The sequence below is a fragment of the Dendrobates tinctorius genome, unplaced genomic scaffold (assembly GCF_039654945.1).
Source record: "Dendrobates tinctorius isolate UK_male_01 unplaced genomic scaffold, ASM3965494v1 ptg000322l, whole genome shotgun sequence".
NCBI lineage: Eukaryota > Metazoa > Chordata > Amphibia > Anura > Dendrobatidae > Dendrobates > Dendrobates tinctorius.
The window spans coordinates 3,786,468-3,858,556 of NW_027361989.1; the positions used below are offsets into that span (position 1 = coordinate 3,786,468).

General features: G+C 48.0%; 2 protein-coding genes and 1 long non-coding RNA gene across 3 annotated transcripts; all 3 read left to right on the forward strand.

Annotated features, from left to right (window-relative positions):
• The first annotated feature begins 11,576 nt into the window (after nt 1–11,576).
• LOC141074037 (uncharacterized) lies at nt 11,577–16,062 on the forward strand. Its single transcript, XM_073561552.1, has 2 exons — nt 11,577–14,795; nt 15,646–16,062. The coding sequence occupies exon 1, from the start codon at nt 11,748–11,750 to the stop codon at nt 14,661–14,663; it is 2,916 nt and encodes a 971-aa protein (XP_073417653.1). The 5' UTR covers nt 11,577–11,747; the 3' UTR covers nt 14,664–14,795; nt 15,646–16,062.
• A 1,844-nt stretch (nt 16,063–17,906) lies between these two features.
• Nucleotides 17,907–18,441, forward strand: LOC141073999 (uncharacterized). The gene is made up of 3 exons (XR_012227112.1): nt 17,907–18,082; nt 18,165–18,288; nt 18,372–18,441. It is a non-coding gene; the product is annotated as an uncharacterized lncRNA (long non-coding RNA).
• A 222-nt stretch (nt 18,442–18,663) lies between these two features.
• LOC141074038 (uncharacterized) lies at nt 18,664–29,151 on the forward strand. Its single transcript, XM_073561553.1, has 2 exons — nt 18,664–18,723; nt 28,326–29,151. The coding sequence occupies exons 1-2, from the start codon at nt 18,717–18,719 to the stop codon at nt 29,075–29,077; spliced, it is 759 nt and encodes a 252-aa protein (XP_073417654.1). The 5' UTR covers nt 18,664–18,716; the 3' UTR covers nt 29,078–29,151.
• The last annotated feature ends 42,938 nt before the right edge of the window (nt 29,152–72,089 follow it).

The window sequence follows — 72,089 nt, forward strand, 5'->3', positions numbered from 1 at the left end:
TACATTATTTTGATCAAAATTATGTTAACTAAATACCCTTATTATTACTATTATTACTACCTTCATGCAATTTTTGCAATATATTTTTTTACTTTTTTATTCCAGGATATTTGTTTTGTGTTTTGCTTTTGGTTTTCTCTGTGTAAAGGTCATGTGTTCATATGCAATTACAATTTGCATGCACATTAATTTACTTTTTCTGCTCAGACCCAGTTTCTCATTTGTTTCATTGCGCATTCTGTGCATATAAGGGTGTGACCGCCCTGCTTCTGAGATGGAAAATCCATCCTGTCTGGCCTACACTATTACTGGTGGTTCAGTCCCTCTGTCCTTGTTCACATTTACGTCACTTGACAAGTGGAAAGGTTTTAAATACAAGAGTTAGGACTGTCCCACAAGGGTTGCCGTGACGTGGCGGGATGGCTTCTACATTATTTTGATCAAAATTATGTTAACTAAATACCCTTATTATTACTATTATTACTACCTTCATGCAATTTTTGCAATATATTTTTTTACTTTTTTATTCCAGGATATTTGTTTTGTGTTTTGTTTTTGGTTTTCTCTATAATGGAATAGGTGTAAAACCGCTGCGGAATCCGCACAAAGAATTGACATGCTGTGGAAAATAAACCGCTGTGTTTCCGCGCTGAATTTTCAGCATCATGTGCACAGCGGTTTTTGTTGCTCACTATGGGCCTGATTCACCGTCTCTCCTGCCTTGATTGACATGGCTGACGTCTCCTGTGTCATCCACTGTCTGTCCAGCTCTCGCACCTGCACAGGAGGGAACAGGAGCTGCGCAGCGCAACAGACTGGATGACATAGGAGGCGTCAGCCACGTCAGTAAAGGCAGGAGGATGGCAATTGTGGGGTCAGAGGAGGTGCTAAGCAGGGACCATAGACACTCATCCGACTGGACGCTGCCGATTAGCTTACGAGAAGGAGAATGATTATTTTCTTAAGTTTGCAAGCGGCTGGAATCTTACAGGATGGCTTTTTAAATGTGGCTAAAAGATGGTGGCTACAGGTCTTACAGATTAACCCCTTCACCACCAAGGGTGGTTTGCACGTTCATGACTGGGCCAATTTTTACAATTCTGACCACTGTCCCTTTATGAGGTCATAACTCTGGAACGCTTCCATGGATCCCGGTGATTCTGACATTGTTTTCTCGTGACATATTGTACTTCATGTTAGTGGTAAAATTTCATTCAAATAACTTGCGTTTATTTGTGAGAAAAATGGAAATTTGGCAAAAATTTTGAAAACTTCGCAATTTTCCAACTTTGAGTTTTTATGCCCTTAAATCACAGAGATACGGCACACAAAAAACTTGATAACTAATATTTCCCACATGTTTACTTTACATCAGCACAATTTTGGAACCAAAATTTTTTTTTTGTTAGGAAGTTATAAGGGTTAAAAGTTGACCAGTGATTTCTCATTTTTACAACACCATTTTATTTTTAGGACCACATCACATTTGAAGCCACTTTGAGGGGTCTATATGATAGAAAATACCCAAAAGTGACACCATTCTAAAAACTGCACCCCTTAAGGTGCTCAAAACCACATTCAAGAAGTTTATTAACCCTTTAAGTGCGTCACAGGAATTTTTTTGAATATTTAAAAAAAAAACCCATCTAACTTTTTTTCACAAAAAAAAACTTCAGGTTCAATTTTTTTTATTTTACCAAGGGTAACAGGAGAAATTGGACTGTAAAAGTTATTGTGCAATTTGTCCTGAGTGCGCTGAAACCTTATATGTGGGGGGGAACGACTGTTTCGGCGCATGGCAGAGCTCAGAATGGAAGGAGTGCCGTTTGACTTTTTCAATGCAAAATTGGCTGGAATTCAGATCGGACGCCATGTCACGTTTGGAGAGTCCCTGATGTACCTAAACAGTGGAAACCTCCTACAAGTGACCCCATTTTGGAAACTAGACCCCCAAGGAACTTATCTTGATATGCGGTGAGAACTTTGAACCCACAAGGGCTTTACAGAAGTTTATAACGTACAGCGGTGCAATTAAAAAATCATATTTTTTCCACAAAAATGATCTTTTCACCCCAATTTTTATTTTCCCAAGGGTAACAGGACCCTAAAATTTATTGTGCAATTTGTCCTGAGTACGCTGATACCCCACATGTGGGGGTAAACCACTATTTGGGCGCATGGCAGAGCTCGGAAGGGAAGCAGCGCCATTTGACGTTTTTGGCTGGAATTGAGATCGGACATCATGTCGCGATTGGAAAACCCCTGATGTACCAAAACAGTGGAAACCCCCCACAAATGAAACCATTTTGGAAACTAGACCCCCTAAGGAACTTATCTAGATGTGTGGTGAGAACTTTGAACCCCCAAGGGCTTCACAGAAGTTTATAACATACAGCCGTACAATTAAAAAATCATATTTTTTCCACAAAAATGATCTTTTCACCCTCAATTCTTATTTTTCCAAGGGTAACAGGACCCTAAAAGTTATTGTGCAATTTGTCCTGAGTACGCTGATACCCCACATGTGGGGGTAAACCACTATTTGGGCGCATGGCCGAGCTCGGAAGGGAAGCAGCGCCATTTGACGTTTTTGGCTGGAATTGAGATCGGACACCATGTCGCGATTGGAAAGCCCCTGATGTACCTAAACAGTGGAAATCCCCCACAAATGACACCATTTTGGAAACTAGACCCCCTAAGGAACTTATCTAGATGTGTGGTGAGAACTTTGAACCCCCAAGGGCTTCACAGAAGTTTATAACATAAAGCCGTACAATTAAAAAATCATATTTTTTCCACAAAAATGATCTTTTCACCTTCAATTCTTATTTTTCCAAGGGTAACAGGACCCTAAAAGTTATTGTGCAATTTGTCCTGAGTACGCTGATACCCCACATGTGGGGGGAAACCACTATTTGGGCGCATGGCAGAGCTCGAAAGGGAAGCAGCGCCATTTGATGTTTTTGGCTGGAATTGAGATCGGACACCATGTCGCGATTGGAAAACCCCTGATGTACCTAAACAGTGGAAACCCCCCACAAATGACACCATTTTGTAAACTAGACCCCCCAAGGAACTTATCTAGATGTGTGGTGAGCACTTTGAACTCCCCAGTGCTTCACAGAAGTTTATAACGCCCGGGCGTGAAAATAAAAAATTCGTATTTTTTCCACAAACATGATCTTTTAGTCACCATTTTTTTATTTTCCCAACGGTACCAGGAGAAATTGGACCCCAAAAGTTGTTGTCCTATTTGTCCTGAGTATGCTGATACCCCATATGTGGGAGAAAACTACTGTATGGACACACGTCGGGGCTCGGAAGGGAAGTAGTGACGTTTTGGAATGCAGACTTTGATGGAATGGTCTGCGGGTGTCATGTTGCCTTTGGAGAGCCCCTAATGTACCTAAACAGTGGAAACCCCCCACAAATGACCCCATTTTGAAAACTAGACCCCCTAAGGAACTTATCTAGATGTGAGGTGAGCACTTTGAACCCCCAAAGGCTTCACAGAAGTTTATAATGCCAGGGCATGAAAATAAAAAAATCGTATTTTTTCCACAAACATGATCAATTAGTCCCCAATTTTTTTATTTTCCCAAGGGTAACAGGAGAAATTGAACCCCAAAAGATGTTGTCCAATTTGTCCTGAGTACGCTGACACCCCATATGTGGGAGAAAACTACTGTATGGACACACGTCGGGGCTCGGAAGGGAAGTAGTGACGTTTTGGAATGCAGACTTTGATGGAATGGTCTGCGGGTGTCATGTTGCCTTTGGAGAGCCCCTAATGTACCTAAACAGTGGAAACCCCCACAAATGACCCCATTTTGGAAACGAGACCCCCTAAGGAACTTATCTAGATGTGAGGTGAGCACTTTGAACCCCCAAAGGCTTCACAGAAGTTTATAATGCCCGGGCATGAAAATAAAAAAAATCGTATTTTTTCCACAAGCATGATCAATTAGTCCCCAATTTTTTTTATTTTCCCAAGGGTAACAGGAGAAATTGGACCCCAAAAGTTGTTGTCCAATTTGTCATGAGTACGCTGACACCCCATATGTGGGAGAAAACTACTGTATGGACACACGTCGGGGCTCGGAAGGGAAGCAGTGACATTTTGGAATGCAGACTTTGATGGAATGGTCTGCGGGTGTCATGTGCGTTTGGAGAGCCCCTGATGTACCTAAACTATTGAAACTCCCCACAAGTGTCCCCATTTTGGACACTAGGCCCCCCACGGAACTTATCTAGATGTGTGGTGAGCACTTTGAACCCCCAAGTGCTTCACAGAAGTTTATAACGCTCGGACGTGAAAATAAAAAAATCATTTTTTTCCACAAAAATGATATTTTTGCCCCCAATTTTTTATTTTCCTAAGGGTAACAGGAGAAATTGGACCCCAAAAATTGATTTGCAATTTGACCTGAGTAGGCTGATACATGTGGGGGTAAAACACTGGGCGCATGGCAGAGCTTGGAAGGGAAGGAGCACCATTTGACTTTTTTAACTCAGAATTGGCTGGAATTGAGATCAGACGCCATGTTGCATTTGGAGAGCCCCTGATGTGCCCAAACAGTGGAAACCCCCAATTATAACTCCAACCCTAACCCCAACACACCCCTAACCCTAATCTGAGCCCTAACCCTAGCACTAACCCTAGCCCTAACCCTAACGGGAAAATGGAAATAAATACATTTTTTAATTTTATTTTTCCCTAACTAAGGGGGTGATAACGGGGGGTTTGATTTACTATTTATGGCGGTTTTTATGTTTGGCAGCTGTCACACGCTAAAAGACGCTTTTTATTGTAAAAATAGTTTTTGCATCACCACATATTGAGAGCTATAATTTTTCCGTATTTTGACCCACCGAGTCATGTGAGGTCTTATTTTTTGCGGGACGAGTTGACGTTTTTATTGGTACCATTTTCAGGCACGTGACATTTTTTGATCACTTTTTATTCCGATTTTTGGGACGCAGAATGAACAAAAACCAGCGTTTCATGAATTTCTTTTGGGGGGGTGCGTTTACACCGTTCCGCGTGCGATAAAATTGATAAAGCGTTTTTATTCTTCGTGTCAGTACGGTTACAGCGATACCTTATTTAGGTCGTTTTTTTTATGTTTTGTTGGTTTTATGCAATGAAAACTATTTTATATAAAAAATAATTATTTTTGCATCGCTTTATTCTGCGAGCTATAACTTTTTTATTTTTTTGCTGATGATGCTGTTTGGCAGCTCGTTTTTTGCGGGACAAGATGTCGTTTTCAGCGGTACCATGGATATTTATATGCGTCTTTTTGATTGCGCGTTATTACACTTTTTGTTTGGCGGTATGATAACAAATCATTATTTTTTGCTTCGTTTTTTATTTTTATTTTTTAAGGGGTTCGCTAAAGGGGTTAACTAATGGGATAGTTTTATAGGGCGGGTCGTAACGGACGCGGCGATACCTAATATGTGTACTTTTATTTTTTTTTTTTTATTTCTAAAAAATGGATTTATTTGGGGGAATATTTTTTTTTTTTCTAATTTATTTGGCGATTTTTTTTAATTTATTTTAACATTTTTTTTTATTTTTTTTTTTACTTTATTAAATAGTCCCAGGTGGGACATCACTGTCCTGTGACAGATCGCTGATCTGTCACATCACAGATCACTGTGACAGATCAGCAATCTGTCACAGGCACTGCAGAAGGCTTCCTCATGCCTGCGCTTTGCAGGCACTGAGGAAGCCAGCTTCCTGCAGGCCCCCGAAGGCCCCCGTCGCCATCTTTGATTCGGGGGCCTGCAGGAAAGGAGCCCCCCGCAGCAGCGCTGCACATTGCGCTGCCGTGGGGGGCTCAGGGAAGCACGGAGGGAGCCCCCTCCCTGCCGATGCTTCCCTTTAACCCCCGGTACACCGTGATCATGTTTGATCGCGGTGTGCAAGGGGTTAACATGTTGGGGGCGGTCCGTGACCGCCCCTGACACATTGTGCCGGGTGTCAGCTGCGATAATCAGCTGACACCCGGCCGCGATCAGCGCCGCTCACCACGTGGGCGCCGCTGATCTCGGTAGACGTACTATCCCGTCCATGGGCATAGGGGCCCGGGTCCCATGGATGGGATAGTACGTCTCATGTCAGAAAGGGGTTAAAGTTCGGCTCACGATCGCCGAAATTGCAATATTCAACAATTTAATCATCGATTAAATCACCAAATATAGCCGAACATACCCAGCACAAAAGCCGGTGTTTCCCAACCTGTGTGACATTGTGGTAAACACGGACTAAAACTACATTATCCTATAACACAGCAAGTGAAGAGCTAAGCGGCCTATACACCAAGCACTTAACCGACCCAATTTAGAAAATAGGCATAAATGGATTAAAGCTAAAGCAGAATTTGACCTTTAGCTGGACAGACTAGAAAGAATAAGGGGGAACCAAAAAACATCTGAATTTTTTAGATACGGTAATAAGGCTGGTTCATTATTGGCTCGCTTGGCAAAAAGCCGAACACCTATGAGATTTATAGGTAGATTGAATGATCACAAAGGTTCACCACAAACAGACCCAAAAATCATAAATGACATCTGGCATAAATACTATAACACATTGTATGAACAAGAACCAGTAGATGGAGAAGAGGGGAAGACATTCCTAGATAGACTATCCCTCCCAACAGTCTCAGAAGGTGAGAAAGATTCAACTCTACAATAAGAAAGGAAGAGATAGTGGACACTATTAACTCCCTGAAAAATAGCGAGGCACCCGGACCAGATGGGCTGCCAGGGGAGTTCTGCAAAATATTAGTAGAAGAGGTTTCTTCTCCACTGGTGGCCGTTTTTATCAAATCCTAAAAGAAAAGGTATACCTGCCAACAGGAAATAGGGCCAATATTAAAGTACACTACCGTGTGACTATTCTAGCTGCAAATGTCTGGTTTGTAATGCAATATCTTCATAGGTGTAAGGAGGCCCATTTCCAACAACCATCGCTACAGTGTTCTTATGGTACTTTGATAACTGTGTAAGAAGCTAATGGATGGTTAGATTACCATTGTGCAAGTATGTTAGCACAGCTGAAAACAGTTTGGCTGATTAGAGAAGCTATAAATCTGACCTTCCTTTGAGCTAGTTGAGAATCTGGAGCATTATATTTGTTGGTTCCATTAAACTCTCAAAATGGCCAGAAAAAAGGACTTTCGTGTGAAACTTGACAGTCTATTCTTGTTCTTAGAAATGAATTATTTGTGAGACATTGCCAGAAAACTGAAGAATTCCTACCACGGTGTGTACTACTCCCTTCAGAGGAGACGACAAACAGGCTCTAACCAGAGTAGAAAGTGAAGTAGGAGGCCCCACTGCACAACTGAGTAACAAGTACATTAGAGTCTGTAGTTTGAGAAATCGACGCCTCACAGGTCCTCAACTGGCAGCTTCATTAAATACACACAAAACACCAGTATCAACACCTACAGTGAAGAGGCGACTCCGGGATGCTGGCCTACAGGGCAAAGTGGAAAAGAAAAAGCCATATCTGAGACTGGCTAATAAAAGGAAAAGATTAATATGGGCAAAAGAACACAGACATTGGACAGAGGAAGATTGGAAAAAAGTGTTAAGGACAGACGAATCCAAGTTTGAGGTGTTTGGATCACACAGAAGAACATTTGTGAGACGCAGATTAACTGAAAAGATGATGAAAGAGTGCCTGACGCCATCTGTCAAGCATGGTGGAGGTAACGTGATGGTCAGGGGTTGCTTTGGTGATGGTAAAGTGTGAGATTTGTACAAGGTAAAAGGGATTTTGAATAAGGAAGGCTATCACTCCATTTTGCAACGCCATGCCATACTGTTATGGATGAGTCACCGAAGGAGGAAAAAACAAAAATAATAGCTAAGTCCAGAAAACCAGAGAAGTTGGAAGCTATCGGATTGCAGACCCCCTGAACCTATCCACAACAACTAGCAGTAGCCGTGGGGGGTTCCTACGGTGCCCTAGACCCCTCGATCACAGCCAGAGAACTAAATTAGCCTAAAGACAGAAAGGGGAAATCTAAACTGCCCCAGAGCAGCCCCCAAAGCAATAGGCAGCCCCCAACATATAATGACTGTGAAGCAAGATGAAAAACACTAACACAGATAGAAAGATAGGCTGAGCAAATGATGGGGCCCAAGCTAACTAAATAAGACAGGACAGAAAAGCTGCTGTCTGCAATCCGCAAAAACCCTATCCAAAAATGTACCAACAGACTGATAGGAGAAACAGGCCCTGAAGTCGCTAGGCTTCAAAAAGACTATATCAGCACTCAGGTAAATTCTTAAGACAGAGCCAAAGATCAACAGATCAGAGACAAAAATGGAATTCAGCTCACCCCTGGCCGGGGATGGCAGAACTCCCAAAAAACAAGGCAAACAAAACCAGAACTAAAGTGTACAAAAAGCAGAGCAAAACTTAGCTTTGAGAAGCAGAAATCAGACTGGTCTCCAAGAATGCAGCAGGAAGATCACCAGCAAGGCAGCAGGGCGTCGGCTGCCTTATATCCAGTCATCAGTTCCTGTGACCCAGTCATCATCTACCTGCTCAGCTGTTTGGTAATCAGCCTCACTACCTTCCTTCGCCAGAAGAGGGAGTTCATCAGACATCACTGGTGAAGGGAAAAATGAACTCACAACACCATACCCTGTGGACAGCGCTTGAATGGAGCCAATTTCATCCTACAACAGGACAATGACCCAAATTATGAAAGAACTATTTAGGGAAGAAGCTGGCAGCTGGTATTCTATCTGTAATGGAATGGCCAGGGCAGTCACCAGATCTCAACACCATTGAGCTGTTGTGGGAGCAGCTTGACCGTATGGCACGCAAAAAGTGCCCATCAAGACAAACCAACTTGTGGGAGAGGCTTCTGGAAGCATGGGGTGAAATTTCTCCAGATTACCTCAGCAAATTAACTGCTAGAATGCCAAAGGTTTGCAATGCTGGAATTGCAGCAAAGGGAGCATTCTCTGACAAAAGCAAAATTTGAAGGAGAAAATTATTATTTCAAATAAAAATCTTTTTTTCGAACCTTGTCAATGTCTGGACGAGATTTTAACCCCTTACAGACCGCTGACGGGATAGTACATCAGCGGTCAGTATCCTCTGCTTTGATGTGGGCTCCGGCGGTGAGCCCACTTCAAAACCTCGACATGTCAGCTGTTATAAACAGGTGACATGTGCCGGCAATAGGCGCGGGCGGAATCAAGATCTGCCCGCGCCTATTAACTAGTTAAATCCCACTGTCAAACACTGACAGCGGGCATTAAACTAGTATTTCCGGCGTCCAACCGGAAATGAGCGTATCACCAACCCCCGTCACGTGATCGGGGGGTCAGCGACGCGTTGCCATGACAATCAGAGGTCTCATAGAGACCTCTATGGTTGTTGCCGTCAGATTGCTATGAGTGCCACTCTGTTGTTGGCGCTCATAGCAATGCTGTATTACTGCTACATATGAGCGATCTGCTCATCTCCCATATGTAGCAGAGCCGATCAAGTATGGCATGCTTCTACTCTCCCGTGGAGACTATTGAAGCGTGCCAAAAATAAAAAAAAAGTGTTTAAAAATTAAAGAAAATAAAAATCATAAAAATTCAAATCACCCCCCTTTCGCCCCAATCAAAATAAACAATAAAAAAAAATCAAACCTACAGATATTTGGTATCGCCGCATTCAGAATCGCCCGATCTATCAATAAAAAAAGGATTAACCCGACTGCTAAATGGCGTAGCGAGAAAAAAAATCAAAACGCCAGAATTACGGTTTTTTGGTCGCCGTGACATTGCATTAAAATGCAATAACGGGTGATCAAAAGAATGTATCTGCACAAATATGGTATCATTAAAAACATCAGCTCGGCACGCAAAAAATAAGCCCTCACCAAGCACAAGATCACGAAAAATGGAGACGCTACGGGGCTCGAAAAATTGTGCTTATTTTTTAGCAAATTTTGGAATTTTTTTCCACCACTTGGATAAAAGAGAACCTAGACATGTTTGGAGTCTATGAACTCGTAATGAGCTGGAGAATCATGATGGCAGGGCAGTTTTAGCATTTAGTGAACTTAGCAAAAAAGCCAAACAAAAAAGTGAGGGTTTGCACTTTTTTTGCAATTTTACCGCATTTAGAATTTTTTTCCCGGTTTTGAGTACAAGACATGATAAAACGAATGGTGTCGTTCAAAAGCACAACTCATCCTGCATACAGCCATACTGACGGAGAAATAAAAAAGTTATGGCTCTGGAAATAAGGGGAGCGAAAAATGAAAAAAGCTCCGTTCATTAAAGGGAGTCTGTCACCCCATTTTAGCCCTATCAGCTGCGGCCACCGCCATCAGGGGCTTATCTACAGCATTCTGTAATGCATTCTGTAATGCTGCAGATAAGCCCCTGATGTAACCTGAAAGATAAGAAAAACACGTGAGATTATACTCACCAGGGGGCGTTGCAGTCTGGTCCAGGGCCTCCCATCTTCATACGATGACGTCCTCCTCCTAACTTCTCCCTCGGCTCCCGCGCAGGCGTGCTTTATCGGTCCTGTAGAAGGCAGAGCAGAGTACTGCAGTGCGCAGGACCTCTGTGCCCTTCCCGGCCCCTCGCACTGCAGTACTTTACTCTGCCCTCTACAGGTCAGATCAGTACGCCTGCACAGGAGCCGAGGGAGAAGTTAGGAGGAGGACGTCATCGTATGAAGATGGGAGGCACCGTACGCCGGGGTGAGTATAATCTAACGTGTTTTCCTTATCTTTCGGGTTACATCGGGGCTTATCTACAGCATTACAGAATGCATTACAGAATGCTGCAGATAAGCCCCTGATGGCGGCGGCCCCAGCTTATAGTGCTAAAATGGGGTGACAGACTCCCTTTAAGTGGTTAAATTAATTTGGCAACTCAATAGATGAATAAAAGTCGGAGTTTTCATGGAAAACACAAAATTGTCTGGGTGACCCCAAACTTTGGAGCGGTCGTGTGTTACACAAGCGATTCCCCTGAGGGTTAATAATCCTCCCTGTCCCCTAGAGGTGAAGGGGGTAACATGGGGCCACTTGTGGGGTCTCTGCTGTTCTGGTGTCAGCGCTCTTCACACGTTACACGGCGTCTGCCGTCTATCCCAGTCACAATGGCGCCCCTTCCCTCCTGAGCCTGTGGGGTATCGGCACTCAGGAGACACGGCGCACTGTGCGGCCTCAGCGCTCCTGTCACCTTTGGGACAATGATACATTGGGGGGAAAGTCACATTTCTGTGAGGAAAACAGGAAAATTGTCATTTTTTCCTTCCACATTGCTGAAATTCCCGTCACACTGTCCGAATTCAGAGATTGTCCTGTCAGAAAGGAGAAGACAGGGAGCGAAAGGGTTAATAGGACTCACAGGAGGAACCGGCCCAGAAAGCAGAAGGTCCAGGAGTGTCCACCACATATATGGCTGCTCTGTGCACACAGGACCTGTAGTGACGTCATGCCCATGTGACCAGAAGGGGCGGTGCCTCCTCCTCCATAGAGCAGACGGGAGGAAGCTGTGGCCCCGCCCACACTGTCCAGCATTCACCATAGGAGAGCAGTGTGGAGAGCGCGCAGCAGAGGAGCGGAACTTTCAGCGGGGAAGAGCGCGGAGGAGGGAGCAGCCGACACCCCGCAGAGGACAGAAAGAAGACGGTCTGTGGAGAGAGAGTGTGGGGGGGCAGAGGCTGGGCATGGGGTAACAGGCAGAGGCTGCCAATGTGGGGTGGGGAGAGGCGGAGCTGGCGCGTGGTGGACGGGAGCGGAGCCGGAGCTGGCACGTGGTGGACGGGAGCGGAGCCGGAGCTGGCGTGTGGTGGACGGGAGCAGAGCTGGCGCGTGGTGGACGGGAGCAGAGCCGGAGCTGGAGTGTGGTGGACGGGGCGGAGCTGGCGCATGGTGGACGGGGGCGGAGCTGGCGCGTGGTGGACGGGGCGGAGCCGGAGCTGGCGCGTGGTGGACGGGAGCAGAGCCGGAGCTGGAGTGTGGTGGACGGGGGCGGAGCTGGCGCGTGGTGGACGGGAGCAGAGCCGGAGCTGGCGCGTGGTGGACGGGAGCAGAGCCGGAGCTGGCGCGTGGTGGACGGGAGCAGAGCCGGAGCCGGCGTGTGGTGGACGGGAGCAGAGCCGGAGCTGGCGTGTGGTGGACGGAAGCGGAGGCGGAGCTGGCGCGTGGTGGACGGAAGCAGAGCCGGAGCTGGCGTGTGGTGGACGGGAGCAGAGCCGGAGCTGGCGCGTGGTGGACGGGGGCAGAGCTGGCGTGTGGTGGACGGGAGCAGAGCCGGAGCTGGCGCGTGGTGGACGGGGGCGGAGCTGGTGCGTGGTGGACGGGGGCGGAGCTGGCGCGTGGTGGACGGGAGCAGAGCCGGAGCAGGCGCGTGGTGGATGGGAGCAGAGCCGGAGCTGGTGCGTGGTGGACGGGAGCAGAGCCGGAGCTGGCGGAGCTGGCGTGTGGTGGACTGGAGCGGAGCCGGAGCTGGCACGTGGTGGACGGGAGCGGAGCCGGAGCTGGCGTGTGGTGGACGGGAGCAGAGCTGGCGCGTGGTGGACGGGAGCAGAGCCGGAGCTGGAGTGTGGTGGACGGGGCGGAGCTGGCGCATGGTGGACGGGGCGGAGCTGGCGCGTGGTGGATGGGAGCAGAGCCGGAGCTGGCGCGTGGTGGACGGGAGCAGAGTCGGAGCTGGCGCGTGGTGGACGGGAGCAGAGCCGGAGCTGGCGCGTGGTGGATGGGAGCAGAGCCGGAGCCGGCGTGTGGTGGACGGGAGCGGAGCCGGAGCTGGCGTGTGGTGGATTGAAGCGGAGGCGGAGCTGGCGCGTGGTGGACGGGAGCGGAGGCGGAGCTGGTGTGTGGTGGACGGGAGCAGAGCCGGAGCTGGAGTGTGGTGGACGGGGCGGAGCTGGCGCATGGTGGACGGGGGCGGAGCTGGCGCGTGGTGGACGGGGCGGAGCCGGAGCTGTCGCGTGGTGGATGGGAGCAGAGCCGGAGCTGGAGTGTGATGGACGGGGCGGAGCTGGCGCGTGGTGGACGGGAGCAGAGCCGGAGCTGGCGCGTGGTGGACGGGAGCAGAGTCGGAGCTGGCGCGTGGTGGACGGGAGCAGAGCCGGAGCTGGCGCGTGGTGGACGGGAGCAGAGCCGGAGCTGGCGCGTGGTGGACGGGAGCAGAGCCGGAGCCGGCGCGTGGTGGACGGGAGCAGAGCCGGAGCTGGCGTGTGGTGGATGGAAGCGGAGGCGGAGCTGGCGCGTGGTGGACGGGAGCGGAGGCGGAGCTGGCGCGTGGTGGACGGGAGCGGAGCCGGAGCTGGTGCGTGGTGGACGGGAGCAGAGCTGGCGCGTGGTGGACGGGAGCAGAGCTGGAGTGTGGTGGACGGGGCGGAGCTGGCGCGTGGTGGACGGGGGCGGAGCTGGCGTGTGGTGGACGGGGCGGAGCCAAAGCTGGCGCGTGGTGGACGGGAGCAGAGCCGGAGCTGGAGTGTGGTGGACGGGGGCGGAGCTGGCGCGTGGTGGACGGGAGCAGAGCCGGAGCTGGCGTGTGGTGGATGGAAGCGGAGGCGGAGCTGGCGCGTGGTGGACGGGAGCGGAGGCGGAGCTGGCGTGTGGTGGACGGGAGCAGAGCCGGAGCTGGCGTGTGGTGGACGGGAGCAGAGCCGGAGCTGGCGCGTGGTGGACGGGAGCGGAGCTGGCGCGTGGTGGACGGGAGCGGAGCCGGAGCTGGCGCGTGGTGGATGGGAGCAGAGCTGGCGCGTGGTGGACGGGATCAGAGCTGGAGTGTGGTGGACGGGGCGGAGCTGGCGCGTGGTGGACGGGGGCGGAGCTGGCGTGTGGTGGACGGGGGCGGAGCCAAAGCTGGCGCGTGGTGGACGGGAGCAGAGCCGGAGCTGGAGTGTGGTGGACGGGGGCGGAGCTGGCGCGTGGTGGACGGGAGCAGAGCCGGAGCTGGAGTGTGGTGGACGGGGGCGGAGCTGGCACGTGGTGGACGGGAGCAGAGCCGGAGCTGGCGCGTGGTGGACGGGAGCAGAGCCGGAGCTGGCGCGTGGTGGACGGGAGCAGAGCCGGAGCTGGCGCGTGGTGGACGGGGACAGAGCTGGCGCGTGGTGGACCGGAGCAGAGCCGGAGCCGGCGCGTGGTGGACGGGAGCGGAGCCGGAGCGTGGTGGACGGGAGCGGAGCCGGAGCGTGGTGGACGGGAGCGGAGGCAGAGCCGGCGTGTGGTGGACGGGAGCGGAGGCGGAGCTGGCGTGTGGTGGACGGGAGCGGAGGCGGAGCTGGCGTGTGGTGGACGGGAGCGGAGGCGGAGCTGGCGCGTGGTGGACGGGAGCAGAGCTGGAGCGTGGTGGACGGGAGCAGAGCCGGAGCTGGCGTGTGGTGTACGGGGGCGGAGCTGGCGCGTGGTGGACGGGAGCAGAGCTGGCGCGTGGTGGACGGGAGCAGAGCCGGAGCTGGCGCGTGGTGTACGGGGGCGGAGCTGGCGCATGGTGGACGGGAGCGGAGGCGGAGCTGGCGTGTGGTGGACGGGAGCAGAGCCGGAGCTGGCGCGTGGTGGACGGGGGTGGAGCTGGCGCATGGTGGACGGGAGCAGAGCCGGAGCCGGCGCATGGTGGACGGGAGCAGAGCCGGAGCGTGGTGGACGGGAGCATAGCTGTAGCCGGCGCGTGGTGGACGGGAGCAGAGCCGGCGCGTGGTGGATGGGAGCGGAGCTGGAGCCGGCGTGTGGTGGACGGGAGCGGAGGCGGAGCTGGCGTGTGGTGGACGGGAGCGGAGATGGCGCGTGGTAGGCGGAGCTGGCGCGTGGTGGACGGGGGTGGAGCTGGCGCATGGTGGACGGGAGCAGAGCCGGAGCCGGCGCGTGGTGGACGGGAGCATAGCTGGAGCCGGCGCGTGGTGGACGGGAGCAGAGCCGGAGCCGGCGCGTGGTGGATGGGAGCAGAGCCGGAGCCGGCGTGTGGTGGATGGGAGCGGAGGCGGAGCTGGCGTGTGGTGGACGGGAGCGGAGCTGGCGCGTGGTAGGCGGAGCTGGCGCATGGTGGCCGGGAGCGGAGGCGGAGCTGGTGCGTGGTGGACGGGAGCGGAGGCGGAGCTGGCGCGTGGTGGACGGAAGCGGAGGCGGAGCTGGCGCGTGGTGGATTGGAGCAGAGCTGGCGCGTGGTGGACGGGGGCGGAGCTGGCGTGTGGTGGACGGGAGCAGAGCCGGAGCTGGCGCGTGGTGGACGGGAGCAGAGCCGGAGCTGGCGCGTGGTGGACGGGAGCAGAGCCGGAGCTGGCGCGTGGTGGACGGGAGCGGAGGCGGAGCCGGCGTGTGGTGGACGGGAGCGGAGGCGGAGCCGGCGTGTGGTGGACGGGAGCGGAGGCGGAGCCGGCGTGTGGTGGACGGGAACGGAGGCGGAGCTGGCGTGTGGTGGACGGGAGCGGAGGCGGAGCTGGCATGTGGTGGACGGGAGCGGAGGCGGAGCCGGCGTGTGGTGGACGGGGGCGGAGCTGGAGCTGGCGTGTGGTGGATGGGAGCGGAGGCGGAGTCGGCGTGTGGTGGACGGGGGCGGAGCTGGAGCTGGCGTGTGGTGGACGGGAGATAAAACATAACCTTTAGTTAGATAGTAGAATAAATACAATTTTGTGTCCCCCAGAGTGAATGAATATAAATGTTTGGGTGAAGTCACAAATAAAGGGGCGTGAGGAGCACAGCCCGATCAGGAGGAATGATTCCCACTTGAAATGGCTGAACTGCAATCAGCAAGTCCCAGAATCTCACCTTGTGGATCTGGGAGAATCCCACAGAACCCCGCAAATAACGACTGACAGATTCTGGCTGCATATAACAGGAATGACTGGAATCTGGATGACAGTTATAGAGTTACCACCCGAAATATGCCAGAGCAATAAGGAAGGAAAGGCACAAAGCTCAGCAATTCATGAAGCCGGTGCGGGAGGAAAAGGAGATCCTGGGTCCAGGATGATCCATACAGGAAAAGGGGAAGAAAATGCCCTACAAGACCCCAAAGGGCTAACAGTAGTCTATCCCCAAGACTCGCCCCCCCCCCCGACCGTCCACAGCTCCCCCTGTGCTAAACAAGCCCTGCATTCCCCCATGGAAGGGCCCAACGCGTTTCTTCCAAGCTGAGTCATCAGGGGACTTCTGCTTGTGATAGGAGGTGAGGTGCCATAGTGCTGAGCTAGAGAGGAATGGATCCCTCCACTCCTTGTCTGAAGCTGTGAGGAACGGCAGGACAAAAAGGGTTAACTTTACATAGATGAGGAGAAATTAATTACCACTTCCCATTAGGAATTCCCACAGGTGTTAACACTGAACATATGGTGTGCATGCCATTATGTCTCCAATCACTAGGACGTCTTACAGACGCGTGTTACCCCAGAGAAAGGCAGGGGGAGAACATACCATGGTACTTCTGGTGGTTGAAACGCACGCCAGTGTGCTATAAAGGCGCGTGAGCCGCAAGGAAAAAATCCACCACACTCAAATGAAGGCGGGCTACTAATTGTGTCCAATGAGGTAGAGGCGTGCGCTCCACAACCTAGTGTTTCCGGTACGTGGAACACACGCCAAAATAACTTCCGGTTTCTTGAACCGCATAGAAGTAGAATATGAAACCAAGTTGGCTTGATGGCGCACGGTCCACAGCCTTGTATCTCCGGCAAGTGGAACGCACGCCAATGCCACATCCGGCAAGTGGAACGCGCGCCAATGCCACATCCGGCAAGTGGAACGCACGCCAACGCCACATCCGGCAAGTGGAACGCGCGCCAACGCCACATCCGGCTTTGATGGCACCTTCCCTTTAAACTGCCAGGGTTTTGTTGCAGACGCTCCTGTGCCGTTCCTGCGGTGTACATCTATGTTATGGGGCCCAAAAAGTTTCACTTGTTAAAATATAATGTGTCTTCTGCTTTTTTTATGTTTTTATTTTTACAAGAATTGTTGGAGCCAATTTTCTGTAGAAACATTTTAATATCGGCTTTTTCTGGAGTTTTTCTTGTAATATAGGAAAGCCTAAGGCCAGAAATAAACCCCATAAATCACTGTACATGGAGACTTTGGGATCAGATCATTTCTGTCCGTTGTGATTGTGGAACCTAAAAATCTTTTCTAAAAGCCTCAAACTTCTGTGTGTGACTCAGAGCTGAGATCTAACGTGAGAGAAGATTCCAGTATGGGGAAGACGGGAAACCTTCATATAGACGGCCGGTGGGGATGGAGTCAGTGACCGACTCTGGCCAAATCTGTTTCTAGAGCCGCAGTAGAAGATGAAGATGTTGTCCTCATCATGAAGGAGTTATTTCTCATGTCGCGTGTAATGAATATCTCCTGCAGTATTGCTAATGCCGATTCCAGTGTCGGTAATGAGACGAGAATTAGCGTTATGGAAGATGAGTCTATGAGGAACGTGTTCAACTGCCGACTCCGAGGAGGAAACTGCTTGTTGTCTGTGGCCTAAATATATAGGTTTTATTAGTAGATGTCAGGGAAGAAAACTAAACCCTGTAAGATAATAAATCTCCTCATATGTTTCCCTTATTATCTCCAGTAATTGTATTATTACACAGGATTCTTATGGTGTTACATCGGATCATCTTCTTCTCATTCAGGTCTCTACAATATCGGATCCTCTCAGTGAAGATCTTCTACAAAAGAGAATTTTCCTGATTTACCCACCAAGGATGGATATGGACAGAGACAAGATGGCGGAGAGGATACTACACCTCACCCTAGAGATCCTCTTCCGTCTCACTGGAGAGGTGAGAGATTCTGATGACGTCACATTACATCATTCTTATCTATGGGAATAACAGATGGACAGAACTGGAGAGGTGAGGACTCTGGAAATGTCTGGAGTGAGATTTATTAATGTGTCTCTCCATAACCAGGATTACACAGTGGTGAAGAAGACCTCTAGTGATCGCTGTCAGGACCCTGTGTCTGAGGGATGTGAAAGACCCCTGAGCCCAATCACGGGGCCTCCACCTCTCCCCCTGATCCATGTGGACATCAATGACCAGAAGATCCTAGAACTCACCTACAAGATGATGGAGCTGCTGACTGGAGAGGTGACACTGCTGGGAATGCAGGGACATTATACAGTAACACGATGAAGGGATCGGGGGATGACGGTATCATTGTATGTGTCAGGTTCCTATAAGGTGTCAGGATGTCGCTGTCTATTTCTCCATGGAGGAGTGGGAGTATTTAGCAGGACACAGAGATCTGTACAAGGACGTCATAATGGAGGTTCCCCAGCCCCTCACATCTCCAGGTAATAGACAGGACTAAATACACACGGCCTATAATTATCTGTATGTAGAGAATGAATTCAGTCCCTGTATGTGCTTCCTCCAGATCTATCTAGTAAGAGGACAACACCAGAGAGATGTCCCCATCCTCTTCTTCCACAGGACTGTAACCAAGAAGATCCCAGTGCTCCTCAGGATCATCAGGTAGATGGAGAGAAGGTGTCAGGAGATCTCCCCTATGATGTGTAGACGGCTGTGAAGGTCTTATGCTCAGTCTTGTTTTATCCACCAGTATTATATGTTTTATACTTGTGTGATGAGAACGGTGGAGATGGCAGGATTAGAGCTGATCATAGATGGGACTTCTCCATCTGTCGGTGACTTTTACAATATTTGTTTCAGGGTGAAGATCTGACCCATATTAATACTACAGAGACATATGTGAGGGGTGATGAATGGTGAGTAGTAACCACTGAATCCAGAGAAGTCACAGATTCCTCTCAGTCACTGGCTTTGGCTGCTTCATCGGTGGTGTAGTCCGGCCGTATTACCATGATCACCATTTTGCCTCTAGACCACAACATTCTCCTCCACCCAAAACTACTGTTCAAATGACTTTGGGCATTGAAAGCCCTTTTCTATAGAACTTACAACCAATTACATTGTTTTTGATCCTAAGGAATTCAGATTACTGCACAATCTCTCCTGAAATGGGGAGCAAAACTATCTCTAATCTTCTGCTCAGGATTCATAGTAGCTCCAATGAGCCACCATAAATGAATGCAACTCTGGTTTACTGTTGTGTAATCTGTATTTGTAGTTTTCAGTTAATGAGATTCTCATGCTCTGGGCGGGGCTTTATGTGGTGCTCTGATTACATTTTTTTTTATTATTTATATAGCACCATTGATTCCATGGTGCTGTACATGAGAGGGGGTTACATACAAATTGTAGATGTCACAGTAAACAAGCTAACAATCACAGATTGATAGAGGGGAGAGAGCACCCTGCCCTTTAGTGCTTACATGCTACAGGATGGTGGGTAAGGAGACAGTAGGTTGGTGGGTCGTAGCAGTTCCGGTGTTGGTTGAGGTGATATCCCCGGTAGTGGTGAGAGAGAAGGAGGTAGCGGGGTCATTGCAGGCTGTAGGCTTTCTTGAAGAGGTGGGTTTTCAGGTTCCGTCTGAAGGATCCAAATGTGGTTGATATTTGGACTTGTTGGGGCAAAGAATTCTAGAGAATTGGGGCAGTTCAGGAGAAGTCTTGGAGGCAGTTGGGTGAGGAGCGAATAATTGTGGAGGTGAGGAGGTCTTGGGAGGACCAGAGATTACGTGAGGGAAGGTATCGGGAGATTAGTTCAGAGGCATATGGGGGAGACAGGTTATAGATGGCCTTGTAGGTCAGTATTAGTAATTTGAACTGGATACGCTGAGGGAGTGGGAGCCAGTGAAGAGATTTGCAGAGGGGAGAAGTGGAGGAGTAGCGAGGAGAGAGATTAATTAGTCGGGCAGCAGAGTTAAGGATGGACTGGAGAGGTGCGAGGGTGTTAGCAGGGAGACCACAGAAAAGAATTCTGCCGTAGTCGAGGCGGGAGATGAGGTCATGCACAAGTATTTTAGTAGGTTGAGGAAAGGACGGGTTCTTGAAATATTTTTGAGCTGGAGGCAAGAGGAGGTAGAAAGAGCTTGGATGTGAGGTTTGAAGCACAGGGCAGAGTCAAAGGTTACTCCGAGGCAGCAGACTTCTGTTACTGGGGAAAGCGTGATGTCATTAATCGTGATAGGTCAGGTAAGGAAGATCTGTGAGATGGAGGAAAGAAGACTTCAGATTTGTCCACATTGAGCTTGAGGAAGCGAGAGGAGATGGAGGAGGATATGGCTGATAGACACTCCGGGATTCTGTACAGCAGAGAGGTGACATCTGGGCCAAAATGTTGTACCCAAAATGTACCCACTCAGAGAGGTAGATCTGAGTGTCATCGGCATAAAGGTGGTACTGGAATCTGTGGGACTTTGAGTTGCCCCAGGCCAAGTGTATAGATTAAGAAGAGTAGGGGTCCTAGAACAGAGGCTTGGGGGACTCCAACAGAGAGAGAGGGTGGGATGAGGAAGGTAGTGTGGGAGTGGGAGACGCTGAATGTGCGGTTGGAAAGGTATGAGGAGATCCAGGATAGGGCGATGTCTTTGATGCCAAAGGAGGAGAGGATATGTAGTAGGAGGCAGTGGTCAACTGTGTCGAATGCAGAAGACAGGTCTAGAAGCAGGAGTAGAGAGTATTGTCCATTTAATTTTGCTGTAATTAGGTTAGTAATTTTGGTCAGGGCTGTCTCAGTGGAGTGATGGGGGCATAAATAAAGATTGTAGATTGTCAAAGAGCAAGTTAGATGATAGATGGGAAGAAAGTTCAGCGTGGACGTGCTGCTCCTGGAGTTTGGAAGCAAATGGGAGCAGTGATATTGGACGATAGCTGGACATTGCGGTTGGGTCGAGGGTTGGCTTTTAAAGGATAGGCGTGATTGTGGCATGTTTGAAAGCAGAAGGGAAGGTACCAGACGTTAGTGATAGGTTGAAGAGGTGGGTTAGGGATGAGATAAGTGTGGTGTTGAAGTTGGGGAGGGGATGGGATGTGGTCGAGTGCACAGGTTGTGAGGTGCGATTTGGAGAAGAGACAATTAAGCTCCCCTTCAGCGATGTTGGAGAGGGAGGTTATGGGGTTTGGGCAGTGGTCTGGTATACAAAGGGGTTGTGTTGGTTGAATGATGAAGACTTGGCTTGTTTGGTAGATCTTATTTTTGAAGTGTGTGCCAAATTCCTCGGCAGAGATAAGGGAGGTTGGAGGGGACAGTGGTGTGACCTTTGACCGCACACGGCTATCACATGTGCAGGGGGGCTTATCTTAGTTATCCCACTGCTGTCAACAATGTGATGAAAGCAGCAAGCTTGTCTTGCCCCAACAATTTACCGCAGGGGTTTATTGTAGATATCCCACTGCTGCCACAATATGTCACGAACTGCCGAGATTTATGTATATCCCACTTTCCAGTTCCACTTTGGAGCTCGCAGGCGCCCCCCCTTACCTTCAGGTCAGTCAGAAAACTGCACCTAGGAAGTTGCCGGACGGGCTACTTGTTGTGCAATGGCTATTAGGTCCACTTGCAGTGAGGGAATTATAAATGCTTTGGCCGCAGCTACACAATCTGCCTATAAAACCCGCTCAGTCACTACCAGCTCTACCCACCTAGCCAAAACACACCGCTGCCACCAACTTCTGATTCTCTATATTAATATTTAAAATTAATACAGGGGTTCCGAAGCCAACCCAAATAGTAGCGTAATTAGCTTATAGGCACGTGAATTCGTCACAGAACAAGGAGACGGAACTAATAAATTTTATATTTACTCCAAAAAGTAGGCACTGTTTACAGAGATATAAAAAGATCTTACAATGGGAGACAATTAAAATATGTACATGCCTATAATATTGTGGCTATTGTTGGGCTTATAAAAAAAATTACATCCAGCAAAATGTCACCGGCGATGGCGGCGCCTGCACAGTAGCATCTATATCAACTATATATATATATATATATATATATCAGCACAATTTTGGAAACAAATTTTTTTTCCTTAGGAAGTTATAAGGGTTAAAAGCTAAACAGCGATTTCTCATTTTTACAACAAAATTTACAAAACCATTTTTTTTAGGGACCACCTCACCTTTGAAGTGAGTTTGGGGGGGGTCAGTATGACAGGAAATACCCAAAAGTGACACCATTGTAAAAACTGCACCCCTAAAGGTACTCAAAATCACATTCAAGAAGTTTCTTAACCCTTCAGGTGCTTCACAGGAATGATTGGAATGTGTAAGGAAAAAATAAACATTTACTTTTCTTTCACAAAAATTTTCATGTAGACCTAATTTTTTTTTTACTTTTGCAAGGGTAACAGGAGAAAATGGATGATACGTTTTGTTTTGAAATTTCTCCTGAGCATGCTGATACCCCATATTTGGGGGAAATCTACTGTGTGTGCGCACGGCAGAGCTCAGAAGGGAAAGCGCACCATTTGACTTTTTGAATGTAAAATTTGCTGGAATAATTAGCGGTTGCCATGTCGCGTTTGGAGAGTCTGAATTCAGCTTACTGCGAGGGATCAGCAAAGGTGCATGAGTGGTCACAGACGTTCGGTGGTCAAGGCTGGTGCGGCGGCAGCGCTCTGTGCTGGTGCGGCGGCAATGCTCTGTGCTGGGGCGGCAGTGCTCTGTGCTGCGAGGGGCCTCCGCCACCATTTTGTCAAAGCCGGAGTCCCCACAGCTCCATTGCTGCGATGCGCCGCAGCATTTGTAAGTATATTCCGACTCTAAAAAATTTTTGGGAAAAAGTGCGTCTTATAGTCCGAAAAATATGGTACATTTTTACCGCTAAAATGTTGTTTTAAGCCCAGATTTTACATTGGAAAATAGGTAGATAAGTATATGGTCAACATAGGTAAAACTATGGGTGTACATAGATGTGTTGTGAACTCTCTTAATCTTACTTTTGAGGCAGGGCTCCCTCTGGTGGATACTGCTGGTAGTGGAGCTGGTCAATTTGATGTTAATCCAACAGCTGCAGAGGATGATTGGAGAAGTGGGGGTAGAGACTGGGAGTACATAAGCGAGCAGACTTCTCTCAGTGGCTGCCGGGGATACTCCTGTCTGTGCATAGTGAGGATATCTGTCTCCTGCCTGATCCTGCATTTTCCAGCTAAGTGTCATTTGCTAAATCCTTTGCATCTGATTTTGCCTTGCTGTCAGGAGTCAGCTGGCTCCCCCTGGGGCTTCTGGCTCCTGCCATGTATTTTTGTATCTTGTGTTTGTTTGCTCAGTCACCTGCTGTATTAGCCTGTTGCTAGCCTCCATTTCACACCTGAGTGCTGATTTAGTGGGGGCGAGGTTGTGCTAACCTCAGTATTTTTGTGCTTCAGTCATGTTGGAATTTGTAGGGTTTTTGCGTGATTGCAGACAGTGCCTTTTCTGTCCTATCCTATCTAGTCAGTGTGGGCCCCATCATTTGATCAGTCTATTTTCTGACTGTGTCTCATCTTGTCTCCCCGACAATATATGTTTGGGGGCTGTCTATTCCTTTGGGGATCTGCTCTGGGGCAGTTTAGATTTCACCTTTCTGTCTTTAGGCTTAGTTAGTCCTCCGGCTGTGACGAGGCGTCTAGGGCATCGTAGGAACGCTCCACGGCTACTGCTAGTTGTGTTGTTAAGATCAGGGGTCTGCAATCCGCTGAGTGACCAACCTTTCTGGTGTTCTGGTGGCATAGCCTTTTGCGCTTTCCTCCTCGGTGACCCATTCATAACATAGATAAATTCGAGGAAGGGTGTCATTTCCAATTCCCAGAGGGGTGTCATTTCCAAAATGGGGTCACTTCAGGGGGGATTCTGCTGTTGTTGCCCTTTGGAGAGCCTCTAAGTGCCAGAACACCAGAATTTCCCCTGAAGTGATCCTTTTTGGAAATGACACCCCTCTGGGAATTCATCTATATAGTGACCATTTTCACTACATGGATGATTTCCAGAAACTCTTAGAAGAAGTTTCAGAGCAAAAATTGCAAAAATGTCATTGTAGTGCCCAATATATTGTGCCCAATTTGTGTCTCTGGAGACCTACCCCCGGAAAATGTTAAAAGGAACCTGTCACCCCTCTCAGGCATTTTTAAGTAAAAGAGCCACCTCCTGTATTTTGTCAAGCAGTGCATGGAAGTCCATAAATTAGTTCCATAAGAATTGATATATCAGCGGTCACTTGTTTGACCTTTTAGATGTGCAGCAGCTGACTACTAATCATACATGCCTGATCTCTCCTGCAATAGGTGAGTGGATTTCTTTTATATTTATTATTAACCCAGATAAGACCCTATTTGTGCTTTTTTGTTCCTATAGTGTACTATATTGAAAGCTGTCATGGAGGCATAAGGCTGGCAATGATGGGCATTGTGGGTAATAGCAAGTATCATGCCTCATTCGTCTCTTGGAACATACACAACATCTTCTCTGGGTGTTCTTTCTTGTTTCAGTTACTGAGATGAGTGCAATAAAATGTCGCTCAGTGAGTCTTCTGACATCAGATTCTAAAGGATTGGCAGGGACAACATTTTCAAAAACAAGGTTTTCAGTGATCTTTTCCTGGTAATCAAAACCATTTTTCCAGATGTCCCCAGATAAGTAGGGCATCCTGGTGGGTTTAGTTGGCTGTCTTTCCCCTCATAAATGTGAAATGCTGATGTGTATCCGGTTGAACTCTCGCACATTTTATAGAGCTTTATTCCGAACCTTGCCCTCTTAGAAGGAATAAATTGCTTGAGGTGCAGTCTTCCTTTGAATTTTACAAGGGACTCATCAATGGAAATGTTTTCTGTTGGGGTGTAGAGCTATAAGAACTTTTCTGTCAAGTATTCGATGATGGGTCTGATTTTGAATAGTCTGTCATGTTCTGGGACATCTCTGGGCAGGCATTGACTATTGACGTTAAAATGCCAAAATCTCATGAGCATTTCATAACGGGTCCTAGGAAGAATGGCAGAAAACATAGGGGTGGCTTGAACAGGGCGGTTGGACAAATAGGACTGAATGATCGTTTTTTAACAAGCCCCATAGCGAATGTAAGTCCTAAAAATGTTTTAATTTCTAGGATATTAGTTGGTACCATAAATTTGACCTAGCATAATAGGATCGTGGATTCTGGCTGATGAATTTGGACGCATATAAATTTGTAGGACAATATGCTCTTGCAAGCTATCTGTCATAAACAAATTAAAAAAATTAATTGGTCCAAAATTTTCCACCTCCACATTTATACCAGGAGTGGCATTAAAATTAGGGATGAATGGAGTAGCCGAATCCGAAGCCTCCCTTCTGAGAAATGCTACATCAAGAGGCAAAGCCCCTTGGACATTGGTGTGCGCCAATTCGCGAGCACTAGGGACAACGCTAGTACTGGGCATTGTTCCCTGAGTTGGTGACATTTCTCCAGAAGCGCTATTTGTCCTTCTTGTTGTACTGGTCCTTGTGTGTGAGGATGGACCAGAATCACTGCTCATTTCTGAGCTATCACTGTGGCTGCTAATAAAGCCCTCGCCATCCTCATCGCCATCTGACACTGCACTTTCTTCACTGTCAGAACATAAAAGTGCATAAGCCTCCTCTGCACTATAAAACTGACGGGCCATTTTATTCGTTTTTATTTTTTTTCCCGTAAGTAGAAAACTACGACGTGACTGATGTGACCTAATTATTGGGGAGACAATTGAGAAAAGCCTAATTCTTTAGCCTACCTGTTATGAACAGGTCACCGAGGAGGATGGCAGGAATAGGCTAGGCCACCAGAAAACCAGAAAGGTTGGTCACTTAGCGGATTGCAGATCCCTAGTCCTAACAACACAACTAACAGCAGCCGTGGAGCGTACCTATGATACCCTTGATGCCTTGGCACAGCCGGAGAGCTAGCAAAGCCTAAAGCAAGAAAGGTGAAATCTAAACTGCCCTGGAGTAGACCCCAAAGGAATAGATAGCCCCCAAACATATATCGTCGGTGAGACAAGATAAAACACAAACGCAGGCAGAAAATAGACTGAGCAAATAATGGGGCCCAAGCTGGCTAGATAGGATACGAAAGGAAAGACACTGTCTGCAATCACGCAAAAAACCCTGAAAAATCCAACATGTCTGATGTACAAAAAAACACTGAGGTCTCACGACCTCGCCCCCACTATATCAGCTTTCTGATATGAACTGGAAGCAAAGCAAAAGAGACTAATATAACAGGGGATTGAACAAACTGACACAAGCTGTAACATATGGAGCGGTGGTCTCTTACAGCCCCCAGCAGGGAGCAAGCTGAACCCTCACAACAAGCAGAAAGAGACAAAACCAGATCAGATGCAAAGGATTAGCACATGAACAACTTAGCTGAACATTGCAGGATCAGGGCAGGAGACATCAGACCTCAGAATGCACAGGAAAGCAATCATCACCCGGGATTGAAGGAAGTCTGCTGACTTAAATACTCTAATCAGTAACCCCAGATCTCCAATCGTCATCATCATCAGGTGGCAGACCTCTGTCAATCCGGCCAGCTCCACTACCTCCAGTAACCACCAGAGGGAGCCCTGACCCAGAAGTAAGAGAATTCACAATACCTACCCCTAACTTTAGAATAAACCCTAACTTTAGCCCAACAGTAACCCTAACTTTAACCCTAACTATCCTATAAAGAGAGCACGGCACTCAGGAATAGTTTGGTTGTTGGTGCTCAAGTCGGATATCCAACCCATCAATCAAAAATGACAAAAATCTTGGCACTCAATATGTGAAATATTCAGACACTTTTATTTTGTGCATCCAGACAGAAAGGTTTAAACGTTTTCAGTCTTACACACAGGGCAGCCAGACCACGGACCAGGGCTTCACCAGTGCAATTCAATTCTAGAGGTTGTATAACCACTGCTATCAGTGCTGTCTTCACTCCTTATTTTAGTGACCCTAGAGGTCCTTTTTCTGAAGCCCTACGCTGTACAGCTGCCTGTTCTAATTTTGGACGGCTCAGTCCACATACGCTTTCCAGACGCCAGCCATTTAACATTTCCACTGGCCATCCAGGCGCTCTACTTTGTCCTTCTTTTGGCTACCATTGGAAGGATTTATTTATTTCAGTAAACGAGATTTTTCTGATGAAGGTCCTATGCTGGACTGAAAACGTTTAAACCTTTCTGTCTGGATGCACAAAATAAAAGTGTCTGAATATTTCACATATTGAGTGCCAAGATTTTTGTCATTTTTAACCCTAACTATAGCACTAACCCTAACCTGCCTTAGTTGTTTTTTTACTTTATAGCACAATCGCTGACTGACACAGCTGGTGCCAGCAGCACTTGTAACACTGTTTCTCCTCTAATCTCTCACTGACAGGAGATCTGAGGAGAAACAGTGTTTTTATGATGCAGATTGCCCGGGAAAGTTCGCTGCTACAACAAACTTTCCTAGTGATTTGTCTCGTTGCCTGGTGTGATGCTGACATCATAAGGACCTGAACCAACCAGGTCTCAATGAGGTCGAGGGTCACATGATACGTTGTGCGCTGGAATCCCCTCGTTATAAGGTACATGGGGGCCTGATGAGCACAAAACCGCCGACCGTAGATAAAAGTCAGTGCTGCACAAAGCCCTGCTAGCGCCGACATTTATGTACTATTGGTGGTCACAAAGCGGTTAAGTTAAAGGCACCATAATTTCTGTCCAGGCCTAATTCATGAGTTTTATTTTTTTTAAAGTACTGTGGAAGCATGGTTGAAAAGCAATATCTGACTTTCATTTGCTTCAAGTTATTTCTGTGACCATTGTGGGTTTATCTGTCAGTAAACGAGGGGTTCCAACAATTTTGACCACGTGTGTAGGAGGAGTGAATATTTTGACTCCACAGCCTCTTTCTGGAAATTAACACGCAGTGGATGTTGGAGAGTGAAAATTACACATTTGCCATTTTCTTACCCAGCACATAGTGCCCAGATTGTGCTCCAGGAGACACACACCAAAAATTAAGTGGGTTCTTCTCACTATAATATTGCTGAATACAGGGATCCTAAATGTTGTTGGCGCACACTGCAAGACTCCGAAGTGAGAGCGGATTTTGCTGGATTGGTTTATAGAAACCTTGTTGCTTTTCAACAGCCTTTGGGCCACTAATAGTGTGGGAACCTCTGTTTTTCCACTGACAGATGATGGACCTGAGTGGGGACTTGTTTTTGTGAGATGAGAATTGGTATTATTTTCGCCTACATAACATTGATTGGTTTCTTTTTATTTGATATTTGGGAGGCAGAATGAACAAACAGTTGAACACCGCACACTACTGGTTCATCCAACAAGGTTTTCTATTAGACTGTGAACTGTCATTGTCTTGGTAAATAATTAAAGTTTTTACATAGCTTGCCATTTTTATGGACAGTTTAAGTAGAAATGTTCAAAAATATAAAACTCAAGGATATTTTATTAATAAGTAATAATTGTTTTTATCTTAGCAGATGACTGTACCAGGAGATCAGAGGGACAGCTGACATATTCAACTTTTAAATCGGATGATCTTGAGATCCTACAAGCTACAACTGAAGTGATTGCTATTACTCCAGATATATCATCATCCATTCACAGCAAAGATCTGTCATCTGATCCTATGAAACAGGTCCCATCTTCTGATTCATTACTGACTACTAAGGAAAATCAAAGTAAAAAAAGAGGCAATAAAAAACAAACTGCTCCTAAAGCAAAGAAGTCATTTTCCTGTTCAGAATGTGCGAAATGTTTTGCACATAAATCACTGCTTGTTACTCACCATAGAACTCACACAGGAGAGAAGCCTTTTTCCTGTTCAGAATGTGGGAAATGTTTTAACCAGAAAGGGAATCTTGATGATCACCAAAGAACCCACACAGGAGAGAAGCCTTTTTCATGTACAGAATGTGGGAAACGTTTTAACCGGAAATCAGATTTGGTTAATCACCATAGAACTCACACAGGGGAGAAGCCTTTTTCCTGCTCAGAATGTGGGAAATGTTTTAACCATAAAGGGAATCTTGTTAAACACCAAAGAATTCACACAGGCGAAAAGCCTTTTTCATGTTCAGAATGTGGGAAATGTTTTGCACGTAAATCACATTTTGTTAGCCACCAGAGAGCTCACACAGGAGAGAAGCCATATTCATGTTCAGAATGTGGGAAATGTTCTAAACGGAAAGCTCTTCTTGTTAGACATCGGAGCAGTCACACAGAGTAGAAGCCTTTTTCATTTTCTTAATGTGGGAAATATTTTACTTGGAAATCAACTGTTAATAAATATCAGAGACGTCACATAGGGGAGAAGCCTTTTTTATGTTCATAGCAGGGTGTTATGAATGAGTCACCGTAGGAGGCAAAAACAGAAATACTAGCTAAGTCCAGAAAACCAGAGAAGTTGGCAGCTATCGGATTGCAGACCCCTGAACCTATCAACAACAACTAGCAGTAGCTGTGGGGGGTTCCTACGGTGCCCTAGACCCCTCGATCACAGCCGGAGAACTAAATAACCTAAAGACAGAAAGGGAAATCTAAACTGCCCCAGAGCAGACCCCAAAGCAATAGGCAGCCCCCAACATATAATGACGGTGAAGCAAGATGAAAAAACACTCACACAGATAGAAAGATAGGCTGAGCAAATGATGGGGCCCAAGCTAACTAAATAGGACAGGATAGAAAAGCTGCTGTCTGCAATCCACCAAAACCCTATCAAAACAAGAGCCAACAGACTGATAGGGAAAAAAGCCCTGAAGACGCTAGGCTTCAAAAGACTATATCAGTACTCAGGTATTTTCTGAAGACAGAGCAAAAAGGAATTCAGCTCACCCCAGCAGGGAATGGCAGAATTCCAGAAAAACAAGGCAAAACAAAACCAAAACACAAATGCAAAAAGCAGAGCAGAAAACTTAACTTTTGAGGACCAGGAATCAGACTGGTCTCCTAGAATCCCTCTGAGAAATCACTAGCAAGGCAGAAGGACGTCGGCTGCCTTATATCCAGTCAGCAATTCCAGTCACCATCATCCTGCTCAGGTGCTTGGTAATCAGCCTCACTACCTTCCTTCACAGAAGAGGGAGTTCATCAGACCTCAATGGTGAAGAGGAAAATTAACTCACAACAGCAGGGCTGTTGAGTCGGTAAGCCAAACCTGCGACTCCGACTCCTCAATTTCCCTTACACCGACTCCAACTCCCACATATATTGCTTATATTTAAGTGAAAAATTTATTGTTGTACAATGTGAACAACAGACATTTAATCATTTCTATGATCCAATAATCAAGATATGTAGATAGAACATAATATCTATTTATTGGAATACAACTTTATAACACAAAAAACTAATAAATTGTAAATATGTAATACACTGTATACATGTATACGGTACAGACCAAAGTTTGGACACACCTCCTCATTCAAAGAGTTTTCTTTATTTTCATGACTATGAAAATTGTAGATTCATTCTGAAGGCATCAAAACAATGAATTAACACATGTGGAATTATATAATTAAAGTGTGAAACAACAGAAAATATGTCATATTCTAGATTCTTCAAAGTAGACACTTTTTGCTTTGATTATTGCTTTGCACACTCTTGGCATTCTCTTGATGAGCTTCAAGTGGTAGTCACCAGAAATGGTCTTCCAACAGTCTTGAAGGAGTTCCCAGAGATGCTTAGCACTTGTTGGCCCTTTGGCCTTCACTCTGTGGTCCAGCTCACCCCAAACCATCTCGATTGGGTTCAGGTCTGGTGACTGTGGAGGCCAGGTCATCTGGCGTAGCACCCCATCACTCTCCTTCTTGGTCAAATAGCCCTTACACAGCCTGGAGGTGCGTTTGAGGCCATTGTCCTGTTGAAAAATAAATGATGGTCCAACTAAACACAAACCGGATGGTATAGCATGCCGCTGCAAGATGCTGTGGTAGCCATGCTGGTTCAGTATGCCTTCAATTTTGAATAAATCCCCAACAGTGTCACCAGCAAAGCACCCCCACACCATCACACCTCCTCCATGCTTCACGGTAGGAACCAGGCATGTAGAGTCCATCCGTTCACCTTTTCTGCGTCGTACAAAGACACGGTGGTTGGAACCAAAGATCTCAAATTTGGACTCATCAGACCAAAGCACAGATTTCCACTGGTCTAATGTCCATTCCTTGTGTTCTTAGCCCAAACAAGTCTCTTCTGCTTGTTGCCTGTCCTTAGCAGTGGTTTCCTAGCAGCTATTTTACCATGAAGGCCTGCTGCACAAAGTCTCCTCTTAACAGTTGTAGAGATGTGTCTGCTGCTAGAACTCTGTGTGGCATTGACCTGGTCTCTAATCTGAGCTGCTGTTAACCTGCGATTTCTGAGGCTGGTGACTCGGATGAACTTATCCTCCGCAGCAGAGGTGACTCTTGGTCTTCCTTTCCTGGGGCGGTCCTCATGTGAGCCAGTTTCTTTGTAGCGCTTGATGGTTTTTGCCAATGCACTTGGGGACACTTTCAAAGTTTTCCCAATTTTTCAGACTGACTAACCTTCATTTCTTAAAGGAATGATGGCCACTCGTTTTTCTTTACTGCTTTTTTCTTGCCATAATACAAATTCTAACAGTCTATTCAGTAGGACTATCAGCTGTGTATCCACCAGACTTCTGCACAACTGATGGTCCCAACCCCATTTATAAGGCAAGAAATCCCACTTATTAAACCTGACAGGCCACACCTGTGAAGTGAAAACCATTTCCGGTGACTACCTCTTGAAGCTCATCAAGAGTGTGCAAAGCAGTAATCAAAGCAAAAGGTGGCTACTTTGAAGAACCTAGAATATAAGACATATTTTCAGTTGTTTTATAAAAGGGGGGTTAAGAGAAGAAATAATACTCGCATGCATCTGTATTGGCTTATGACAGGTCGCTGATCCCTCACTGACCTGCCCCCATTATTACATAATGCATATAATAGCATTGATATTATTGGTGATAATTTATTGGTGATAATGCCTATAATATTGTGGTCATTGTGAGGCTTAGAAAAAAAATTACATCCAGCACAATGTCACCGGCGATGGCGGCGCCTGCACAGTAGTATCTATATCAACTATATATATATCAGCACAATTTTGGAAACAAAATTTTTTTCCTTAGGAAGTTATAAGGGTTAAAAGCTAAAGATAGGGTGCGCAGATCGCAAGCATCCATGTGCGATAGTAGGCGGTGATGACCGGATGGGGCGGGCAGGGAGTCGGCAGGGGGCGGGGCTTAGCGGCGCCGTGCGCTGCGTCGAATAAACTCTAGTGTGAAACTAGCCTTAGCCTGTTGCTAGCCGCCATTTCACACCTGAGTGCTGATTTAGTGGGGGCGAGGTTGTGCTAACCTCAGTATTTTTGTGCTTCAGTCGTGTTGGAATTTTTAGGGTTTTTGCGTGATTGCAGACAGTGCCTTTTCTGTCCTGTCCTATCTAGTCAGTGTGGGCCCCATCATTTGATCAGTCTATTTTCTGTCTGTGTCTCATCTTGTCTCCCCGACAATATATGTTTGGGGGCTGTCTATTCCTTTGGGGATCTGCTCTGGGGCAGTTTAGATTTCACCTTTCTGTCTTTAGGCTTAGTTAGTCCTCCGGCTGTGACGAAGCGTCTAGGGCATCGTAGGAACGCTCCACGGCTACTGCTAGTTGTGTTAAGATCAGGGGTCTGCAATCCGCTGAGTGACCAACCTCTCTGGTGTTCTGGTGGCATAGCCTTTTGCGCTTTCCTCCTCGGTGACCCATTCATAACATAGATGAATTCGAAGAAGGGTGTCATTTCCAATTCCCACAGGGGAGTCATTTCCAAAATGGGGTCACTTCAGGGGGGATTCTGCTGTTGTTGCACTTTGGAGAGCCGCTAAGTTCCAGAACACCAGAATTTCCCCTGAAGTGACCCTTTTTGGAAATGACACCCCTCTGGGAATTCATCTATGGATATAGTGACCATTTTCACTACATGATTTCCAGAAACTCATAGAAGTTTCAGAGCAAAAATGTCATTGTAGTGCCCAATATATTGTGCCCAATTTGTGTCTCTGGAGACCTACCCCGGAAATTGTTAAAAGGAACCTGTCACCCCCTTCAGGCGTTTTTAAGTAAAAGAGCCACCTCCTGTATTTTGTCAAGCAGTGCATGGAAGTCCATAAATTAGTTCCATAAGAATTGATATATCAGCGGTCACTTGTTTGACCTTTGGACGTGCAGCAGCTGACTACTAATCGTACGTGCCTGATCTCTCCTGCAATAGGTGAGTGGATTTCTTTTATATTTATTATTAACCCAGATAAGACCCTATTTGTGCTTTTTTGTTCCTATAGTGTACTATTTTGAAAGCTGTCATGGAGGCATAAGGCTGGCAATGATGGGCAAATGATGGGCATTGTGGGTAATAATAGCGGGTATCATGCCTCATTCCTCTCTTGGAACATACACGACATCTTCTCTGGGGGTTCTTTCTTGTTTCAGTTACTGAGATGAGTGCAATAAAATGTCGCTCAGTGAGTCTTCTGACATCAGATTCTAAAGGATTGGCGGGGACAACATTTTCAAAAACAAGATTTTCAGTGATCTTTTCCTGGTAATCAAAACCATTTTTCCAGATGTCCCCAGATAAGTAGGGCATCCTGGTGGGTTTAGTTGGCTATCTTTCCCCTCATAAATGTGAAAAGCTGATGTGTATCCGGTTGAACTCTCGCACATTTTATAGAGCTTTATTCCGAACCTTGCCCTCTTAGAAGGAATAAATTGCTTGAGGTGCAGTCTTCCTTTGAATTTTACAAGGGACTCATCAATGGAAATGTTTTCTGTTGGGGTGTAGAGCTATAAGAACTTTTCTGTCAAGTCTTCGATGATGGGTCTGATTTTGAATAGTCTGTCATGTTCTGGGACATCTCTGGGCAGGCATTGACTATTGACGTTAAAATGCCAAAATCTCATGAGCATTTCATAACGGGTCCTAGGAAGAATGGCAGAAAACATAGGGGTGGCTTGAACAGGGCGGTTGGACAAATAGGACTGAATGATCGTTTTTTAACAAGCCACATAGCGAATATAAGTCCTAAAAATGCTTTCATTTCTAGGACATTAGTTGGTTCCATAAATTTGACCTAGCATAATAGGATCGTGGATTCTGGCTGATGAATTTGGACGCATATAAATTTGTAGGACAATATGCTCTTGCAAGCTATCTGTCATAAACAAATTCAAAAAATTAATTGGTCCAAAATTTTCCACCTCCACATTTATACCAGGAGTGGCATTAAAATTAGGGATGAATGGAGTAGCCGAATCCGAAGCCTCCCTTCTGAGAAATGCTACATCAAGAGGCAAAGCCCCTTGGACATTGGTGTGCGCCAATTCGCGAGCACTAGGGACAACGCTAGTACTGAGCATTGTTCCCTGAGTTGGAGACATTTCTCCAGAAGCGCTATTTGTCCTTCTTGTTGTACTGGTCCTTGTGTGTGAGGATGGACCAGAATCACTGCTCATTTCTGAGCTATCACTGTGGCTGCTAATAAAGCCCTCGCCATCCTCATCGCCATCTGACACTGCACTTTCTTCACTGTCAGAACATAAAAGTGCATAAGCCTCCTCTGCACTATAATACTGGCGGGCCATTTTATTCGTTTTTATTTTTTTTCCGTAAATAGAAAACTACGACGTGACTGACGTGACCTAATTATTGGGGAGACAATTGAGAAAAGCCTAATTCTTTAGCCTACCTGTTATAAACAGGTCACCGAGGAGGATGGCAGGAATAGGCTAGGCCACCAGAAAGGTTGGTCACTTAGCGGATTGCAGACCGCTAGTCCTAACAACACAACTAACAGCAGCCGTGGAGCGTACCTACAATACCCTTGATGCCTTGGCACAGCCGGAGAGCTAGCTAAGCCTAAAGCAAGAAACGTGAAATCTAAACTGCTCTGGAGTAGACCCCAAAGGAATAGATAGCCCCCAAACATATATTGTCGGTGAGACAAGATGAAACACAAACACAGGCAGAAAATAGACTGAGCAAATGATGGGGCCCAAGCTGACTAGATAGGATAGGAAAGGAAAGACACTGCAATCACGCAAAACCCTGAAAAATCCAACATGTCTGATGTACAAAAAAACACTGAGGTCTCACGACCTCGCCCCCACTATATCAGCATTCTGGTATGAACTGGAAGCAAAGCAAAAGAGACTAATATAACAGGGGACTGAACAAACTGACACAAGCTGTAACATATGGAGCGGTGGTCTCTTACAGCCCCCAGCAGGGAGCAAGCTGAACCCTCACAACAAGCAGAAAGAGACAAAACCAGATCAGATGCAAAGGATTAGCATATGAACAACTTAGCTGAACATTGTAGGATCAGGGCAGGAGACGTCAGACCTCAGAATGCACAGGAAAGCAATCATCACCAGGGATTGAAGGAAGTCTGCTGACTTAAATACTCCAATCAGTAACCCCAGATCTCCAATCGTCATCATCATCAGGTGGCAGACCTCTGTCAATCCGGCCAGCTCCACTACCTCCAGTAACCACCAGAGGGAGCCCTGACCCAGAAGTAAGAGAATTCACAACACCTACCCCTAACTTTAGAATAAACCCTAACTTTAGCCCAACAGTAACCCTAACTTTAACCCTAACTATAGCACTAACCCTAACCTGCCTTAGTTGTTTTTTTACTTTATAGCACAATCGCTGACTGACACAGCTGGTGCCAGCAGCACTTGTAACACTGTTTCTCCTCTAATCTCTCACTGACAGGAGATCTGAGGAGAAACAGTGTTTTTATGATGCAGATTGCCCGGGAAAGTTCGCTGCTACAACAAACTTTCCTAGTGATTTGTCTCGTTGCCTGGTGTGATGCTGACGTCATAAGGACCTGAACCAACCAGGTCTCAATGAGGTCGAGGGTCACAGGATACGTTGTGCGCTGGAATCCCCTCGTTATAAGGTACATGGGGGCCTGATGAGCACAAAACCGCCGACCGTAGATAAACGTCAGTGCTGCACAAAGCCCTGCTAGCGCCGACATTTATGTATTATTGGTGGTCACAAAGCGGTTAAGTTAACCCCTTCACTACCAAGGGTGGTTTGCACGTTAACTCCCGGGCCAATTTTTACAATTCTGACCACTGTCCTTTTATGAGGTCATAACTCTGGAACGCTTTCATGGATCCCGGTGATTCTGACATTGTTTTCTCGTGACATATTGTACTTCATGGTAGTGGTAAAATTGCATTCAAATAACTTGCATTTATTTGTGAAAAAAACGGAAATTTGGCGAAAATTTTGAAAATTTCGCAATTTTCCAACTTTGAATTTTTATGCCCTTAAATCACAGCGATACGGCACACAAAAAACTTAATACATAACATTTCCCACATGTTTACTTTACATCAGCACAATTTTGGAACCCAAATTTTTTTTTGTTAGGAAGTTATAAGGGTTAAAAATTGACCAGCGATTTCTCATTTTTGCAACACCATTTTATTTTTAGGGACCACTTCACATTTGAAGCCACTTTGAGGGGTCTATATGATAGAAAATACCCAAAAGTGACACCATTCTAAAAACTGCACCCCTTAAGGTGCTTAAAACCACATTCAAGAAGTTTATTAACTCTTTAGGTGCGTCACAGGAATTTTTTGAATATTAAAAAAAAAATGAACATTTAACTTTTTTTCACAAAAAAAATACTTCAGGTTCAATTTTCTTTATTTTACCAAGGGTAACAGGAGAAATTGGACTGCAAAAGTTATTGTGCAATTTGTCCTGAGTACGCTGATACCTGATATGTGGGGGGGAACCACTGTTTCGGCGCATGGCAGACCTCAGTAGGGAAGGAGCGCTGTTTGACTTTTTCAATGCAAAATTGGCTGGAATTCAGATCGGACGCCATGTCGCGTTTGGAGAGCCCCTGATGTACCTAAACAGTGGAAACCCCCCAAGTGACCCCATTTTGGAAACTAGACCCCCCAAGGAACTTATCTAGATATGTGGTGAGAACTTTGAACCCACAAGGGCTTCACAGAAGTTTATAACGTACAGCGGTACAATTAAAAAATCATATTTTTTCCACAAAAATGATCTTTTCACCCCCAATTTTTATTTTTCCAAGGGTAACAGGACCCTAAAAGTTATTGTGCAATTTGTCCTGAGTACGCTGATACCCCATATGTGGGTGTAAATGACTATTTGGGCGCATAGCAGAGCTCGGAAGGGAAGCAGCGCCATTTGACGTTTTTGGCTAGAATTGAGATCGGACACCATGTCGCGATTGGAAAACCCCTGATGTACCAAAACAGTGGCAACCCCCCACAAATGACACCATTTTGGAATCTAGACCCCCCAAGGAACTTATCTAGATGTGTGGTGAGAACTTTGAACCCCCAAGGGCTTCACAGAAGTTTATAACGTACAGCAGTACAATTAAAAAATCATATTTTTTCCACAAAAATGATCTTTTCACCCTCAATTCTTATTTTTCCAAAAGTAACAGGACCCTAAAAGATATTGTGCAATTTATCCTGAGTACGCTGATACCCCACATGTGGGTATAAACCACTATTTGGGAGCATGGCAGAGCTCGGAAGGGAAGCAGCGCCATTTGACGTTTTTGGCTGGAATTGAGATCAGACACCATGTCGCGTTAGGAAAGCCCCTGATGTACCAAAACAGTAGAAACCCCCCACAAATGACACCATTTTGGAAACTAGACCCCCCAAGGAACTTATCTAGATGTGTGGTGAGCACTTTGAACCCCCCAGTGCTTCACTGAAGTTTATAACGTCCGGGCGTGAAAATAAAAAAATCGTATTTTTTCCACAAACATGATCTTTTAGTCCCCATTTTTTTATTTTCCCAAGGGTAACAGGAGAAATTGGACCCCAAAAGTTGTTGTCCAATTTGTCCTGAGTACGCTGATACCTCATATGTGGGAGAAAACTACTGTATGGGCACACGTCGGGGCTCGGAAGGGAAGTAGTGACATTTTGGAATGCAGACTTTGATGGATTGGTCTGCGGGTGTCATGTGCGTTTGGAGAGCCCCTGATGTACCTAAACAGTGGAAACCCCCCACAAGTGACCCCATTTTGGAAACTAGACCCCCTAATGAACTTATCTAGATGTGTGGTGAGCACTTTGAACCCCCCAGTGCTTCACAGAAGTTTATAACGACCGGGCGTGAAAATAAAAATATCGTATTTTTTCAACAAACATCATCTTTTAGTCCCCATTTTTTTTATTTTCCCAAGGGTAACAGGAGAAATTGGACCCCAAAAGTTGTTGTCCAATTTGTCCTGAGTACGCTGATACCTCATATGTGGGAGAAAACTACTGTATGGGCACACGTCGGGGCTCGGAAGGGAAGTAGTGACGTTTTGGAATGCAGACTTTGATGGATTGGTATGCGGGTGTCATGTGCGTTTGGAGAGCCCCTGATGTACCTAAACTATTGAAACTCCCCACAAGTGACCCCATTTTGGAAACTAGACCCCCCACGGAGCTTATCTAGATGTGTGGAGAGCACTTTGAACCCCCAAGTGCTTCACAGAAGTTTATAACGCCTGGGCGTGAAAATAAAAAAAACTTTTTTCCGCAAAATTATATTTTTGCCCCCAATTTTTTATTTTCCTAAGGGTAACAGGAGAAATTGGACCCCAAAAGTTGTTTTGTAATTTGTCCTGAGTAGGCTGATACCCTACATGTGGGGGTAAAACACTGTTTGTGCACATGGCAGAGCTTGGAAGGGAAGGAGCACCATTTGACTTTTTCAACGCAGAATTGGCTGGAATTGAGATCAGACGCCATGTTGCCTTTGGAGAGCACCTGATGTGCCCAAACAGTGGAAACCCCCAATTATAACTCCAACCCTAACCTCAACACACCCCTAACCCTAATCTGAGCCCTAGCCCTAACCCTAACCCTAACCCTAGCCCTAACCCTAACCCTACCCTAACCCTAGCGGGAAAATGGAAATAAATACATTTTCTTTTAGTTTTATTATTTTTCCCTAACTAAGGGGGTGATAACGGGGGGGTTTGATTTACGATTTATGGCGGTTTTTATGTTTGGCGGCTGTCGCACGCTAAAAGACGCTTTTTATTGTAAAAATAGTTTTTGCATCACCACATATTGTGAGCTATAATTTTTCCGTATTTTGACCTACCGAGTCATGTGAGGTCTTATTTTTTGCGGGACAAGTTGACGTTTTTATTGGTACCATTTTCGGGCACGTGACATTTTTTGATCGCTTTTTAATCCGATTTTTGGGGCGCAGAATGAACAAAAACCAGCGTTTCATGAATTTCTTTTGGGGGGGGTGCGTTTACACCGTTCCGCGTGCGGTAAAATTGATAACGCATTTTTATTCTCCGGGTCGGTACGGTTACAGCGATACCTCATTTAGGTCTTTTTTTATGTTTTGTCGGTTTTTTGCAATGAAAACTATTTTATATAAAAAATAATTATTTTTGTATCGCTTTATTCTGCGAGCTATAACTTTTTTATTTTTTTGTGGATGATGCTGTATGGTGGCTCGTTTTTTGCGGGACAAGATGACGTTTTCAGCGGTACCATGCATATTTATATCTGCCTTTTTGATCGCGCGTTATTGCACTTTTTGTTCAGTGGTATGATAATAAATCATTATTTTTTGCTTCGTTTTTTATTTTTATTTTTTAAGGGGTTCGCTAAAGGGGTTAACTAATGGGACAGTTTTATAGGGCAGGTCATTACGGACGCGGCGATACCAAATATGTGTACTTTTATTGTTTTTGGTTTTTTTTATTTTGAAAAAATGGATTTATTGGGGAATATTTTTTTTTTTTTTACTAATTTATTTAGCGATTTTTTTTTAATTATTTTTAACACTTTTTTTTTACTTTATTACCTTGTCCCAGGTGGGACATCACTGTCCTGTGACAGATCGCTGATCTGTCACATCACAGATCACTGTGACAGATCAGCGATCTGACACAGGCACTGCTGAAGGCTTCCTCATGCCTGCGCTTTGCAGGCACTGAGGAAGCCAGCTTCCTCAGGCCCCTGAAGGCCCCCGTCGCCATCTTGGATTCGGGGGCCTGGAGGAAAGGAGCCCCCCGCAGCAGCGCTGCACATTCCGCTGCCGTGGGGGGCTCAGGGAAGCACGGAGGGAGCCCCCTCTCTGCCGATGCTTCCCTTTAACCCCCGGTACACCGCGATCGCGTTTGATCGCGGTGTGCAAGGGGTTAACGTGTCGGGGGCGGTCCGTGACCGCCCCTGACACATTGTGCCGGGTGTCAGCTATGATAATTAGCTGATACTCGGCCACGATCAGCGGCGCTCACCACGTGGGCGCCGCTGATCGCGATGACGTAATATTCCGTCCATGGTAATTAGGTCCATGGTCACATGGACGGAATATTACGTCAATTGTAGGTAAGGGGTTAAAGGCACCATAATTTCTGTCCAGGCCTAATTCATGAGTTTTATTTTTTTAAAAGTACTGTGGAAGCATGGTTGAAAAGCAATATCTGACTTTCATTTGCTTCAAGTTATTTCTGTGACCATTGTGGGTTTATCTGTCAGTAAACGAGGGGTTCCAACAATTTTGACCACGTGTGTAGGAGGAGTGAATATTTTGACTCCACAGCCTCTTTCCGGAAATTAACACGCAGTGGATGTTGGAGAGTGAAAATTACACATTTGCCATTTTCTTACCCAGCACATAGTGCCCAGATTGTGCTCCAGGAGACACACACCGCAAATTAAGTGGGTTCTTCTTCCTATAATATTGCAAAATACAGAGATCCTAAATGTTGTTTGCGCACACTGCAAGACTCCGACATGAGAGCGGATTTTGCTGGATTGGTTTATAGAAACTCTGTTGCTTTTCAACAGCCTTTGAGCCACTAATAGTGTGGGAACCTCTGTTTTTCCACTGACAGATGATGGACCTGAGTGAGGACTTGTTTTTTGTGAGATGAGAATTGGTATTATTTTCGCCTACATAACATTGATTGTTCATTCTGCCTCCCAAATATCAAATATAAAGAAACCAAACAGTTGAACACCACACACTACTCGTCCATCCTTCAAGGTTTTATGTTAGACTGTGAACTGTCATTGTCTTGGTAAATAATTATAGTTTTTTTTACATAGCTTGCCATTTTTATAGACAGTTTAAATAGAAATGTTCAAAAATATAAAACTCAAGGATATTTTATTAAAAAAATAATTGTTTTTATCTAAGCAGATGACTGTACCAGGAAAGCAGAGGGACAGCTGACATCTTCAGATTTTAAATCTGATGATCTTGAGATCTTACAAGATACAACTAAAGTGAATGCCATTACTCCAGATATATCATCATCCATTCACAGCAAAGATCTGTCATATAAGCCTATGAAACAGGTCCCATCTCCTGATTCATTACTGACTACTAAGAAAAATCAAAGTAAAAAAAGATTCATTAAAAAACAAACTGCTCCTAAAGCAAAGAAGCCTTTTTCCTGTTCAGAATGTGGGAAACGTTTTAACCGGAAATCAGATTTGGTTAATCACCATAGAACTCACACAGGGGAGAAGCCTTTTTCCTGCTCAGAATGTGAGAAATGTTTCAACCATAAAGGGAATCTTGTTAAACACCAAAGAACTCACACAGGGGAGAAGCCTTTTTCTTGTTCAGAATGTGGAAAATGTTTTGCATGTAAATCACATTTTGTTAGCCACCAGAGAGCTCACACAGGAGGGAAGCCATATTCATGTTCAGAATGTGGGAAATGTTCTAAACGGAAAGCTCTTCTTGTTAGACATCAGAGCAGTCACACAGAGGAGAAGCCTTTTTCATTTTCTTAATATGGGAAATATTTTACTTGGAAATCAACTGTTAATAAATATCAGAGACGTCACATAGGGGAGAAGCCTTTTTTATGTTCATAGTGTTGAAATAGTTTTAACGGAAATTGGATCTTCTTAAATGGGTTGTCTCTTGTCATTCCTCATGTTTGCTGACAAAACTAAACTTTATTAATTCCAAATCTAAAATTGTACCCATAATTCACCCCCTGCAGGTTAGTCAGTAACATAGTAACATAGCTATTAAGGTTGAAGGAAGACTTTAAGTCCATTTAGTTCAACCCATATCCTAACCTAGCATGTGTGTGTGTGGGGATCAAGCAGAGAGTAGAGTGTGTGTGGGGGGTCAGGCAGAGAGTAGAGTGCGTGTGGGGATCAAGCAGAGAGTAGAGTGTGTGTGGGGGCTAGGCAGGAAGTGTCTGAGGTCTGGTTTTTAATTTTTTCCTAATTTTTTTTCCTGACTTTTTGGAGCTGAAACTAAAGTTTTTGAATTTTTTTTGTTCAATTTTTTCTTCAAAAACTCCTTGAGATACTCATCTTAAAGAAGTGGTGAAATCTTGCTCTTATTCTTCATGGCAGATTTCCATAAATTGGTAATACTGGAAGGGCATCTGTGTATGATTTGGGAGAAAGTTTAAAAAAAATAAAGAGACATGTAAAATAAAACAGCTTGATCTCTGCTTGTTGGTGTGAACAGCTCAGATGCAGCCCTATGGTAACAGACTAGAAACAAATCTGTGTAGTCAGAGTCTTCAGGCCACATTGGTTGAGAAATTACATCTTCCAGAAATCTTTAGATGCGTGGGCTGAGCAGTTCATTACATACTTGTAGATTGTGAGCCCTCGCGGGCAGGGTCCTCTCTCCTCCTGTACCAGTTATGACTTGTATTGTTTAAGATTATTGTACTTTTATTATGTATACCCCTCCTTACATGTAAAGCGCCATGGAATAAATGGCGCTATAACAATAAATAATAATAATAATAATAATAATAATAATAGTGGAATGTGTTGATAACAATAAAACATAATGATCAATGTAAATTACAGTATCCCACGGAGAGCTGGATTTGGAATGATGCTCAAAATCAAGGAGAAAAATCTAATTACAGGCTGGTCCAACTTCAGTGGAAAGTCCTCTAGAAAAAGAAATGATGCTCAGGAATGTGTGTGGCCTCCATCTGCCTGTATGACCTCCCTACAATGCCTGGGCATTCTCCTGATGAGGCGAATGTTCTCCTCAGGGATCTCATCCCTGACCAGGATTAATGTATCAGTTAACTCCTGGACAGTCTGTGGTGCAACGTGGTGGATGGAACGAGATACAAAGTCACAGATATGCTTGATTGGATTCAGGTCTGGGGAATGGGCACGTCAGTCAATAGCATCAGTGCCTTCATCATGCAGGAACTGATGACATTTCAGCCACATGAGGCCTAGCATTGTCATGCAGCAGAAGGAACTCCGGACCCACTGCACGGGCCCATGATCTCACAATGGGTCTGAGGGTCTCATCCCGGTACTTAATGGCAGTCAGAGTACCTCTGGCTAGCACATAAAGGGATGTGTGGCCCTCCAAAATAATGCCTTCCCATATCATTACTGACCCACTGCCAAACCGGTCATGCTGGAGGATGTTGCAGGCAGCAGAACTTTCTCCACAGTGTCTCCAGACTCACGTCTGTAACATGCTCAGGGTGAACCTGCTGTCATTCATGAAGAGCACAAGGCACCAATGTTGAATCTGCCAATCTTGGTGTTCTCTGGCAAATGCCAATCACCGTGCACAGTGTTGGGCTGTAAGCACAACACCCACTTGTGGACATTGGGCCCTCAAACCATCTTTATGGAGTCTGTTTCTGACAGTCTGAGCTAATTATGCAAATTGTCTCATCAGTGAGGAAGAGGACTAGAACTCTAGTGCCACCTATTGGAAGTAGCAATCCTAAAAGTCAATGTCGACCCTTTAACGAGCCTTGTTACATGACTTAGGATAAAAGCCAAGCCAGACAGTCTGAGCAGACACATGGATGTTAGTGGACTGCTGGAGGTCGTTTTGCAGGTCTCTGGCACTGCTCCTCATATTCCTCCTTGCACAAAGGAGGAGGTAGCAGTCCTGCTGCTGGATTGTGGCCCTCCTATGGCCCCCTCCATGTCTCCTGGTGTACTGGCCTGCTTCCTGGTATCTGCTCCATGCTCTGGACACTGCTGACAAACACAGCTACCGTTCTCGGCACAGCTCGCACTGATGTGCCATCCTGGAAGAGCTGCACTACCTGAGCAACTTCTATGGGTTGTAGATACTGCCTCATGCTACTGTACACGCTCTAGAGATGACAGCAATGACAAAACGCAAAAGTGACCAAAACAACAGCCAAGAAGGATGAGATCAGAGAAATGGTCTGTTGTCACCCCCTGCAGAATCCTCCTTTATAGGGTTGTCATGCTAATTGCCGATCATTTCTACCTGTTGTTTGTTCCATTTGCACAACAGCAGGAGGAACTGATTCACAATCAGTGTTGTATCATCACTGGACAGGTTATCTTACAGAAGTGATTGACTTTGAGTTACATCGTGTTGTATAAGTGTTCCCTTTATTTTTTTTGCGCAATATATTATAATATCTACTTAATAAACAGTGCCCTCATCGATATTCTACATCATAACGTATCCTTTCAATATCACATTCATTTGTTTGTCATAAATTACATTTATGTATATTCTGATTAGTGATGAGCGAACGTGCTTGCTATTCCTCGTTACTCGCCTGAGTATCACTGTACTCGGCGAGCACAGTGCATATCCGGGACTACTCGGCGGGAAATGCTCCACCCAGCATTTTTGGCGGTCTTTAGAGACCCAATCACCATGCAGGGATTGTCTGCCAGGCACTGTAATGCCGCAGCCATCTTTGTTATGGTCGTGCAGTTATTGGCTGGCCACACAGCATCATCAAGGGTATAAGAGACCGGACACCACCCTGATCGGTGCATTCAACTCTGGATTGAGATAGTGTAGGGAGAGCTGCTGCAGAGATAGGGTCAGATTTGGGGAGTTATTAGTCAGTGTGGGGTCTACCATCCTAAATACTCACATCCAGCTAAACCAACAGTCCTTCTAAGGACTAATTCCGGAGTATATAGGTTGCAGTGTTATGTGGACAGGGGAGTGTACGTCGCTCTATACATATTAGTGCAAGGCCGGCAAGCACTCTATGTGTGTATATACATATCATATGCATACAAATTGTGGCAATTCTGGCCAATATTCCACTGTATTTGCTGTCAGATACCCTAGTCCTCTACACTATTTTGGGGTAAAAATACAGGCCACATATTGAACAGTGTGATATCTCGGTAAAAATACTTCTGTTTCAAGTCATTATGGCTGCTTCATGACTGTCTTAAATACTCCAACTACTACCACCATCATCTTTTGCCTAGAGGCATTCATTGCGCAGATAGAAAGTCTGAGGAGCAGAGGGTTAACGCTTGGGCGGTGTTGTACTCTGTCTCTGAATTTAAAGGCAAAATCTTCTAGATTAAATCATGACTGAAAGAGCCAGAGCAAGATCACGCGGAAGAGCAGGACTCGCAACTACTGAAGGCTGCTGTTCCTGGGCCGCAATCTGAAAATCCATTACCTACTAATACTGAACTGGTTGGATGATGACGTAAAAAAGGAGCCCCTGCACTTTCTGTAACGGAGATTTTGACATTTCGGCTGCATTTCAAGAGGTGTCAATTGGAGAGCGTGGTGGTCATAGATGTGACTTCTACACCACCACATGAGCTGCTGCCTCTCCACCAGCTGAGGAACCGCACCCTCGACCTTCTGTCTCATCCCCATTATCCTGTAGAATGTTAGTCCACAAGGACAAGGTCCTCTACTCTCTGTACCAGTCTGTCATTGTAAATTTGTTTACTGTAAACGATATCTATTACTTTGTATGTAACCTCTTCTCATGTACAGAACCATGGAATTAATGGCGCTATATAAATAAATAATTATAATAATACTATATGGGTGTTTCCACTAGACAAACCATCCAACATGTTATTGAATCAAAATCGTTTTTCTGACAACTCTGTTCAGCTGTGCACAAACTGTCAAATTGGTAGCTAGATCCCAGTGGGTCTTGGCACAGTGTCATGTTGACTACAGTCCACAGATGTTATCTAGATCACTAATCTCACCTCTACTTTACCAGCACAATGAATTAATAGGAAAAGCACGTGGTATTGATGGTGCTGTTGTTTTCTTGCCAAAGAAACTCAATAAGATCAATGAGGTGGTTAGCCGCACACGGAATGGAGAAATAGTAAAGATGACAATTCGTTTCACATTTGAGTTAAAACACACTTCACCAACTTGCTTTCACTTTTACATTAGATTCCGAAGCCTTTAAGAAAAAGATGAATATATTGTGAAGCAAATAGGTATGAATAATTATTATCACCCAAATGATGTTACATATGTCAGAACATACCCAGCCTATCAGTGGGGAAATGATTTACCACCGAAATTTTGAAGTATGAGACTAGTGTCATCTTGTGGATTGATATGAGCCACAAAGTCCTTCAAAGTGAAAGTGTTCTGGATGTAATGTACAATTTTCTCTTGAAAATTGGAAGAACATGCCTTCTATGATTTTTGCATTAAAGAACTGATTGGCCAGATATGTACGCAGTCAGGATGACCGTGCTGCGGGTACCTGTGCTGTGCCGGGTTCGGAACTGTCAAGGCTGCGTTTCCCGAGGGAAGTAATAGGGGAATGGACAGGCTCCATTACCCAGGAAGAGGGGGCATGTATAGACAGGGAACGTGGTCGGAAGCTGAGGGAAAAAAAACACAAAGCAGGAGTGAGTCCCCAGCTGTGAGCGTGTGAGCAGCAAGGGGGGTAGTGCACAATGCACTCGAAGTGCCGACGCTGCAGCGAACTGCAGCAGACAGACCCTGTGACCTAGAGGCAGGGGGCCAGCTTAAGAGAAAGGGCACGACAGCAGAGATTTTTGGTGTGGACAAGCAGCGCAGAGGAGGCTGAGCGGCGTGCTCTGTCCTTAGAGCACAGGCACCGCAAAGGACTTCCCGTCAGCTCCTGCCAATACAGTTGTGGCCAAAAGTATTGACACCCCTGCAATTCTGTCAGATAATACTCGGTTTCTTCCTGAAAATGATTGCAATCACAAATTCTTTGGTATTATCTTCATTTAATTTGTCCTAAATGAAAAAACACAAAAGAGAATGAAGCAAAAAGGAAAACATTGATCATTTCACACAAAACTCCAAAAATGGGCCAGACAAAAGTATTGGCACCCTCAGCCTAATACTTGGTTAGACAACCTTTAGCGAAAATAACTGCGACCAACCGCTTCCAGTAATCATCAATGAGTTTCTTACAATGCTCTGCTGGAATTTTAGACCATTCTTCTTTGGCAAACTGCTCCAGGTCCCTGATATTTGAAGGGTGCCTTCTCCAAACTGCCATTTTTAGATCTCTCCACAGGTGTTCCATGGGATTCAGGTCTGGACTCATTGCTGGCCACCTTAGAAGTCTCCAGTGCTTTCTCAAACCATTTTCTAGTGCTTTTTGAAGTGTGTTTTGGGTCATTGTCCTGCTGGAAGACCCATGACCTCTGAGGGAGACCCAGCTTTCTCACACTGGGCCCTACATTATGCTGCAAAATTTGTTGGTAGTCTTCAGACTTCATAATGCCATGCACACGGTCAAGCAGTACAGTGCCAGAGGCAGCAAAGCAACCCCAAAACATCAGAGAACCTTCGCCATGTTTGACTGTAGGGACCGTGTTCTTTTCTTTGAATGCCTCTTTTTTCTCCTGTAAACTCTATGTTGATGCCTTTGCCCAAAAAGCTCTACTTTTGTCTCATCTGACCAGAGAACATTCTTCCAAAACGTTTTAGGCTTTTTCAGGTAAGTTTTGGCAAACTCGTCTCGGGGTAAGAAGTGGGGTCTTCCTGGGTCTCCTACCATACAGTCCCTTTTCATTCAGACGCCGATGGATAGTACGGGTTGACACTGTTGTACCCTCGGACTGCAGGGCAGCTTGAACTTGTTTGGATGTTAGTCGAGGTTCTTTATCCAACATCCGCACAATCTTGGGTTGAAATCTCTTGTCTATTTTTCTTTTCCGTCCACATCTAGGGAGGTTAGCCACAGTGCCATGGGCTTTAAACTTCTTGATGACACTGCGCACGGTAGACACAGGAACATTCAGGTCTTTAGAGATGGACTTGTAGCCTTGAGATTGCTCATGCTTCCTCACAATTTGGTTTCTCAAGTCCTCAGACAGTTCTTTGGTCTTCTTTCTTTTCTCCATGCTCAATGTGGTACACACAAGGACACAGGACAGAGGTTGAGCCAACTTTAATCCATGTCAACTGGCTGCAAGTGTGATTTAGTTATTGCCAACACCTGTTAGTGCCACAGGTAAGTTACAGGTGCTGTTAATTACACAAATTAGAGAAGCATCACATGATTTTTCGAACAGTGCCAATACTTTTGTCCACCCTCTTTTTTATGTTTGGTGTGGAATTATATCCAATTTGGCTTTAGGACAATTCTTTTTGTGTTTTTTCATTTAAGACAAATTAAATGAAGATAATAATAACAAAGAATTTGTGTTTGCAATCATTTTCAGGAAGAAACTGAGTATTTGACAGAATTGCAGGGGTGTCAATACTTTTGGCCACAACTGTAAAAGTGGTACTGCCATTTAGCGAGGTGCCGTGTGCCCAGTGACCGCCAGAGAGCGAGTCACCGTGCACTCCTTGACCATGAGTACAGCACACATGCGCAGTAGAGAGAGCCAGTTCATGCCACATGTTCAGTGTGTCTGTCTTCTAAAGCTAAGTTTTGCTCTGTTATTGTTCTATGAGATTTTGTCTGATTTGCTTAGTTTTGTGTTCAGGCAGCCCCGACTGGGGCTTTGCTGAATTTCCATTTTTGTCCCTGATCGGTTAAATCTCTTTTGCTCTGTCTTCAGAATATATCGGAGTGCTGATATAGGGATTTTGAAGTCTAGTGACTTCAGGGCCGTTTTTCCTATCAGACGTGTTGGGACATTTTTTGGTAGGGTTTTTGTGGATTGCAGCCAGCATCTTTTCTGTCCTTTCCTATCTAGTTAGTTGGGCCCCATCGTTTGCTCTGCCTTTCTTTCTGTCTGTGTTTGTGTTTTCACCGACAATACATGTTGGGGGCTGTCTATTGCTTTGGGGTCTGCTCTGGGGCAGTTTAGATTTCCCCTTTCTTTCTTTAGGCTTATTTAGTTCTTCGGCTGTGAAGAGGCGTCTAGGACCACCGTAGGAACGCTCCACGGCTACTGTTAGTTGTGAATAGGATCAGGGGTCTGCAATCCGCTAGCTACCAACCTCTCCGGTTTTCTGGACATAGCTTGCATTTTTGTTTTTTCCTCCGGTGACTCATTCATAACACATAAGTATCCATACAACCTCGGAGACCGGGCCCCGGCCTTGCGCTGAGAACCTATAGGCAGGGTTCCTCTTCCAACCCACAACTCCTCTCTGTTCTCTACTCCTTCGTTCCGTACTGTTCTTTCTCTCTCTAATGGAAGCTTAGGTTGCAGTTCTACATCTTTCTCCTTGTTCCTTTCCCATGCCAGCTGTCTCAGATCACTAAGGCAGCTGCAGCACTCCTTCTTCCTTCCCTCTTGGACCCATCCTCAGACTCTCCTGACTGACTGTCCTTCTTCTTTTGCCTGACCTCCCGCCAGACTGACCTGTAATCCTACACTTTCCTACTCTTTTATGTATCTCAACTCCACCCACCTCCCAGCACATCTCGTGTTATAAAGCCAGGAACCACGAAAGGTGCTCTGCTACCCTCTAAGCATGAAGCCGCAATGTGGTCCTGCTGAACTATCCTGTGTGTGGGATGCAGATGTTGGAGTGAGGAAAGGAGTTCCCAACTTACCTAGGCGGTGGGGCACTACACCTTAGGAGAAGGTGCAGTACCTCTGTGGCAACAGCCTCAGGGGCGCCACACTTGCGTTCCATGGACTGGGGTGTGGACAACTGAACGCTGCGGTGGGACAAGGATGTGGACGTGCTTGTTAATGGTGCTAGTTGAGTTTTTGTGCAACTACAGATGCAGTGAAATTTAGAATTAGCCTGCACACTGTGAGAATTAAAGTGAGGGGCTGGGGTAATGGACCATATAGGCCCTAGACCAGGATAAGGCCGGGGACACACATGCAAGAAACTCATGATTCTCGTGCGAGTCTCTCGCATGAACACCGGGCACTGCCGCCGACACTCGGACCAGAGTGTGCAGTATGTATTTCTATGCAGCCGCAAGCTCTGGTCCGAATGCCAGCGGCAGTGCCGGGTGTTCATGCATAAATAGAAAAGATTTATTGGGGTTTTCACAAGGGAGCGATAATTTACAATGTGAGGAAGCAACTACAGTTGTTGATGTTTTCACCCCGCCGGGGTCTTAATCATAATGTTGCTCCATCATAATTAATTATTATTTTTATCATTCTATTTTATGTTTTGATTATTTTTTGTTTTTTTTGTATATAGCATTGCAATTTACCCCTTGGGGCTGTGGTACTACCTTATATACACCGACCCGTGTATAAGCCGACCCCCCTAATTTTGTCACAAAAAAACTTATTGACTCGCGTATAAGCCGAGGGTGCACAGTGAGTGGCCCCAGATAATGCTGCACAGTGAGTGGCCCTAGTTATGCTGCACAGTGAGTGGCCCCAGATAATGCTGCACAGTGAGTGGCCCCAGATAATGCTGCACAGTGACTGGCCCCAATTATGCTGCACAGTGAGTGGCCCCAGATAATGCTACACAGTGAGTGGCCCCAGATAATGCTGCACAGTGAGTGGCCCCAGATAATGCTGCACAGTGAGTGGCCCCAGATAATGCTACACAGTGAGCGGTCCCAGATAATGCTGCACAGTGTGTGGCCCCAGATAATGCTGCACAGTGAGTGGCCCCAGATAATGCTGCACAGTGAGTGGCCCCAGTTATGCTGCATAGTGAGTGGCCCCAGATAATGCTGCACAGTGAGTGGCCCCAGATAATGATACACAGTGAGTGGCCCCAGATAATGCTGCACAGTGAGTGGACCCAGATAATGCTGCACAGTGAGAGGCCCATATAATGCTGCACAGTGAGTGGCCCCAGATAATGAGGACAGCGAGTGGCCCCAGATATTGCTACACAGTGAGTGGCCACAGATAATGCTGCACAGTGAGTGGCCCCAGATAATGCTGCACAGTGAGTGGCCCCAGATAATGCTGCACAGTGAGTGGCCCCAGTTATGCTGCACAGTGAGTGGCCCCAGATAATGCTGAACAGTGAGTGGCCCCAGATAATGCTACACAGTGAGTGGCCCCAGATAATGCTGCACAATGAGTGGCCCCAGTTATGCTGCACAGTGAGTGACCACAGATAATGCTGCACAGTGAGTGGCCCCAGTTATCTGCACAGTGAGTGGCCCCAGTTATGCTGCACAGTGAGTGGCCCCAGATAATGCTGCACAGTGAGTGGCCCCAGATAATGCTGTACAGTGACTGGCCCCAGATAATGCTGTACAGTGACTGGCCCCAGATAATGCTGCACAGTGACTGGCCCCAGATAATGCTGCACAGTGACTGGCCCCAGAAAATGCTGCACAGTGAGTGGCCCCAGATAATGCTGCACAGTGGGTGGCCCCAGATAATGCTGCACAGTGAGTGGCCACAGTTATGTTGCACAGTGAGTGGCCCCAGCTTTGCTGCACAGTGAGTGGCCCCAGTTATCTGCACAGTTAGTGGCCCCAACATGTTGCTGCTGCCGCTGCCTCCGATACAAGAAAAAAAAACTGTATAGTCACCTACATAGTTACTACAGCCTGAGCCAAGTACTGCTGACTATCCAACAAGTTTGGGCATGTCAACTGAATGCAGGGAGAAAGAAACTAAACCAAAACTGAAACCAAGCTAGAAGTGTGGAATTAAAGGGGCAGTATGAACAAAATGTGGAGGCTATTAATAGTTTATACAATTAAGACATGCTGCTTTTAAACACCTACCTATTGCCATATAGTAAAACAAAAAAGATTTTTACTTACTTTGGGGTCCCCCCCTCACCCTGGCGTTAGATCGTTGCCCCTACTTTCGTCCGTGTAACTATGGGCGCACATGCACACTGCTCTCACTTCTCATTTTAATCGTGATTTATATTAAAAAAAAACCTTTTGATTTAAATCAGTGATTTAAATCGTGATTTAAATCATGATTTAAATCGGCGTGATTTAAATCAATCCACCCTGAGCAGCACCCTTGTTCGTTGGGTGAATTGACCTTTTAAGGGAGCCCGACGTACTCACTAAATTGTCCCTATCCCTAAGTTTTTTTGGATGCAGATTGCTCTCACACGAGTGTTTTTTTGATTTGGAAAAGAAAGAAATGAGGATGGAGAATCAAAACTTTAAGGCTAAAAAATATACTCACACATATATACACCAACTGTATAGACACACATATAAATATTTATGGTGTATACATTAGGCTATAAGACCTGGAGACTGTTATTACACATGCTGCCACTAGGTTTATTTTCTTTTCTTTAAAAAAAAACAAAAAAAAAAACTGTCGCTGTCAGGAGTGGGATTCGAACCCACGCCTCCACGTGGTGACTGCAGACGCTGAACACGCTCCCTGGTGCACAACAGCTTGCACCTCCAGGGACCAGTACTGCTGCTGTCAAGGAGTGGGATTTGAACCCACGCCTCCACATGTGGTGACTGCAGACGCTTAACACGCTCCCTGGTGCACAACAGCTTGCACCTCCAGGGACCAGTACTGCTGCTGTCAGGAGTGGGATTCGAACCCACGCCTCCACGGGAGACTGCAACCTGAACACAGTGCCTTAGACCACTAGGCCATCCTGACTGCTGACATTGACATGCTCCCTGGTGACACAAGAGTTTGCACCACCAGGGACTTCAGTACAGATCTGCTGTCCAAATCAGACATTGGGGCCCCTGGTGGGACTTCTGGCAAAGCCAGAGGGGACATTGGGATGTCATTTGAAAGCTAATTACCAGACTGAGGTGAGGGAGCAGTTCTTGGGGCTGTGTGGTGCTCTGTTGGGCATTTGTGCACCCTCAAGCCTGCACCACAAGGACCACTTTTATCCATGGACAGCCAGGCTCTGACCCCCTGAATTCAAATTCCATTTGGAGCAGGGGGACAAGTGATGTTGCTGTATGTAGGTGGCCTCCTGGATGATGTTCCTGCCAAGCTTGATTTGCCTGACCCCTTCTGCAGAGTAGTTAAGGGGATTGAGAACCCCCAAGACTGCCCCAGACTGAAAATGTCTTTTCAAATCTGCTGTCCAAATCAGACATTGGGGCCTCTGGTAAAGCCAGAGGGGACATTGGGATGTCATTTGAAAGCTAATTACCAGCTTCTTTTTCATTACTTTAGTTCTGCAGACAGATGGTAAACGCCATTGTCTGTAAAGACCCCGTTACACACTGCGATATCGCTAGCAATATTTTTGAACCCCTCTCCATAATCTTTGAAAATTCTTGGAGAACAGGAGAAGTGCCAGAAGACTGGAGAAGAGCAAATGTTGTTCCTATCTTCAAAAAGGGGAAGAAGGTGGACCCAGGCAACTATAGGCCGGTGAGTCTGACTTCTATACCAGGAAAGATCTTTGAACAAATTATTAAACAACATGTATGTCAATACCTGGATAAGAATGAAGTGATTAAACAGAGTCAGCATGGGTTTCTAACTAATAAGTCATGTCAGACTAACTTAATTTCCTTCTATGACGGTATCACTGATTGGGTGGATCAAGGAAATGCTGTAGATATAGTATATCTTGACTTCAGCAAAGCATTTGACAAAGTCTCTCATACAATCCTTATTGAAAAAATGACTAAGTATGGAATGGACAAGGCAACTGTTAGGTGGATTCATAACTGGCTTAGTGATCGGACCCAAAGAGTGGTCGTAAATGGCTGCACATCCAGTTGGAAGAATGTCTCAAGTGGGGTACCACAGGGCTCTGTCCTGGGCCCTGTATTGTTCAACATCTTTATCAACGATTTAGATGAAGGAATTGAGGGTAAACTGATTAAATTTGCTGATGACACAAAGCTAGGAGGGATAGCTAATACTAGAGAAGAGAGAGAGAGGATTCAAAAAGATTTAAATAAACTGGAGAAGTGGGCAGCAACTAACAGAATGGTTTTTAACAGGGAGAAATGCAAAGTACTACATCTGGGCAATAAAAATGAAAAAAGCATATATAGAATGGGAGGAATAGGGCTAAGTGACAGCACATGTGAAAAAGACTTGGGTATACTAATAGATCACAGACTGAATATGAGTCAACAGTGTGATGCAGCAGCAAAAAAGGCAAATGCAATTCTAGGATGTATTAACAGAAGCATACAGTCTAGATCACGTGAAGTCATTATTTCCCTCTACTCCTCTTTGGTCAGACCTCATCTGGAATATTGTGTCCAGTTTTGGGCACCACATTTTAAAAAAGACATCAACAAACTGGAGCAAGTTCAGAAAAGAGCGACCAGAATGGTGACCGGTCTGCAAACCCTGTCTTATGAGGAAAGGTTGCAGGATTTGGGAATGTTTAGTTTGCAAAAGAGAAGACTGAGAGGAGACTTAATAGCTGTCTACAAATATCTAAAGGGCTGTCACATTGTAGAAGGATCAACTTTATTCTCATTTGCACAAGGAAAGACTAGAAGCAATGGGATGAAACTGAATGGGAAGAGACACAGATTAGATATTAGAAAAAACTTTTTGACAGTTAGAGTGATCAATGAGTGGAACAGGCTGCCACGAGAAGTGGTGAGTTCTCCTTCAATGGAAGTCTTCAAACAGAGGCTGGACAGACATCTGACTGGGATGATTTAGCGAATCCTGCTTTGAGCAGGGGGTTGGACCAGATGGCCCAGGAGGTCCCTTCCAACTCTACGATTCTATGATTCTATATTGCTGTAAAGTCACCGATTTTGTGACGTTGCAGCGATATTGCTAGCGATATCCCTGCATGTGATACTTACCTCCGACCGGCTCCCCCGCTGGTTATCACTGATCGCGCGAGAAGCTCCTGGTCCATTCCTCGTCGGCCACTTCCTGCTGGGCTTCCTGTGGCGCCCAGGGCGGGAGGACGCAGGATCGCCGCGTCTGACAGGTAAGTAGCGATCCCCGTCCCCAGCAATGTCGCTGGTGAGATCTGCCTGTGTAGCAGCTCACTAGCGACCACCTAGCGATGCACCAGCGATCCTGACCGCGTCATATCGCTAGTCGGGATCGCTGGTGCATCGCTAGGTGTAACGGTACCCTAAGTGTTACAATGAGTCACTTCTAACTGGCTAGATAGAAAAGTTGCAGACTCTGTAATCTCAGGATAAATTACCGTATTTTTCGGACTATAAGATGCAACGGACCATAAGAACACCCCAATTTTCAGTAGGAAAATAGGGGGAAAAAAAATAATGTGTCAAATGGGGGTCCGTCTTACAGTCCGAATTCAGCTTACCTGGGAAGGGATCTGGCACAGGTGAAGTAGTCACAGGGGTCATTCAGTGGTCCAGGCTCGTGCGGTGGCGGCTCTGTGCTAGGGCAGGTTGGTTGTGCTGGGGCAGCTGCGCTGGGGGAGAGGCAGCTGCGCTGAGGCAGGGGCAGCAGCAGCGCTGGGGCAGGGGCAGCAGCAGCGCTGAGGCAGGGGCAGCAGCAGCGCTGAGGCAGGGGCAGCAGCAGCGCTGAGGCAGGGGCAGCAGCAGCGCTGAGGCAGGGGCAGCAGCAGCGCTGAGGCAGGGGCAGCAGCAGCGCTGAGGCAGGGGCAGCAGCAGCGCTGAGGCAGGGGCAGCAGCAGCGCTGAGGCAGGGGCAGCAGCAGCGCTGAGGCAGGGGCAGCAGCAGCGCTGAGGCAGGGGCAGCAGCAGCGCTGAGGCAGGGGCAGCAGCAGCGCTGGGGCAGGGGCAGCAGCAGCGCTGGGGCAGGGGCAGCTGCGCTGGGGCAGGGGCAGCTGTGCTGGGGCAGGGGCAGCTGTGCTGGGGCAGGGGCAGCTGTGCTGGTGGCAGGGGCAGCTGTGCTGGTGGCAGCGGGCGGCGCTCTGCGGTGCGGTGGTGGCAGCGGGCTGTGCTCCGGTACAGGGACGGCGGCTCCGCCGCGATTTCTTCGCAGCCCGGAGGCCCCCCGCACTTCCCTTGCTGGCCGCCGCCATGTTGCAGTGGCCTCCGGGAGCATGGACGCCGGAAAGAATCTGCCGCAGACCTCAAAATTTGAAATCTCATTTTCAAAAGTGAGAGCCGGCTAATGGTGCCAAAACATGGATTTTTGTGAGTACTCACCGTAAAATCCTTTTCTCCGAGACGCTCATTGGGGGACACAGAGACTGTGGGTGTGTGCTTCTGCCGTCTGGAGGCCGACACTAAGTGTACAAAAAAAGAGTTAGCTCCTCCTCCGCCGCATACACCCTCGCCCCTAGGCCGGGCGTAACTCAGTTTAGTGCATAAGCAGTAGGAGAACGCGCCTTAAACTCAGGCAAGAAACTATATGTCTGAAAAAGGGGACCACCCTAAACCTTGTACAAGGATTTGTAAAACTCAAAATAAGTAAAAGCCAACTGGCTGATAGGGTGGGTGCTGTGTCCCCCAATGAGCGTCTCGGAGAAAAGGATTTTACGGTGAGTACTCACAAAAATCCATGTTTCTCCTTCGTCTCATTGGGGGACACAGAGACTGTGGGACGTCCTAAAGCAGTCCTCTGGGCGGGATCTTAACTCACCCAATCCATGCTAATTTGCGCCCCTGATTAGAGGTGCGCAACTGCTGCCTGGAGGATCTTTCTTCCCAGGCTTGCATCCGAGGATGCCTGGGTATGTACGTTATAATGCTTGGCAAACGTATGTAAGCTGGACCAGGTAGCTGCTTTGCATACCTGCTCCGCTGAAGCCTGGTGTCGTAGTGCCCATGAGGCACCCACTGCCCGTGCCGAGTGAGCCTTGATCCCTGCCGGAACTGGCGTGCCACTGATTTGATAAGCTTCTTGAACCGTCAGGCGAACCCATCTGGCCAAAGTCGCTTTGGACGCAGCGAGCCCCTTCCGCCGTCCCTCTGGAACCACGAATAGAGAGTCTGTCTGGCGGAAAGGCGCCGTCCTCGCCACATACCTCCTAAGAGCTCTTACCAGATCCAGAGTGTGCAAAGCCTTCTCTACCCTGTGCACCGGTGCCGGGCAAAACGAGGGTAAGACGATGTCTTCGTTGATATGAAAAGCAGACACAACCTTCGGCAAGAAGGGAGGAGCTGGCCTTAAAACTACCTTATCCTTATAAAAAGTTAGGAACGGTGGTTTACAAGATAAGGCCGCCAATTCCGAAACCCGCCTAATAGACGTTATGGCTACTAGAAAAACGACCTTTCTGGACAGGTAAGGTAAGGAGACCTCTTGCAATGGTTCGAAAGGGGCCTCCTGAAGGGCTCTGAGCACCAAATTCAGGTCCCATGATTCCGTCGGCGCCTTATAGGGGGGTACTAAATGTGCGACCCCCTGCATAAACGTCCTAACCTGCCAGACGGAAGCGACTTTTCGTTGGAAAAGTACCGACAGGGCCGAGATTTGCGTTCTGAGGGAACTCGGGGCCAACCCTGCGTCCAGCCCTGCTTGTAGAAAAGCCAGTACGTTGGGGATCGAAAAAACCAGAGGAGCCACTTCACGATCCCTACACCAACGGAAGAATACTTCCCAAGTCCGATGATACACCCTCGCCGAGGAAGGTTTTCGGGCACTCACCATCGTGGCCGCCACATCGCGTCTGAATCCTGCCTGTGTTAACAGCCAAGATTCAATGGCCACGCCGTCAAACACAGGGCCCCTAAGTTCGGATGGCAGATCGGCCCTTGGGACAGTAAGTCCGGCCGATCTGGAAGACGCCAGGGTACGTCCACCACTAGTTGGACCAGATCTGCGTACCAGGCCCGCCGGGGCCAGTCTGGGGCCAGCAGAATTGCTGGAACCTTCTCTTTCCTTATCTTCCTGATAACTCTTGGAAGCAGCGGCAGCGGGGGGAACAAGTACGGGAGACGAAACTGGCCCCACGGGAGCACCAGTGCGTCTGCTGCGATTGCCTGCGGATCGAGGGATCGAGCGACAAACCTTAGTACCTTGGCATTCTCTCTGGATGCCATAAGGTCCACGTCTGGTGTCCCCCACCGTTGGCAGATCTGCTGAAAGATCTCGGGGTGCAGGGACCATTCCCCTGCCGCAACCCCCTGTCGGCTGAGAAAATCTGCCGCCCAGTTTTCGACTCCTGGAATGTGCACCGCTGAAATTACCACGCGGTTCTTCTCCGCCCAACGTAGTACCAGTCCGACCTCGCGCATGGCTGCCTGGCTGCGTGTGCCCCCCTGATGGTTGACATATGCTACTGCTGTAGCATTGTCCGTCTGGATGCGCACCGGCCGATGTCTCAGGAAACACTGGAAATGTCGCAGGGCCAATCGTATTGCCCGTATCTCCAGAATGTTGATCGGGAGAATTACCTCCTGAACCGACCATCGCCCCTGGGCTATGTGACTCTGGAAAACTGCTCCCCAACCCTGCAGGCTTGCATCGGTCGTCACCACCAACCATTGTTCCGGGGGAAAAGGCTTCCCCTGGACCAGAGACGAGTCGCGAGTCCACCACCGGAGTGAACTCCGTACTAGCGGAGACAATTTGCACCGATGACTGAGAGACAGCAGCCTCCGGTCCCATGCTGTCAAGAGCGCATGCTGAAGCGGACGGAGATGGAACTGGGCAAACGGGATTGCTTCTATCGCCGCCACCATTCTTCCCAACACACTCATGCCATACCGGATGGATCTGGAGCCCGGCTGTAGAAGGTTCCGTATCCCTTGCTTGATTTTTTGCGCCTTGTCCTGAGGGAGGATCACCAGCCCCCGGGAGGTGTCGAAAATCATGCCCAGGAACACGATTTTTTGGGCTGGAATCAAGGACGACTTGCTCCAATTGATCAGCCAGCCCAGACGGGCCAGGGTATCCAGAGTAATATTGACATTGTCCTGGCACTCCTGAAACGACGGCCCCTTTACCAAAAGGTCGTCCAGGTAAGGAAACACCGTTATGCCCCGTGCATGCAGGATGGCCATAACCACCGCCATTATCTTTGTAAAGACTCTGGGGGCAGTGGCCAGACCAAAGGGCAGAGCCACGAATTGGAAGTGACGTCCTCCGATCGCAAATCGCAGGAACCTCTGGTGTGGGGGGAATATCGGAATATGCAGATATGCATCCTGCACATCGATTGAGGCCAGGAATTCCCCTGGATCCATGGCTGCAATGACCGAGCGGAGGGATTCCATCCGGAATCGCCTGACCCTGATGAATCTGTTTAGGATCTTTAGATCCAGAACCGGCCTCACAGTCCCGTCCTTTTTGAGGACCGAAAAAAGATTGGAGTAAAACCCCTGCGACTCTTCGCCCTGCGGCACTGGGGCGATAACTCCTTTGTGCTCTAGCGTCGTTACAGCCTGTAACAAACTCTCCGCCTGCGAATCTGTCTTGGAAAGTCGTGAACGGAAGAATCGCTGTGGTGGCCGTCCGACAAACTCTATCTTGTACCCGGACGATACAAGTTCTGCCACCCAAGTGTCGCGTGTCACTGCGACCCAAACGTGGCTGAACCTTAGTAGGCGTCCGCCCACCCTGTCGTCCGTAGGTACGGAGCGCCTCCAGTCATTTAGCTGGAGGCTTTTGGGGCTTGGCCCCCTTCGCTCTGGGTAAATGGCCTCGGCCTCTACCCAGCGGATTGGCCCTGTAAGAGACTTGTTTTTCCCTACTCTGGCCATCGTTTGCGGAGGAGTATGTCCTGGCCGGAGTCCCCCCCCAGGGGCTACGAAAGGGTCGAAAACGCCTTTGCGTTTGCCTGAATGCCGGGCAACTTCTCTGCTGCGGAAGGAAACTACTCTTCCCCCCAGTGGCTTCTGAGATAAGCCTATCCAGCTTCTCACCGAACAATCGATTGCCCTGAAAAGGCAATGAGGTCAAGGATTTTTTAGAGATAGAATCCGCTTTCCACAGCCTCAGCCATAATGCACGCCTAATGGCGATCGCATTCGCCGCTGCCACCGCCGAACACTCGGCCGCGTCCAGTGAGGCGCTGACAAGATAATCACTTGCCCCTGACATCTGATTTGCCACCTCTAAGACCTCCGCGGGCAGATCCCTGTCCTGGAGGGCCTTATACAGAGCTTCCCCCCACGAAACCATGGCTTTAGCCACCCAAGTCGCCGCAAAGGAGGGGGCCAGAGCCGACCCTGCTGCCTCATATACCGAGCGGGCAAGCCCGTCCATGAGGCGATCAGTTGGGTCCTTAATAGAGGAAACACTGGGTATTGACAATAGCGACCTAGATGCTAAACGTGACACGGGAGGGTCCACTACTGGCGACTCTACCCAAGCCTTATGGAGCTCAGGAGGAAACGGATACTTTGCCTGTAGCGCTTTTTGCATTGCAAAGCGCTTATCCGGGTGATCTCTATGTTTCTGGACTAGCTCCTCAAACTCCGGATGCGTGGCAAATCTTCTATGTGGTCGCCTGGATTTCTTAAAAGAGACCTTGTGACCTGAGGCTGTGGGCACATCGTCCTCGATCTCTAATGTCTGGTTGACTGCCTCAATGAGACTGTCCACCGAATCCTGGAACCCCAGACTTTCTAGATTCCAGGCTCCTTCCTCTTCTCCTTCATCCTGATCGCTCCCAGAGCTCAGTGACGGGGAACGGGATGCCCTATTACCCGCCGCCGAAGCCCCGGAGGGTCCGGCCGACGGGGAACGAACCCTCTTTATATGAGCTTGCCTGGTACTGGAGCGACCTCTAATGGTTGGAGGGTCCTGAGACGAGGACGAGCTCTCCTCCGCTGGCAGACCCCCCTCCCTGCTCCCGCCTGGGCCCTGAAGGGATTCAATTGCCCTCGTAAGGGACAGCATAGACTGCGATAAGGACACCGCCCATTCCGGGGGGTCCTGACCCCTTGGTTCAGAAACAGTGGGGGGCTCCTGGGCGCGCTCCGACTCACAGGCTTCACAATATTTACCCGCCTGTGCCTTTGGCAGCCTGACCCCACAGGACACGCAAACCGCGTAAAGGAAAGAGTGAGCTTTTCCTGTACAGAGCTTCCCCTTTGCAGACATACTTGCACAGGCTGAAGGCAGAGTAGAAGGAGGAGGAGGGTAACCTCTTCCCTGACAAGCAGCGTGGTTCTCCAAACGGAGTTACACTCACCCACCGGGCTGTCCTTGCGTGGATGCAATGTGTTAGGGCGGAAGTCTCTCCGGGATCTGCGCCTCTGACCTCCTGCCCTATATCGCGCGTCTCCACCATCGCCGCTGTCACCGCCGCGTCAGCGGGCGGGACTTCCGGCTACCACCGGAAGTCAGCGGGCGGGACTTCCGGCTACCACCGGAAGTCGGCGCGCGGCCTCGCGCGATACTCGCGCTCTGCAGTGGGGCCGCGGCCGCCGGCGGGCTTCCGGCCGCGATACACGCGGCGTGCGGAGCCCGGGTGCAACGCCCTGGCTACCGCTACCCACCAGCGCCAACTTGCGGTGCGCTCCAGGAGCGGATCCCCCATATACCAAACAGGTGAGCAGGGCCATCCGCCGTGCAGGCGCGGGGGGGGGGGGGGGGAGGGGAGGGGGGGACGCTCTGTCGGTCTTACCCGCGGCCTCTTCCCCCTGTACGCTCTCACCTGCGCCTCCGATTCAACCCCCTGGACTCACTACCAAGGGGTGGACGGGTCCTCCATACACTGCTGTTGTAGGAGAGTAGCAACGCGGAGTCTGACCCCTGGTTCTGCTCACACGTGCTCCTGATGAAGTTGTGGGGAAACCGAGTCCTCTAATCAGGACGCGTTGCCCCTCTTTCGTTAAAAAAAAAAAAATAGATGTCTGGAAAAAAGTCCCAGATGTGTCCCTCGGTGCGGGAGAGGACACGTGGAGGGTTACTCACACGTGGTCGCCCGTTGGTGATTTGGGGAGATCGGATCCTCTCTATAGGAACCGTCGCCCCTATCTTATCTTCATAGAAAAAAGGGAGGAAAAAAAAAAAAAAATCTAGTCTGGAATTCCAGACTGCGTGTGCCTCCATCAGACACTAAGCAAAAACTGAGTTACGCCCGGCCTAGGGGCGAGGGTGTATGCGGCGGAGGAGGAGCTAACTCTTTTTTTGTACACTTAGTGTCGGCCTCCAGACGGCAGAAGCACACACCCACAGTCTCTGTGTCCCCCAATGAGACGAAGGAGAAAATGAGAGCAATAGCTTTAACAACCGGTTCCACCGAACCGGGGAGAACCCGCTGAATCCCACCCCTGGCTGCGCCCCGAGGGCTCATAGTGCTGCGCTGTGTGGAGTGGGATTCGAACCCACGCCTCCACGTGGTGACTGCAGACGCTGAACACGCTCCCTGGTGCACAACAGCTTGCACCTCCAGGGACCAGTACTGCTGCTGTCAGGAGTGGGATTCGAACCCACGCCTCTACGGGAGACTGCCCCGAGGGCTCATAGTGCTGCGCTGTGTGGTGCGGGGTGGGCAGGGTCAGCGCTGCGCCCCCAGGGCTCATAGTGCTCCGCTGTGTGGTGCGGGGTGGGTGGGGTCAGCGCTGCGCCCCCAGGGCTTATAGCGCTGCGCTGTGTGGTGCGGCGTGGGCGGGGTCAGCGCTGCACCCCCAGGGCTCATAGTGCTCCGCTGTGTGGTGCGGGGTCATCTCCCATCTCCTCCCTGGCTCTGTGCTGCTGTGTAAGATCGCTTAGTGGTGGGGGAGGGGCGGCAGTGACTGGCCGGTGGGCAGGGTCACTGTGCTATGGGAACCAAGATCCGGCCTGCATAGAAGGTGGAAGAGGGAGGAGTCGTGTGACACGCCGAGCTGCCTGTGACTCATCCCCTGGCTCGGGGGGCGGAGTCAGCGCCGTGCAGCACACAAACAGTCTCTCCCTGGCTTGCAGTACAGTGAGGCTGGGGGATGGGCGGCCGGGCTCTGTGTCACGTGGCTCCGAGCCCACCCCCTGCTTTCTCGGTCTAACTGCAGCAACAATGACGTCACCTGAGCGCCAGATTTGAACCTTGGAGCTGCCGGCCGGTAACTGTATGCCTGTATGGGGTCAGCTGTGGGGGGAGGCAGGGGGTCCCTGCAGAGTGTATGGGGTCAGCTGTGGGGGGCACTGCGGGTAGACAGGGGGTCCCTGCAGAGTGTATGGGGTCAGCTGTGGGGGGCACTGCGGGTAGACAGGGGGTCCCTGCAGAGTGTATGGGGTCAGCTGTGGGGGGCACTACGGGGGAGACAGGGGGTCCCTGCAGAGTGTATGGGGTCAGCTGTGGGGGGCACTGCGTGGGAGACAGGGGGTCCCTGCAGAGTGTTTGGGGTCAGCTGTGGGGGGCACTGCGTGGGAGACAGGTGGTCCCTGCAGGGGGAGGTGAGGACAGTGTATGGGCACAGCTGTGGGGGGCATGGCGGGGTACAGGCGTTCCCTGTGGGGTAGGGGAGGGTTAGGGGGGCTGTGTTGTCACTCTGCTGTGAACACTAATTATGAATGCAATATTTCCCTTATTAATTATTGTTTTTTTATTTCTCTGTCTCTCAGTAGGTAACACTTGGGGCAGTCGCCCGCTCTCTGTGTGTCTGCTGGCAATATACGCTCGTAGAAAAAGGGGTTAATGTACCAGTACAATTCATAGGACTTAATTTTTATTCTATGTCAAAATTCAATAATTTCCTTTTCCCTTTTTTTTCCAATAGGTAACAAGGCATCGTGGACACTAAACTGGCTCAAGAACTGGCGGGACAAGGACACCAAGTTTGCCTAATGGACGACATCGCTATGGAGGAACACAGCTCTCCGGCCACCATCATCATGTGGAGCAGCTAAGCCTCTTCATCCTCGGTTTGGGTAAGTGACAATCCATGTATGTATGGTCTAAGGAGCGGTCATGGCACATGTACATACATGTATGTGTAAACATGTATATACAGTCAGCTGTCATGGCACTCGGGAAGTCACACCAGGGGGCTGTGTGGCCCTGTAGGCCTCTACACCACCACACAGCCTCCCGCAACCCGCTCTACAGCACCACACAGCCTCCCGCAGCCCCGTCTACACCACCACACTTCCTCCTCCAGCCTCTGTCTCCCCCCTCCAGTCCCTGACGCCCCCCCCTCCAGCCTCCTTCCTAATTTAGAGCTTTTGGTTTTTTTTATCAGCATAAATTGTCATTTAAGAAACGATTGTCCATTCAAGAAGAGATTTGTGTTGGCAGATTATCCTAGGAAAGCGTGTTAGATGATAATAATCGTGCTGCCCATCTCACCCGACGAGCAAGCAGCAGTGCAGCACCCTTGTTCGTTGGGTGAATTGACCTTTTAAGGGAGCCCGACGTACTCACTAAATTGTCCCTATCCCTAAGTTTTTTTGGATGCAGATTGCTCTCACACGAGTGTTTTTTTGATTTGGAAAAGAAAGAAATGAGGATGGAGAATCAAAACTTTAAGGCTAAAAAATATACTCACACATATATACACCAACTGTATAGACACACATATAAATATTTATGGTGTATACATTAGGCTATAAGACCTGGAGACTGTTATTACACATGCTGCCACTAGGTTTATTTTCTTTTCTTTAAAAAAAAACAAAAAAAAAAAAAAAACTGTCGCTGTCAGGAGTGGGATTCGAACCCACGCCTCCACGTGGTGACTGCAGACGCTGAACACGCTCCCTGGTGCACAACAGCTTGCACCTCCAGGGACCAGTACTGCTGCTGTCAAGGAGTGGGATTTGAACCCACGCCTCCACATGTGGTGACTGCAGACGCTTAACACGCTCCCTGGTGCACAACAGCTTGCACCTCCAGGGACCAGTACTGCTGCTGTCAGGAGTGGGATTCGAACCCACGCCTCCACGGGAGACTGCAACCTGAACACAGTGCCTTAGACCACTAGGCCATCCTGACTGCTGACATTGACATGCTCCCTGGTGACACAAGAGTTTGCACCACCAGGGACTTCAGTACAGATCTGCTGTCCAAATCAGACATTGGGGCCCCTGGTGGGACTTCTGGCAAAGCCAGAGGGGACATTGGGATGTCATTTGAAAGCTAATTACCAGACTGAGGTGAGGGAGCAGTTCTTGGGGCTGTGTGGTGCTCTGTTGGGCATTTGTGCACCCTCAAGCCTGCACCACAAGGACCACTTTTATCCATGGACAGCCAGGCTCTGACCCCCTGAATTCAAATTCCATTTGAAGCAGGGGGACAAGTGATGTTGCTGTATGTAGGTGGCCTCCTGGATGATGTTCCTGCCAAGCTTGATTTGCCTGACCCCTTCTGCAGAGTAGTTAAGGGGATTGAGAACCCCCAAGACTGCCCCAGACTGAAAATGTCTTTTCAAATCTGCTGTCCAAATCAGACATTGGGGCCTCTGGTAAAGCCAGAGGGGACATTGGGATGTCATTTGAAAGCTAATTACCAGCTTCTTTTTCATTACTTTAGTTCTGCAGACAGATGGTAAACGCCATTGTCTGTAAAGACCCCGTTACACACTGCGATATCGCTAGCAATATTTTTGAACCCCTCTCCATAATCTTTGAAAATTCTTGGAGAACAGGAGAAGTGCCAGAAGACTGGAGAAGAGCAAATGTTGTTCCTATCTTCAAAAAGGGGAAGAAGGTGGACCCAGGCAACTATAGGCCGGTGAGTCTGACTTCTATACCAGGAAAGATCTTTGAACAAATTATTAAACAACATGTATGTCAATACCTGGATAAGAATGAAGTGATTAAACAGAGTCAGCATGGGTTTCTAACTAATAAGTCATGTCAGACTAACTTAATTTCCTTCTATGACGGTATCACTGATTGGGTGGATCAAGGAAATGCTGTAGATATAGTATATCTTGACTTCAGCAAAGCATTTGACAAAGTCTCTCATACAATCCTTATTGAAAAAATGACTAAGTATGGAATGGACAAGGCAACTGTTAGGTGGATTCATAACTGGCTTAGTGATCGGACCCAAAGAGTGGTCGTAAATGGCTGCACATCCAGTTGGAAGAATGTCTCAAGTGGGGTACCACAGGGCTCTGTCCTGGGCCCTGTATTGTTCAACATCTTTATCAACGATTTAGATGAAGGAATTGAGGGTAAACTGATTAAATTTGCTGATGACACAAAGCTAGGAGGGATAGCTAATACTAGAGAAGAGAGAGAGAGGATTCAAAAAGATTTAAATAAACTGGAGAAGTGGGCAGCAACTAACAGAATGGTTTTTAACAGGGAGAAATGCAAAGTACTACATCTGGGCAATAAAAATGAAAAAAGCATATATAGAATGGGAGGAATAGGGCTAAGTGACAGCACATGTGAAAAAGACTTGGGTATACTAATAGATCACAGACTGAATATGAGTCAACAGTGTGATGCAGCAGCAAAAAAGGCAAATGCAATTCTAGGATGTATTAACAGAAGCATACAGTCTAGATCACGTGAAGTCATTATTTCCCTCTACTCCTCTTTGGTCAGACCTCATCTGGAATATTGTGTCCAGTTTTGGGCACCACATTTTAAAAAAGACATCAACAAACTGGAGCAAGTTCAGAAAAGAGCGACCAGAATGGTGACCGGTCTGCAAACCCTGTCTTATGAGGAAAGGTTGCAGGATTTGGGAATGTTTAGTTTGCAAAAGAGAAGACTGAGAGGAGACTTAATAGCTGTCTACAAATATCTAAAGGGCTGTCACATTGTAGAAGGATCAACTTTATTCTCATTTGCACAAGGAAAGACTAGAAGCAATGGGATGAAACTGAATGGGAAGAGACACAGATTAGATATTAGAAAAAACTTTTTGACAGTTAGAGTGATCAATGAGTGGAACAGGCTGCCACGAGAAGTGGTGAGTTCTCCTTCAATGGAAGTCTTCAAACAGAGGCTGGACAGACATCTGACTGGGATGATTTAGCGAATCCTGCTTTGAGCAGGGGGTTGGACCAGATGGCCCAGGAGGTCCCTTCCAACTCTACGATTCTATGATTCTATATTGCTGTAAAGTCACCGATTTTGTGACGTTGCAGCGATATTGCTAGCGATATCCCTGCATGTGATACTTACCTCCGACCGGCTCCCCCGCTGGTTATCACTGATCGCGCGAGAAGCTCCTGGTCCATTCCTCGTCGGCCACTTCCTGCTGGGCTTCCTGTGGCGCCCAGGGCGGGAGGACGCAGGATCGCCGCGTCTGACAGGTAAGTAGCGATCCCCGTCCCCAGCAATGTCGCTGGTGAGATCTGCCTGTGTAGCAGCTCACTAGCGACCACCTAGCGATGCACCAGCGATCCTGACCGCGTCATATCGCTAGTCGGGATCGCTGGTGCATCGCTAGGTGTAACGGTACCCTAAGTGTTACAATGAGTCACTTCTAACTGGCTAGATAGAAAAGTTGCAGACTCTGTAATCTCAGGATAAATTACCGTATTTTTCGGACTATAAGATGCAACGGACCATAAGAACACCCCAATTTTCAGTAGGAAAATAGGGGGAAAAAAAATAATGTGTCAAATGGGGGTCCGTCTTACAGTCCGAATTCAGCTTACCTGGGAAGGGATCTGGCACAGGTGAAGTAGTCACAGGGGTCATTCAGTGGTCCAGGCTCGTGCGGTGGCGGCTCTGTGCTAGGGCAGGTTGGTTGTGCTGGGGCAGCTGCGCTGGGGGAGAGGCAGCTACGCTGAGGCAGGGGCAGCAGCAGCGCTGGGGCAGGGGCAGCAGCAGCGCTGAGGCAGGGGCAGCAGCAGCGCTGAGGCAGGGGCAGCAGCAGCGCTGAGGCAGGGGCAGCAGCAGCGCTGAGGCAGGGGCAGCAGCAGCGCTGAGGCAGGGGCAGCAGCAGCGCTGAGGCAGGGGCAGCAGCAGCGCTGAGGCAGGGGCAGCAGCAGCGCTGAGGCAGGGGCAGCAGCAGCGCTGAGGCAGGGGCAGCAGCAGCGCTGAGGCAGGGGCAGCTGCGCTGGGGCAGGGGCAGCTGTGCTGGGGCAGGGGCAGCTGTGCTGGTGGCAGCGGGCGGCGCTCTGCGGTGCGGTGGTGGCAGCGGGCTGTGCTCCGGTACAGGGACGGCGGCTCCGCCGCGATTTCTTCGCAGCCCGGAGGCCCCCGCACTTCCCTTGCTGGCCGCCGCCATGTTGCAGTGGCCTCCGGGAGCATGGACGCCGGAAAGAATCTGCCGCAGACCTCAAAATTTGAAATCTCATTTTCAAAAGTGAGAGCCGGCTAATGGTGCCAAAAATGAGAGCAATAGCTTTAACAACCGGTTCCACCGAACCGGGGAGAACCCGCTGAATCCCACCCCTGGCTGCGCCCCGAGGGCTCATAGTGCTGCGCTGTGTGGAGTGGGATTCGAACCCACGCCTCCACGTGGTGACTGCAGACGCTGAACACGCTCCCTGGTGCACAACAGCTTGCACCTCCAGGGACCAGTACTGCTGCTGTCAGGAGTGGGATTCGAACCCACGCCTCTACGGGAGACTGCCCCGAGGGCTCATAGTGCTGCGCTGTGTGGTGCGGGGTGGGCAGGGTCAGCGCTGCGCCCCCAGGGCTCATAGTGCTCCGCTGTGTGGTGCGGGGTGGGTGGGGTCAGCGCTGCGCCCCCAGGGCTTATAGCGCTGCGCTGTGTGGTGCGGCGTGGGCGGGGTCAGCGCTGCACCCCCAGGGCTCATACTGCTCCGCTGTGTGGTGCGGGGTCATCTCCCATCTCCTCCCTGGCTCTGTGCTGCTGTGTAAGATCGCTTAGTGGTGGGGGAGGGGCGGCAGTGACTGGCCGGTGGGCAGGGTCACTGTGCTATGGGAACCAAGATCCGGCCTGCATAGAAGGTGGAAGAGGGAGGAGTCGTGTGACACGCCGAGCTGCCTGTGACTCATCCCCTGGCTCGGGGGGCGGAGTCAGCGCCGTGCAGCACACAAACAGTCTCTCCCTGGCTTGCAGTACAGTGAGGCTGGGGGATGGGCGGCCGGGCTCTGTGTCACGTGGCTCCGAGCCCACCCCCTGCTTTCTCGGTCTAACTGCAGCAACAATGACGTCACCTGAGCGCCAGATTTGAACCTTGGAGCTGCCGGCCGGTAACTGTATGCCTGTATGGGGTCAGCTGTGGGGGGAGGCAGGGGGTCCCTGCAGAGTGTATGGGGTCAGCTGTGGGGGGCACTGCGGGTAGACAGGGGGTCCCTGCAGAGTGTATGGGGTCAGCTGTGGGGGGCACTGCGGGTAGACAGGGGGTCCCTGCAGAGTGTATGGGGTCAGCTGTGGGGGGCACTACGGGGGAGACAGGGGGTCCCTGCAGAGTGTATGGGGTCAGCTGTGGGGGGCACTGCGTGGGAGACAGGGGGTCCCTGCAGAGTGTTTGGGGTCAGCTGTGGGGGGCACTGCGTGGGAGACAGGTGGTCCCTGCAGGGGGAGGTGAGGACAGTGTATGGGCACAGCTGTGGGGGGCATGGCGGGGTACAGGCGTTCCCTGTGGGGTAGGGGAGGGTTAGGGGGGCTGTGTTGTCACTCTGCTGTGAACACTAATTATGAATGCAATATTTCCCTTATTAATTATTGTTTTTTTATTTCTCTGTCTCTCAGTAGGTAACACTTGGGGCAGTCGCCCGCTCTCTGTGTGTCTGCTGGCAATATACGCTCGTAGAAAAAGGGGTTAATGTACCAGTACAATTCATAGGACTTAATTTTTATTCTATGTCAAAATTCAATAATTTCCTTTTCCCTTTTTTTTCCAATAGGTAACAAGGCATCGTGGACACTAAACTGGCTCAAGAACTGGCGGGACAAGGACACCAAGTTTGCCTAATGGACGACATCGCTATGGAGGAACACAGCTCTCCGGCCACCATCATCATGTGGAGCAGCTAAGCCTCTTCATCCTCGGTTTGGGTAAGTGACAATCCATGTATGTATGGTCTAAGGAGCGGTCATGGCACATGTACATACATGTATGTGTAAACATGTATATACAGTCAGCTGTCATGGCACTCGGGAAGTCACACCAGGGGGCTGTGTGGCCCTGTAGGCCTCTACACCACCACACAGCCTCCCGCAACCCGCTCTACAGCACCACACAGCCTCCCGCAGCCCCGTCTACACCACCACACTTCCTCCTCCAGCCTCTGTCTCCCCCCTCCAGTCCCTGACGCCCCCCCCTCCAGCCTCCTTCCTAATTTAGAGCTTTTGGTTTTTTTTATCAGCATAAATTGTCATTTAAGAAACGATTGTCCATTCAAGAAGAGATTTGTGTTGGCAGATTATCCTAGGAAAGCGTGTTAGATGATAATAATCGTGCTGCCCATCTCACCCGACGAGCAAGCAGCAGTGCAGCACCCTTGTTCGTTGGGTGAATTGACCTTTTAAGGGAGCCCGACGTACTCACTAAATTGTCCCTATCCCTAAGTTTTTTTGGATGCAGATTGCTCTCACACGAGTGTTTTTTTGATTTGGAAAAGAAAGAAATGAGGATGGAGAATCAAAACTTTAAGGCTAAAAAATATACTCACACATATATACACCAACTGTATAGACACACATATAAATATTTATGGTGTATACATTAGGCTATAAGACCTGGAGACTGTTATTACACATGCTGCCACTAGGTTTATTTTCTTTTCTTTAAAAAAAAACAAAAAAAAAAACTGTCGCTGTCAGGAGTGGGATTCGAACCCACGCCTCCACGTGGTGACTGCAGACGCTGAACACGCTCCCTGGTGCACAACAGCTTGCACCTCCAGGGACCAGTACTGCTGCTGTCAAGGAGTGGGATTTGAACCCACGCCTCCACATGTGGTGACTGCAGACGGTTAACACGCTCCCTGGTGCGCAACAGCTTGCACCTCCAGGGACCAGTACTGCTGCTGTCAGGAGTGGGATTCGAACCCACGCCTCCACGGGAGACTTATTACACATGCTGCCACTAGGTTTATTTTCTTTTCTTTAAAAAAAAACAAAAAAAAAAAACTGTCGCTGTCAGGAGTGGGATTCGAACCCACGCCTCCACGTGGTGACTGCAGACGCTGAACACGCTCCCTGGTGCACAACAGCTTGCACCTCCAGGGACCAGTACTGCTGCTGTCAAGGAGTGGGATTTGAACCCACGCCTCCACATGTGGTGACTGCAGACGCTTAACACGCTCCCTGGTGCACAACAGCTTGCACCTCCAGGGACCAGTACTGCTGCTGTCAGGAGTGGGATTCGAACCCACGCCTCCACGGGAGACTGCAACCTGAACACAGTGCCTTAGACCACTAGGCCATCCTGACTGCTGACATTGACATGCTCCCTGGTGACACAAGAGTTTGCACCACCAGGGACTTCAGTACAGATCTGCTGTCCAAATCAGACATTGGGGCCCCTGGTGGGACTTCTGGCAAAGCCAGAGGGGACATTGGGATGTCATTTGAAAGCTAATTACCAGACTGAGGTGAGGGAGCAGTTCTTGGGGCTGTGTGGTGCTCTGTTGGGCATTTGTGCACCCTCAAGCCTGCACCACAAGGACCACTTTTATCCATGGACAGCCAGGCTCTGACCCCCTGAATTCAAATTCCATTTGGAGCAGGGGGACAAGTGATGTTGCTGTATGTAGGTGGCCTCCTGGATGATGTTCCTGCCAAGCTTGATTTGCCTGACCCCTTCTGCAGAGTAGTTAAGGGGATTGAGAACCCCCAAGACTGCCCCAGACTGAAAATGTCTTTTCAAATCTGCTGTCCAAATCAGACATTGGGGCCTCTGGTAAAGCCAGAGGGGACATTGGGATGTCATTTGAAAGCTAATTACCAGCTTCTTTTTCATTACTTTAGTTCTGCAGACAGATGGTAAACGCCATTGTCTGTAAAGACCCCGTTACACACTGCGATATCGCTAGCAATATTTTTGAACCCCTCTCCATAATCTTTGAAAATTCTTGGAGAACAGGAGAAGTGCCAGAAGACTGGAGAAGAGCAAATGTTGTTCCTATCTTCAAAAAGGGGAAGAAGGTGGACCCAGGCAACTATAGGCCGGTGAGTCTGACTTCTATACCAGGAAAGATCTTTGAACAAATTATTAAACAACATGTATGTCAATACCTGGATAAGAATGAAGTGATTAAACAGAGTCAGCATGGGTTTCTAACTAATAAGTCATGTCAGACTAACTTAATTTCCTTCTATGACGGTATCACTGATTGGGTGGATCAAGGAAATGCTGTAGATATAGTATATCTTGACTTCAGCAAAGCATTTGACAAAGTCTCTCATACAATCCTTATTGAAAAAATGACTAAGTATGGAATGGACAAGGCAACTGTTAGGTGGATT

What these genes read in the sequence shown, in the direction of transcription:
- LOC141074037 (XM_073561552.1), top strand. Translation starts at nt 11,748, where the DNA reads ATGTGGGGTGGGGAGAGGCGGAGCTGGCGCGTGGTGGACGGGAGCGGA.